At 43.1% G+C, this 64,435-nt stretch overlaps 3 protein-coding genes across 3 annotated transcripts; 1 reads left to right on the top strand and 2 right to left on the bottom strand.

Annotated features, from left to right (window-relative positions):
- Positions 1–3,692: 3,692 nt before the first annotated feature.
- syt9a (synaptotagmin IXa) lies at positions 3,693–39,152 on the top strand (the record flags this gene model as incomplete). The annotated part of the gene is made up of 7 exons (XM_080429179.1): positions 3,693–3,840; positions 10,647–11,136; positions 11,457–12,012; positions 34,300–34,420; positions 34,513–34,684; positions 37,940–38,069; positions 39,050–39,152. 7 exons carry the CDS (start codon positions 3,693–3,695, stop codon positions 39,116–39,118), a joined length of 1,686 nt encoding a protein of 561 aa, XP_080285305.1. The 3' UTR covers positions 39,119–39,152.
- Positions 39,153–48,793: 9,641 nt separating this feature from the next.
- LOC308086779 (heat shock 70 kDa protein-like) lies at positions 48,794–50,713 on the bottom strand (the record flags this gene model as incomplete). Its single annotated transcript, XM_080430427.1, has 1 exon — positions 48,794–50,713. Exon 1 carries the CDS (start codon positions 50,552–50,554, stop codon positions 48,794–48,796), a length of 1,761 nt encoding a protein of 586 aa, XP_080286553.1. The 5' UTR covers positions 50,555–50,713.
- A 9,961-nt stretch (positions 50,714–60,674) lies between these two features.
- LOC308086768 (heat shock 70 kDa protein-like) lies at positions 60,675–62,579 on the bottom strand (the record flags this gene model as incomplete). Its single annotated transcript, XM_080430418.1, has 1 exon — positions 60,675–62,579. Exon 1 carries the CDS (start codon positions 62,418–62,420, stop codon positions 60,675–60,677), a length of 1,746 nt encoding a protein of 581 aa, XP_080286544.1. The 5' UTR covers positions 62,421–62,579.
- Between the last annotated feature and the right edge of the window lie 1,856 nt (positions 62,580–64,435).

Below are 64,435 nucleotides of genomic sequence, written 5' to 3'. Positions count from 1 at the left end.
AGACAGACAGACAGACAGACAGACAGACAGACAGACAGACAGACAGACAGACAGACAGAGAGAGACTGTCCAGTGTCCACAGATTATCAAGGACCTCAATGCAAATAGTTTTCAAATCAGTCGACGACAACTACTGTATGTCATTTTTGTGAATTAATGATCACACAGTAATCATCCCTCCAAGCTAAGGGATAAGCCATCCAGCCGATGGAATCTATACTACTGACTAGCCAATTACAGTGCTCCTGTCCCTCCGGTTTATGGGATTTACAGGTACTAGCCAATGCAATTTGCCGGAAGGAGTCCATGTCCACTGTCCCTTCAGGTCAACCGATAAGATGTGTATGTGGGACAAAGGAAAACCCTCCCCAGGATGCAGTTGGGATGAAGAGGATTTTCTTTGAGTGATTGATGTACTCACATCTTGTCTGGAAAACCAGTTATTGCCAACTTCTAAAAGTTGCATTGTAGTTGATCATCATTAGAACATTATTTAATATGTGTTATGATTATTGTCATAAATCATTGTGCATATTTATGAATGCTCATAGGTTGGTGTGGGTGTCAGTGTAATAAGCACATTATATAATGCATTGTAAGATGCTTGATACCTTCTTGAACTGGCGTTCTAGAAGGTGCATACCTGTTTCGGTTCAGTTTCCCATAGCTCCATTTGATTGGCTTGGCAGCAGATTTGAATCAGAAACACATAATGTATGTTTCAGGCTGCCATGCCAATCAAACGAACCAGGGGGAAACTGAACTGGAACAGGAAACGGGTATGCCACCTTCTGGACACCAAGGAAAGTAGGCTATTGAAGACGGAGGGGGTGTTTTCCATGCTAAGCATGTGCCATTGATGCTCCTGGGAGGCAAACTGGAGCCAGATGTTCAATGGAATGCACCTTTATTACATAAGCTGTTCTGGAAAATAAAATAAAACATATCACACATTGCTTTTTGAGTTCCTGTTTTTCAAAGAGTGCACGATATAATTTTATTGAGGTAAGAAGAGCAAGTTTTTGACTGGGCTGTAGCAGTCATTGGAATTTGTTGACAAGCTGTCAGTAATTGACAGTCTCCTGATACCAGCCCTGAGACTTCCTGTGTGCACTTTACAGACCTCTATACTATTATGTGTAACCAAAAACATGAAATTATGTACTGTAGTGTGCACATTGAAAAACAAGACAGTATGTATTCTTTTATTACTCCTGAACCAATTATTTTACAACGAATCCAATCAGTCAGAAATAGTGTTTATTCATATAATTGTCCACCCTGCTCTCATTGACTTCAATGCATTCCATTGGAAGTTAAGCTCCATGGAGCTTGCCTCCCAGTGCGATGAATCTGCCAAATGGAATTGCCAGAGCATCCAAAGGGATTTAATTGTAATTTCCTTCTTTACATATCCTTGCTGGAAACCCTGGACTACAATTATGCACAAAGTCTAGTATGTTAATTTACATGTATATAGACACAGAAGCTTCAGAGAAAGTGTTAACTTCAATGACACAAAGCTTCTGCTTGTATAGGGACCGCAAGTAAGTGTATGGCAGCAAAACCCCAACTTTTATTGTACATTACAAATCGCATCCTTTGCTGCTTATGGCTCTAGGTAGACATTTCACCTCATACCCAAGCTATTATTATTAGGACATGCTTCCTTGCGGAGATTAAGCGCTCGAGTGCACCTTTTTAATTAGTTATGTATTATGGCCAGGAAAATAGTGTTAATCTAACCCTTAAGAGTCAATTTTACTGAATGATATCTGGACAGTGCTGCGGGTCAAAGGTTCACTCTGAGTCTGAGCCTCATGCTCAATCATGCTATTCATCAAAAATGTGGAATGCCCTACCAAAAGGAGTAAAGGAGTGTAAAACCCTACTCACTTTCAAAACTGCCCTAAAGTCACACCTTCAGGAGGCTGCAATTCGAAAATGGCCCCTGTCTGAGTCTTAACCTACCCCCCCCACTCCCCCTCCCCGTTTTTTGGGCGGTGAAACCGCCCCTATAAGTGAGGTTTGGAAAAATGTACAATTATCCTGCGCTGTGAAACCGCCCCTATAAGTGAGGTTTGGAAATTTGTACAATTATCCTGCGCTGTGATTGGCCAATCACAGTCTATTCAGGACTGTGATTGGCCAGTGTCACATGACACATGTGCATAGCCCTATATAAGAAACCATAACTTGAAAAAAACCATAAATTGGTTTTTTTCAAGTTATGGTTTCGTCCATCATAAAGAGTGTTTCAATAAATGTATTTATTTTTTGTACATGATTGGTTGACTCCATTCAGTATTGTGATTAGCTAGCAAGACACCGCCCACTTCACACAGGGTGTGATTTTTTCTTCTCTTGTACATATTTTTCACTCTTTATACCAGTAACCTGTAAGCTGATTGTATGACTGTATAGTAGTGTGTATATCTGTCTGTCTCTATTATGTCATCATGATTTGCGTGCATGGGGATCTCATCTTAAACAAGCTCAGTGCTTAATGAGTCTTCCAGTTTAGTAGACCTTGTATTGTGAATTTGTACTTCCATGTACTGTTGTTCTCATGTCTTACTAAATAAAGTACATCAATCAATCAATCAATCAGCCTGAAACCCTTTAAATTGTGTGAAATATCTCAGAGCTTTCGTTAATTTGATGAAAAATCACACAAACAGACACATTAAACAAGCAACTGATGTTTCCGAATTAATCAGAAGCAAAGCCTGAAAAAACATGTCATTGTCTGATTGGTATACGTCACTTGAAACTCCACATACTAAGCTCGTTGATTGCATAATTTGCAGCTGGAAAGCCCGATATTATTAATTTACCGTAAAGTGGCGATCAAACTTTTGTACTGTTGCACCCTGTGGTGCTGCTGCTGACCTATCGGTACGCAGATCATGACCGACATTGTTCAGGGCTACAATTCGAAGCGAGTCTACGTTACGGCGCACGCACGTTTCAGCACCGTGGACAGCGCACAGCAGAGCGCTGCAGTGGTCTGTCTGTCTGTGCCCTGATTCAACCTGTGGCTCTTGGACTTCTTGGTGTGTGAGATTGAATGGTCAGCGCGGACTGGAGAGCCTTCATAGTCAATACATGGAAACAACGAAAACCATAGATTTTTTTGAGGATTCCATGGACACTTGCACCTCGTTCTCCCCTGACATACCGTGCCTCCGTTGTCTCTGTTTGAGTAGGCGTGCCGGTGGATGAGGGGTTCAGACAGTCGAGGAGCTGTGTGTTGAGTAGGCTAGAAAGGAAGGTAACCGGAAGACTCGTCCCAAAACACGCTCGCCCCCATTTTTTTTCGCGGACCCGCGGTTCTTGTATTCTTGTATTTCTTTTACTGAGGATAAGGTTAGAAATAAGTTTAGGGTTAGGCATAGTTTTACTGGGGTTAAGTTTAGGAATACGTTTAGGTTTTGGCACCGTTTTACTGAGGTTACGTTTAGGAATAAGGTTAGGTTTAGGAATAGTTTACTGAGGTTACGTTTAGGAATACCAGGTGGCGGCTGTTCCGAGGTCGCCGGATTCGCCCCGGGGCGACTGTGTTTTGGGGCGAGCGTTTTGGTATTCGACGTGTTGAGTAGGCTAGAAAGGAATAGGTGACTATACTAGCTGGCAGACAGACGGACTGGAGTGGTGGTGCCTATAAGAGCCATTAAGGATGCTGGTGGGAAATGCCTGGCGACAGAGACGACGAGATTTGTCAAAAGGCACTGGAACTCCTGTCGGATCTTTGTTCTAAGGGGGAAGTGCAGAACGAAAATTGCCTGGATTTCATCTACTATTTCCGAGACCTCGCCAGACCACGCTACACGGATTCAGGTGAGGCGTACGTCAGTTTCAAACTAGGTTTAATTCAGTGGTTTTCAACCCTTTTCATACCAAGGTCCATTATTTATTCGGCATTTGAGCCACAGATCACCGTTTGATGAGATTTAGACTCTCAGACCCAAAACTTCGAATATTTTGTTATTGTTGGATGAAGATTTTGTCCACAATTCCATGCAGTATTGATGTGGTACCGCCAATAGGAGAGATTACAGGCACACGTTGATCAAAATAACAATTATTCTAATCTCTAATTGTGTAGACCTGTAAATGAAGTAATGCAGATGTTTAACAATAATCTAACACTTGAGAGCATAAGGGTCCATTTGGTTTCATTTTACGCTCTCAAGAGTTAAATATCTACCTAATAAAGGTCCAATTGGTTACCAACTCTATATCATTTAGCTGGGGACCACCTGGAACCCCCTCACGGACCACTGGTGGTCCCCGGACCACTGGTTGAGAACCACTGCTATATAGCTGTCTGCAATAAAATACTCAAAATATGATACCATGCAGTAGAAGAACTAAGTGAGTTCTTAGTCCTTTTCATCATCATTAATACACACTGGCAGCACCCATGGAATGGACTCCAGGTTGTATGATTTTTGCAACAGGCTTGGGAGTGAGAATGGATTGATTATTAAGGCTACTTGTAGCCTACTCTTCAGTCCCCCTGCACACTATGGCAAGGCTAAGATGGTCTTGGCTTTTTGGCAATGACCACAGTATGGGCAACCACGTTGTGTTACTAACATTTCCTCTAAAGGTTCAAGGCATGTTTCTGACAATGTTGCAAGGTTATTGTTCCCACTTATATACTGTAGACCATGCTGTATTGATGTGGTACCATTAGGAGAGATAACAGGCAAACATTGGTCAAAATAAAAACATTTTAATTAAGTAATGCAGATGTTTAACAATAACTTAACTCCTGAGAGCGTAAAAATGAAACCAAATGGACCCATAAGGGTCCATTTGGTTTCATTTTACGCTCTCAAGAGTTAAAGATCTAATAAGGGTCCATTTGGTTACCAACTCTCCATCATTTAGCTGGGGACCACCTGGAACCCCCTCAACCACCACTGGTGGTTGAGGGGTTAAGAACCACTGCTGTACTGTATCTATTCAACATGACACATCTTAACACGTGGATGCCGGTGCCAAATTATAAACGCCATACCCTCACAAACATGTGTGTGCATGTACAGTAGGCTTCGTGAACGGAAGGGTGGCTTGGTAGAGGGTGGGGTGGGGGGCTGTTGGGCTGAGTTACACAAGAGACAAGAGCTCTCACACCTCTCTGTTCCCTTAACTTCATCATGTTTAGTCACTGCTGTCAAAAATCCCTCCTTTCTTCTCCAGTATCTCCCCCCACATCCCCCGCACACAAACACACACTTGCTCACCCTTATGCCTATCTATCTACCGCTTTCTCTCTATAGCCATGTTTCCTGTATTCTCCAATCCTCCCCCTTGTTTTTACCTTGCATTGACAGATGCTGAAGTGGGATGTCAATCTACTGGGGATATTGAATCACAGCGGGTGGCTTAGATCCCACAGGCATGGCCTTAATAACACATCACCCAACATTGTGACACATTGATACAGTGTCAAGGGAAGTAGATGAAAGGCAGAGAGCAGGGACATAAGCCTAAAGACTGGTATGAAGATTGGCAACTCAACAGCAAGGGTATTGACAGATTTGTCAGATGCGACCCAGAGCCGGAGGTGTGTGTGTGTGTGTGTGTGCTTGGGCGTGTGCGTGGGCGTGTGCGTGTGTGTACTCAGTCAGTATTGATATCAGTATTGATGGAAACCACATAGTATAGCCTCACAATCCTTACGGTTCAATATCTCATACTGTATGAAAATAATGATTGTAAGAATCAGGTCAGAAATGATTATGGTGCACTTAAATTAGAACAACAAAAGGTAATAAAAGCTATATGGCTTTAAAATCAGTGTTTGAAATAGAGATCACAGCTGTAAGTAAACAACACTGCATTAAGGTTGTGCTGCTCTTTCAACCAGCAATTAACAGGTGTACACGACACGTCCATTTCTATGTGCTTTGACAGAATATGCAATGAAAGAAAGAAAAGAAAAGAATGGCTGCCCACATCATTGATTGCAATTTTTGTGCCACTTGTTGCAAAACTCTGAGACACAGGAGACGGTAGCATGTGGATTGATTTGACAACTCTATATGGATTAAAAAATTACTGGAATTAACCCCTTAAACCCTACAGTATATACTTTATTGGCTATAAAGTATAGTACACACCCAGGGGTTTATACTTGGTCCCCTCCTATTTTCATTCTGCACACAATTTCTTTGCTGGAAATAGCCAATCTACAAGCTCACAATGTGTCACATTGCAAAGCGTTGTGAACTTGTAGATCGGCTATTTTCACTGAATGTTCACCTATTCTTGCAGAATGTTCACATATTATGACATGCCCAGGATAGGGATGCTAGGGTTCATGTGGATAACGCCCCTCTGGTCAGAGTTACATTTTCTGCATGAACCCATTTGTGATTTTTTTACACCAAAATCGAAAAATACCGCACACAGATCAAGCTCTCAAAGTTATCATCAAGGTGGCGTTTTGAGTGTTCCACGGACAGAGGAAGGTTTTGTTCTGGCCAGTACCTAGGATTTTATTGTTTGGATGTGCGTGCTTTATGAACTTTTTAACTAAACTTCCTCTTTACACAACATAATACCAAGAAATGTTATTCAAATTTCATACAAATACCCAAAGAGCACACCCAGAATCCCAGCCTATACTGTATTGTAAACTCCAAACCATTTATGGCTCCTTTGCGGTTAAAACAAGAGAGGAAAAGGGGATTAGTGTGGGAATTGCAATGAGAATATCCCGGATTATGGACCACATAAATTAACATAATTGTACCATAATCTGCCATGGCTACTTTGGTAGAGTACATTTTGACACACTGTCAGTCACCATAAGTAAGGGGAAGACCCTTTCAGTAGGTTCATTCTCCATACAGGATTGCACAGAGAACACATCATAAACGCTTCAATAATGCATAAGACATTTCTATGGTAATGTTCCCACAGTGCCATCAAAAAACTTCCTCCTGAGGGACATGGCAAATGAGAACATCAAAAGAATACCCCCAATAGGAGGTTCCAAGTATTGCTTTATCCTGGTACCTTCTGCTCTAGAGCACTTGATTATTATGTGGTCTAAATTTGGTCTACACTCTCTTTGTTGTGTTGCAGTCTCTCTGTGAATCCTCCCAGGTTTCAATAGATTTGTCTGAGTCAGGCAGCAGCATGGCAGCCTGCCAAGCTGACTGGCCCCGGGATCAATGTCCTCAGATCTCTGGTGTTCCCCTCTGCCGCGCCACATCATGACCCGAAATCGCAGAGTTAGAAATGCTCAGGAGTATCACAGCTCGATAACGCATCGTTTGATTCAATGCCTCTGTGTGGACTGAACCCAAGCACACTCTTGATAAGTCCCGTATTAGTCCCGTATCCCGCTGTTGCCTACTGCATAGTTTCCCAGACCTCTCCATGCCGAGGACCCCCAAATAGCCATAGCTTCTGGCTATGACCCCCCCCCCTGCAAAACGGCAACAAAAAAGAAAAGAAAAAGGAAAATAGCCAATCTATAAGTTCATCATGACACGTGAGCTTGTAGAACTGTAGTTTTTGCTAAAATACACATATTCTCTTCACACACACACACACACACACACACACACACACACACACACACACACACACACACACACACACACACACACACACACACACACACACACAGTAGTATACTGCGTGTGTGTGTGTGTGTGTGTGTGTGTGTGTGTGTGTGTGTGTGTGTGTGTGTGTGTGTGTGTGTGTGTGTGTGTGTGTGTGTGTGTGTTCCGTGGCCTTTCCTGCAACCTGTGCCGAACTGTATGCAGTCACTGCATCCTTACTTACTTTGCCCTGGGTCATAAAGTCACCCTCAATGATCTTCCAGGTCTTTTAGGATTTAGATCAATTCTATCAATAATCATAATGTATCATAAATGTTCATCAATCAAAGTATTCCAAGCTATACACTGACTTAACTAATGTTTATTCCTTGCCTTGCTTTATGTATTGCCTTGCTTTACATCATATGCGAGGCCACGCTCTACAAAAGAGATTTAGTTCAGGATGTTCCACGCTTGCATAAGACGTTCTTTGATTTTAATCACAGCCTAAAAGTAGAGTCTCTCTTTTTGTTGAGATGTCTTGTGTCTGCCACTTCAGTCATGAGGGGTTGGCATTCTAAAAGTGGAATTCAAACGGCAAAAAACCTTGTCAGCTGTTGGCAGTTTTTAACTGTGCATGGATTCGATTTGCAAGGAGACCCTTTGATATTAGACCTCCGGCATATTGATAATGGATATAAAGTCTTCAGACAAGCTACATACATTCACAGATACATTGATCTTACTGTAATTCAGTCCTTCACTCTATATGATTTTCATGCAATACTCATACACTAGCCTACCATTTTGGCATAGCAGTGTACATACTGTAACTTTGCATGTCAGTTTACTGAATGGAAATTGACAGGAAATACAAGATTGAATTCATATGAAAACCCCAGTTGTTTTTTCACATGGCAATATTGAACTGAAAATGGAAATGTGTACTTTTTGTATAAATTAGTTAATAGATAAGTTCACCAAATGACGTGATTAGGAGGTATACTGTTTCGTGGTTATGGGTGTGTTTTAAACCAAACTTCACTGTATTAGCAGATATTGAAGAGAAATGTTGGTATTCAAGGAACAAACCAGTTAAATGGCAGACAAAAGCATCAGATGCTACAGCCATCAGCAAATCTGCACTGTACTATCAACAGTACCCTAATGGCTTATGTCATTCATCGGACCATGCCATGTAGGGCAATAAATGTCCTCTTTGCTCTTGATGGACATCTTCTAGGGGATGGTCTGGTCTGGTTAATTGTGATGTGAATTCCCCTGATCATCCTAAACAATGTCCTATCCAACTCTACACTCATTAGGACCCCTTTTACAGTAAATCATTGAAACAAAAGCAATATTTTTAATGTTAGTGATTATTTTACCCCCTTGCAGTGAATTCACCATTAAACGCCGACTGCAAAGCAGGTTTCCAGTGCATTCTACGCTCTTGTGAATGTATAAGTCTAAGGCAAGCTTAGATTTAATTAAGATGCAGTCACTTACTATCATGAGCATGGAGTAACATCCTAAGCAGGGAATTTAGTTCATAGTATTCATTCAAACATACTATGAATTGTCTCAGCAATTTCAACAATTAAATAAATCACATTAGATTACTTAACAATCATGGATTGCGAGGGCTTTCTATGGAAGGTTCAAGGCTCGAAATTTCTTCGTAAGGAATTTATTCCACGTTTGGCCATTTTTTAAATAATATTCCCTCATTGCTCTGATGACGATGCACTTGGCATCAAAATGTTAATCACTGTTATTTAGCACCTTGTCAATAAGGGAGCATTTCATTGTCTGCTGCTGTGTCCCTCTTCTGTGATGCACCGTACCTGCCCTTAGTCGTTTAATGCGTGGTGGAACTCCCTTTCTTCTAATATTCCCTGACTATTGTAGCAGAAAACAGATTCATCCTCTCTGAACAGGACAGGAGAAGGATATTGAAAAGGATAAAATAGCCGGTTCATCAAGACCTCCTGGTGCCTGTATTCATCACCATATTCATCCTATCCCTGGCCCAGTCTGTGGTCCCCATATGCTTCAAGAACGCCTCCCCAGCTGGCTTAAAGGACTATACCCTATACGCCCGCCCAGTAGCCCTAACATCAGTGTTCATGAAGGGACTGTTTGTGATGATGCGAAAAGGAAAGCACTGGCGGTACGGTGTCTCAAAGCCCTGGGCTCAAGGCTCACAAACTTTCTATCAACACAGTTGATATTGTGGTATGCACTCTGACTTTACTGATAATGTCTTTGGATTTCATGTGATAAGTGCACATTTTCTAAACAGTAACTAAACCGTTTTTATTTTACTGTTGGCCATTTCTTATTATAAGTAGCAATATAAATGATGTCAGCTTGCATACAGTATGTATTCATTCTCACAGCATGTTATTATGCTGTAACCCACATACAGTACTCCCAATGCAATTGCATTGTATAACATAACATTCAGCACTACTGTATTATTACATTGCATTATGGACTCTGGATGTGTCAATAACATTTTTTATTTTGGTCATCGATTTGGTTAGACAAATTCCTCTAAGGTAAATGACGATATCAAATTATGTATTAGGATGGAGGTCATTTATATTCATTTGGAGCAGGCAACATTTGTTTGTCTGTTCACGCAGATTGAAAACTACAATCTCTCACACACACACACACACACACACACACACACACACACACACACACACACACACACACACACACACACACACACACACACACACACACACACACACACACACACACACACACACACACACACACACCCCCTGGGGCAGTGATGAGACTCTGGAGGAGACAATTAAATTAGGTTAATCCTAAACAATAAGCTTGTCATGGGCTCATTTTAAGGATAAACAAGACAAAAATAAGCTCCACAAAGCATCTTTATTATGTAGACGTTCGTTTTACTTTTGTTTTTTTTACTGTAAATTACATTTGTTTTCTAATCCAATCGTAACTTATGCAGAAGATTTCCTAGATGACACAATGGCTAACAACATTGTCCTTATCTGTTTTTCTGTCTATTGTATCTCCTCATCCTGCCAGATGTATCTGTGAGCCTCCTGTCACTGGTGGTGACTGCATGTGGACTGGCCCTGTTCGGGGTCTCCTTGTTTGTGTCCTGGAAACTCTGCTGGATACCATGGAGGGAGCGTGGGCCCTCTCCCAGCATCAAGGAGGCCCATGGGCTCCTGAGCCCTCCCATAAACCCCTTACCTCAACACTCTCCACCACCGCGGCAGCCTGTCTACACTGCCGTGGACCCACCTCCCCACAACCGCCGTGAATCCTTCCAGAGCTCCATCGCTGGAGAGCCCACACCTGTGGCATCAGGGGTGTTGGTAGAGGCCCCCGCCGTCACACCAGTGTCACCACCACCTGTTGTCAAGCCCACGCCAGAGGCAGCTATGAAAATCAGTCACACGTCTCCAGATATTCCCCTTGACGCCCAGTGCAAAAGCCGGGAGAATGGGATACACACTAACCCTCGTATTCAGAGACAAACCACAGAACCCCCGCCCTCTGGTCGCTTAATGTCTGAGATTGGGTCAGTAGATTCATTTTCGTTGCTATGTTTAATTACATTTCATTGTGATATCTGCTGCTATGTTTAATTTTATTTCATTGTGATATCTGCAATAATGTCAAATTTTCCTTTGCTTCTTTAGTCCAAGCTATTATTGTGTAATTTGCGGGCACAAACAAACTGGTCATTGTTAGACACGGGGAAAAAAGGAGGGGGCCTAGTCAGCAAAGTATAGGGATGATGTGGTTAGATGCTGTAGGCTATATCTCAGCAGCAGCCTTCCTTGTCTTCTTAATGGTGTGTGGTGGCGTGGGTGTTCATTTTTACAGACAGAGCTCCATCCGCAGACAAATTAACCTGTCCAACCCAGATTTCAACATGGCCCAGTTCCAGAGGCAGGATTCACTGACAGGGATGGGACTGGGCCTTGGTCGTCTTAAACCTGAGCTCTACAAACAGCGCTCCCTTGAGGGTGACGAAGGGGGTCGAAGAGGTGGAGGATGTGGTCGCCTCCACTTCATCGTCAAATTTGATTGTGACCTGGAGCAGTTAATAGTTAAGATCCACAAAGCTGAGGACCTCCCAGCCAAGGACTTCTCTGGTACGTCCGATCCATACGTCAAGATCTATCTGCTGCCCGACCGTATGACCAAGCACCAAACAAAGGTGCACCGAAAGACACTGAACCCTGTGTTCGATGAGGTCTTCCTGTTTCCTGTGGCGTACTCTGAGCTGCCCACACGTAAGCTGCACTTCAGCGTCTACGACTTTGACCGCTTTTCGCGCCATGACATCATTGGCCAGGTGGTGGTGGACAACTTCCTGGATCTGGTGGACTTCCCGCGAGAGACAAAACTCTGCCGGGACATCCAGTATGTCTCCACGGTAAGTCAACACTTCATAAAGTATGTTTACTGAAAAATATGAAGAGGCTCTATGCATTCCCCACCACAAGGCAGGCAAAGTGCAGTTTTCTGGTAGAATGTCCTCATTTTCATTACAGGCTACAGGATGCCTTTATGTTGTCATGCTTCATTTTAGGTTGTCAAGGTATCTGGTATAAACTACCCAATTAAGTCTATCTTCATAGTAGAAGAGGCAGCTCACTGAGCTGGCTGCTCTGGATGAATGAGGGAGCAATTAGTTGTTGCATCCGCTGAATAGGACTCACTCTGAAAAGATTGTGCTTTCTCAATATCACTCTTTCATGTCCTTGAGCAAAGGTTCAGATAAATGCCATGATAAGTAATGATGTGGTCCATGATCAGTAGACAACTGGGCTGTTGGTGGGATAGGTTGATATTCTTTTAAGATGTTTTATACAGGTGATGCATGTCTGATGAAGGAAAACAAAAGAAAAAAACATCAAAGGAAATACTTAATTAAAGGTGGAAAAAGGAACTGTGACTACAGTGTAGTCTAACCACTCTTGCTGTGTTTTAGCAAGTCATCGAGATCACATTTGGACTCCTTATAAGATTTAAAATAACATTAATGCACGCTCTTTTCACTCTCTGCTGAAGCCATAGTCACTTCTATAACTGTATACATTGGTATATCCAGTGGACACAGGTGAAGTACAGAGAGACATCTTCATTAAAGAACACATTTACACCTGGTATAATCATTCCACTTGTGGAGTTTCACTTGCCCTCCCCAGGGCCACTTCTGTCAGGAAAGAGGGAATTGCAGGCCTTGGATGATAAAGCATAACGTGACCATGAATAATAGCCCATTGTAAAGTCACATAAAAGGGGTCTCTGATAGCCATGTACGTGCATGTGCATATATATGTGTTTGTGTGTACAGAGGTAAGCATTATACATATCTTGTGTGGGTCATAGTGTGTACAGAAGTACACCTTAGCAATGTTATCAGTTGCCAGCCCCCCGCCCCTACCTCTATCTCTTTCTTTCTCTCTCATACAGTATCAGATCCCTTTCTGATATTTGGATGGCATTTGATAGTACTGTACCTTTCATGGGTGCCTGACCATTTTAAAACATTGTCATGAACAGTAGGGCGCAAATATTTATGAGAATGTCTCCAGTGACTGCATTGCTTGACCAGCAGCTATCTCAGTGTGTGAGCTAAACTCGCTGTAATGTGCCATCGATCCTGCTTTATTTTCATAGCATGTGGGATTGACATTTATAAGACTTCTCTCCTCCCATCGATTACAGCAGGCAATTCATTTTGGCCTGGAGAGGTCATTGATGCTGAATCAATGAGGCGCTGCAGCTGTAGACAACACTATCACAAACACTGATGACAACATAATTTAGCATGATTTAACCACTTGAACCCCAGGATCCATATTCTGAGGGAAAACTTTCGCAGAAAATAGCAGATCTACAAGCTTACAATGCGGCACGTTGCGACGCGTTGTAAGCTTGCAGGTTGGCTATTTTCAGTGAAGTTACTGAATGTAGAGCGAAAACAGGAAAGTCACTAGTGACTAGTATAGATCCCTGAGGGACTCCAGTCAACCATATAGGGTTTAAGTGGTTAACAAAGTAACATTAAAGTCGTCTGCACATAATAATGCAGATGGCCTTGTTAACTGAACTGGTGTGATTGTTAATGCCACCATCTCACGCATGATTGTGTGTGTGTATGTGTTTGTGAATAGAAAACCTTTAATCAATAACAAGGAATTCATCCTTTATTATACAGATTGGCCCTCATTTATCAATCTAACATCATTTAGAAACCAGCGCAGACCACAGGAATCATCTAACAACAGGGCTCACGTGTGATTTATCAAAGGGTCGTTATCTTGCCAATCACAGCATTAGAACTGTCGGGGTAAACGATCGTCATTCAAATATCCAGCCGTTGTTTCAGAGGCCCCTTAGTTTTTTGACGTGAAGAAGCGGAATAGGGCCAAGAAGAGAAACTTAACCAGCGTGGGAATTTAAACCACCAATTCACACACACCTATTTGCATACACGGCATACACGCTAATCTCATCCATGTACTGGTGCAGACCTATTCGAATGCACAGCACACACAGACACACACCAATACATGACACAGACACATCCAATAAGAACATATAACCCAAATATAACAAAAATACGTCCAATCGAACAAATTATAAAATGTCATAGTCAGAAGAAGAAAATCACTGATTCGTCAAACGGGGGCAGAGATACAGTAGTAGGCTATATTACTTCTAGCCATCAACAACACTTAAAATATATATATATCCTAAACAGAAACCTGAAACTAATATTTGACTAAACATGCTTCTGTGTACGGTCCTTTTGTGACCATATGGAAAAGTCCTTGTGCAGTGGTAAACGTCTGTGAAGAATATGTGAAGAGTGCAAACTGACTGTGAAAAGTGGACTGATAACTAATCAAATGGCAGGTGTGGGGAATTTGTCAAATCAAGCTTAGGCTGGGCCCCGCTGGGGTTACCATGGCAATCAATTTGGGCCACGGCCAGAGCCTTTTGTACAAAGGCTGGGCATATCAGTCGGATTGGCGGTTCTGGACAACCGCCTCTCCGACTGACTTGACACCGTGCGCTCCCTCGGGTCGTCTGCGACGCCTATGTTGAATTTGAAGTCAGTCGGTCAAAAGGTTCTTGAGATACGAGAACTACAGGCGTACAGTACGTACAGAGATTCCGTGCATTTATTGTAAGAAAGATATCCTTATATCCTTAACGATAGGTCTAGTAGTCCAATCTAGTCCGCACATTTGTCCACCAGAGGGTGCTGCGGCACAACTGTGCACACCTCTACTGTAGGTTGCCTTGTTACAATAGTGGTAGCAAAGAAGTGGAACTATCAGGCCTTACATTACCACACCATTGAACATCTAAACCTTGAAATATACACTTTAATTATGCTAAAGTATAACTACAGTACGTACAGTGGAGAACAAGAGGAGACTGTTAACATAGCTGTCTCTGTACTTTTTGTTTTTCTAAATCTATTATATGCAGCAAAGCAGTGGTTCTCAAAGTGGGGTCTAGGGACCTTCAGGGGGCCTTGAGGGGGTTCCAGGGGGTCCCCAGAAAAAGTAGTCAATATAGCATCAAAATCAGTTTTACCCTTATTTCAAATGATACACATTTTACATTAAGTCTGGTTCAAACAATTAGACAGTATCATCACCCCTTTCATTTGGGCCAACTCAACTCCAAGGATCAAAAGAGCTATTTTGGAGATGCCTAAATGTGAGGGGGGGGTTTGCCAATTCTTTTTTTCTATTATTGGGCAGCTAACATTTCTAAACTCAATTACTGGCTCTCCATGCACGAGACTGGTCAGGGACTGGCTTGGGTCTCGATGGAATTCCAACTCGTCAATTTCACCTGTTTCTACCCTGAGCTGTCCCTTGCCCTTTGGCTCCAATCTACACTGTCTGAATCCGGTTGTTAAGTACAAAAAAATGTGTTCCAATTTAGGAAACACTTTGGCCTTAATGAGGCAAACACATTCCTCCCATTGGTTAAAGGCAGGTACACACTGCAGGACCTTAAAGTGGTCGGGGGGGTCATCTGATCGTTAAGCATTACACACTGCAGGAGTTTATTTCTTGAAATCGGCTGTGGCATATATCGTTGTGGTTTTCACACTATAGATTGATCCCCGACCAGGGATTACACACTGTAGGATAGTTCACTAGGATGCTATCTCCAGAGTCAGACCCAATACATACATTTGTGTTTATTCCAATTCATTTTAATCGACGTATCCCGTGATATGCCTGCCCCCTCTCTCTCTCTCTCTCTCTCTCTCTCTCTCTCTCTCTCTCTCTCTCTCTCTCTCTCTCTCTCTCTCTCTCTCTCTCTCTCTCTCTCTCTCTCTCTCTCTCTCTCTCTCTCTCTCTCTCTCTGCAATCTCTCTCTCTCTCTCTGCAATAGTCTCAAATAAATAGCCCCCCTTCGAGCACGCTCTCTCACATTCTGTTTTATAATAATGTTTAACTTAATACAGGACTGGACGGTAACTATGCAGGGGATCTGTTTGTTGTGGTCAGGTCCACCGACCTTCCATAGCCGCGATGGCTGTAATGTGCTCTCATTGGCTGTAGCGTTCATCTCCTCGCAAGGTGGTCGCAGCTCCTTTCATACTGTATATTGTCTGCTGTCCTGTCTGGGACAGAGCTGAATATCTAACAGGGTAGTTATCTGCAAACGGCCGGAAAGCCATCGCAGAGCGGATGATCGTGGCCAGATAGTCTCGCGGAGGCTTTCACACACAGCGAGCATTAGCTCGCCGATCAAAGGCCGATCTGCGTCAGATCGGGAGGTTTTGTCGGCGAGCGCCAAAAAAAGTCGGCGACAGCAAAATTGGACCTAATGTCCTGCAGTGTGTACCTGCCCTATTAGTCACCTGTCCCCCCCCCATCTCAGAACAAATGGCTTTTAAGGTGTGGCATAAGTCTGACTTGGTTTTCTTCGATGACCTCTTCATTGATTGCTCATTTGCCTCATTTGAAATATTACAGCAAGATAATAACATAAAAACAACTTTAAAAATCTGATACCTAGAGGTGCATAGTTTTGCTCAGAAACGCTTCCCTTCTCCACCACCCAAAAAAGCATTAAACACAATACTTGAACTTCCTGCTTTGAGAAAAAGGAATATATCAAAAATATATGTATAGTATAATACAAGACAATAAATTCTCCCTCTTTCAACGACACTAAATTGGCATGGGAAGGGGACCTAGGTGCATGTCTCGGATGAGACATGGTTTAGTTGTTTAAAACGTATACACACCACCGCCTTTAGTATAAGACATGGCCTCATCCGATTTAAAGTCACACATAGACTCCACTACTCCAATGAGAAGTTAGCCAAGATATATATTATGTAGTAAGGATATATATAATATGTTGAATACAGTACAAATGCATTTGTCTCTTTATTGTCTGTTGTACATGGAAAACAAAACTAAACGTTTTACAGTTTTACCACTTTAATCCTATATACACTATACAAATGAATATTTTTGAAACATTCCCGGGCACACAACCATTTCAGATGGGGGTCTGCTGCCAAATACATATCAATTTGGGTGTCATTGACAGGAAAATAAGGCTTGAGAAGCACTGCACTAGAGGGCAGATCAGGGCTGGATTCGCTATGGGTCTCTCATTGCTGCTCCAAGCCTGCAGCCAACCTCTTCTCCAACACGCTGATAAATGCTTTATTTCTGCACAATGGTGACAGTGGAGGAGATGTATCGATTGAGAAGACTCGTACCGGTACCTAAAAGCTGGATGTGATCACTGGTATACTGGTATGGAGCCAACAGTGGAGATGGTATAGACCACTGTTTCTCAATGTCTGGTCCGGGGCCCACCAGGGGTCCAAATGGACCTCTATGGGTCTGCAACTCTGAGTGTACAAGCTGAGCAGTTTGTTTTGTATCCCAATCTACACTTCAGAATGTTCTGTGTTAATTTAAAGGTAGGGTAAGTGATTTGCTTTGGTTAAAATAAGTGTTAAATAGCTCTATATTCTGATAGTACTCATTGCTATAGAGTGTTTGTTCAGTAACAGGAGTCTCCTTGTCTCTCCACCTCTTTATTAAAGGAGAAATCCGGACATTTTAAGTGTTATCTTTGATGTGTCGTTACTCACAGAAATGAGCAGACAAAATTGGAACTGGAACACTATACAAATTAAGCTTAAAAATGGGTACTTTTTCCTGATTGGCTGAGATTTTGACACCTACCGGAAAATGTATTTTCTGTTTATTAAAGAGCTGGAGAGACGGGAGACTCCTGTTACTGAACAAACACTCTATAGCAATGATTACTATCAGAATATAGTGTTTTAACCTATTGACAAAATACTTTTTGTTTTAACCAAAAAAGATCACTTACCCTACCTTTAACCCTGAGAGTGTACAAATTATGGGTCCATTTGGTTCCATTTGTACACTCTTGTACACCTGCAATGGTCCATTCGGACCCCCTGGTAGTCCCTAGACCTGATGCTGAGAACCAGTGGTATAGACTATTTAATGTATCCCGACCAGTGGTGGAAAGGTACTCAAATGATTTACTTAAGTAAAAGTATCAATACTGCAGTATAGAAATACTCTGTTACAAGTAGAAGTCCCGTATTCAAAATGTACTTGAGTAAAAGTACAAAAGTATTGGCATCAAAATGTACTTAAAGGACCAAAAGTAAAAGTACTCATTGTGCAGAATGGCCCATTTCAGGTTTTCAAATGTATAAAAATATTTTGAAAATAGCAGATCTACAAGCTCACAATGCGTCGCATCGCAACGCATTGTGAGCTTGCAGATCGGCTATTTTCAAATGGCCGAAATGTATATAGGGCTGAAGTGGTTAATGTATGTTTTGTAATAATAATCAAAATCTGCAAAGTAACTATTAACTAGTGTTTTCAAATAATTGTAGTTGAGTAAAAGTACAATATTTGGATCCGAGATGTAGTGGAGTAGGAGTAAAAGTACTGAAAATTGAGTAGATGTACAGTAAAAAAAAAAAGTACAGTACTTGAGTAAATGTACTCAGTTACTTTACACCACTGATCCCGACATGACAAGAGAAGTGTCTCTCATTCTAGCAATGACAGAAACTGACGATGGAAAGGCACTGTCAGTATTTTATGTGTGTCTTCTGGGACATTTGATGATGTTGTTAGTTGGCCTAAACACACAGCGGGCCAGAGGTTGCAGCAGAGCAGCTTGCCGTCATCCTCCACTGTCCTGTCTCAGCCAGAAAGCCTGGATAACAAGGGCACTATTTCGGGGAAACTGGCAAACCGAAAGGATTGTGACAGGATAATGACACGGACCTAAAGCGGACCCGGAGCAGATGTCCACCTAGGAGGTCCGTGGAGCAGCCATTATTGTGTCCGTGTGACTTGTCCATGAGAGACACTGGAAAAGCAAAAATCTGCCTCTGTGCACTGTACATGCATTCTTCTGGTTTTGAACACTACAATTCAAAATCATCCAGGCATTATGTTGGATACAAGCATTTAACCACTGTCAAATGTGGGTTAGAATGCATAAAAACAAGCTAAAATGTTCTTCCTAGCTAGAGGGATTCATACCAAAGTGAAACAGCATACATATATTGTATGAAGATGGTTTGTATGATTTTGGAGTCCATCTAAATCTAACACAACCATTATTCATTATTATTATTTGGTTAGCTGCATTGCTACTAGCCTGCCATGTTTTTAACCTGCTGGCAATCGGGGAAACTGGCAAACCGAAAAATAGTGACAGGATAATGACACAGACCTAAAGCGGAACCTGAGCAATGTCCACATGTAATTTTTACACTGAAATGGAAAAAGAAAACAACTATGTCAGGCCAGGGTTCAGGGGCGCTGGAATGGAAAATTACATGGGGGGACATATCGGGGGGACGCATGCACGTGGTTTTTTTCAGGTGGGTTTGTAAAGTTTTTTTTTTTTTTTGTTACTTTATTTCGGTTAATTCGGTACAATTCAGCACATAGGTGCGGGGGACTGGACTGTTTTGTTTTTTGTTTTTTTACTGGACTGAATTGTGGGGGGGACACAGTGTCTTTTAATTAATAGGGCGCCGGCGCCACTGCCAGGGTTTCATTTCCCTTTAAGTAAACAAGATATGACAGTCATATTATACCAGGTTGCTTATTTCTCTCACTAAACATGGCAAGTTTTTAGATCCCATATTCTGAGAGGACATTGAGCAACAGCGCCACTTACCATAGAGTTACATACAGTGGCCGAACCAAGGGGCCAGCCTGAGATTTTTACATTGATATACGGAAGAGACAGTTCATATGAATGGCCTGTAGTTTCGCTGTTTTACCCCTGCTGGTGTCAGAAATAAGCGGATGGGTTTTTGACAAACTTTAGACCAGATTTTCTTACCTTAATAAAAATGGTCATAAATACTATATGCTTCCAGTCGCTAGTTTAAAGTCTCCTTTCAATCATCATGGTATGCGTTTTGGTAAACTATGGTCACATTTATTTTAAAATTGACGATAAAGTAGGTTATGCTCTAGGGGGGGCGGGATGATTTGATTGACAAGCTACACAACCAATAGCATTCATTCCCCGCCCCCGCTTTTGATTGATAAGCTACCCAACCAATAATGGTCTGGTGTCATTCTGCAGGATATGACGCAATATGACGCGATATTGAAAGATGGCGGATTGCACACAGCTGACCAATCGGCTTCATTTACGGTCTGTAGAGTCTAGGGGCTTAACGCTGTCCATTCATTTTATACAGTCTATGGGCCGAACACAGTATTGTGGGTCGTCTTTAGATCCCATATTCTGAGAGTACATTGAGCCTTCATTGGCAAAAAAAATAGCCAATGAGGAAAAAGTCACTACTAGCTAGACTAGAGTGTATCTATAGACCAGGTCTGCAACCTGGTAAAAATATGAGTACTTGTTCCACCACTGTTGCCCAACACGCACGTGCGCACACACCTGGCCTGGCGGAGACAATTAATGAGACATAAAGGGGGGGTTCTGAGCAGCATGTCACTATAGATCGTGATTATATGTAAGTGATGCGCTCACGAGAACAAACATTTTAAATGTGAAATTCTTCATCCTACTGATAATTTCACCCCGAAAAGTACAGAGCAGATATAGCATAAAAATGTGTACAGTAGTTAGTAGTTATATACCAATTCTGTATGTAGTTACATGTCAGCGTTTCGTTAAATATTTACATTATTTAGTCCAACACCCCTACAGTATAACCCAAATAAAATGTAATTTCCCTCCTAAGTAACACAAAACCGCAGAGACAAAAGTGTTATAATTACATTTTATCACTGTTTCCCTTCCCTCGTTCTCCTTATCTTTAATCTTTTTTTCCCCGTATGTTGTCCCTCTGTAATAAAGGGGTTATAATTGGATGTCCCTTTCTGTTTCATCTATGTAGATTTCATGTCCATGTTCCTGTGCTGACTTGTGTGAGCGCACACACATGCATGTGTGAAGATGTAGATTGTAAGATTTAATTGGGTGCTCGGTGACATAACTAAGCTCGCAGGATCTTCTGCTCTCCTTGCCAATAGTATCTTCCCATCTTCCATTCTCTCAGTGCCTACACACATGCTGTAACTCCCCAATCTGTTTTCAGCAGCCACTTACAGTAATTCCTCTTTCAGCCCATTTTCTCTCTGTCTGCTGCTTCCTCGCTCTCTGAACCACATGAAACCTATCATCCCTATTCTGGGCACGTCTTAATAGGAGAACATTAAGCTCACAACGCATGGCAACATGATGCGCTGTGAGCTTTTAGAGTGGCTATTTTCAACAAAGAGATATACAGTAGGTGGAGAGGGGAAAAAAGGAGGGTGCCAATAGAGCCCTGGGGTCTCCGGTCAACTAAGTAGATAGGGGTTAAGTGGTGATCCAGAATGCTACTTCTGATGTCCTTAATTATGTCCTTAATACACATTAGAACTTACTTTGACATAGCCAATACACGTTACTGACTGTACAGTATACTAGGAAAGCCATAGAAATTTTTTTTTCCGGCAGCAGAAGCTGCCACGGAGCTGCCGGCGGCGGAGCGGCGGGATGCCGGCGGCGGAGCAGCAGGTGCCGGGAGGCGGGGCGGCAGCAGCAGAGGCGGAGCGGCAGTTTCCTATGCCTAAACTTAACCCTAACCCCTAACCTCAGTAAAACATACCTAAACCTAACCCTAACCCCTAAACCTAACCCTACCCCTAACCCTAACCCCTAACCCTAACCTCAGGAACATTTTATTACAAGGATTAGTAGGCTACATTCCTACTGATTCCGCGATGCCGCTCCTCCGCCGGCAGCCCACCGCTCCGCCGCCGGCAGTCACTGCCGGCAGCTGCCGCTCCTCCACCGGCAGTTCCGCAGCAGCTTCCACTGCCGGAAAATTAACTCGCTCCCTCTGCATTTTCATCTACTATTAAAAAAGGGCATGAAAAATTAAAAGCCAACATGCTGAAACAAGAAAGCACACGAACATTTTTTAAATAATAGTATACACATCACGGTTCAATACAACTAGCAAAGTACATTCTACAGAATACACATAATATAAGGGGCAAACAAACATGCATTCAATTACATAACACCATATTATGTTCAACACGTTTTGTGGTAATGAAACAAGCATGACATACATCTGGAATGAATGCAAATTCATAACAATCCTATTGTGGTGTGTCTAAGATGGTTAATAAAGACAGATTAGCAACAGAGAAAGCATACTAATATGCCCATCTTCCTGTTGGGCTTTTGCAGGCATACTAAATGCAATATGCTAAGCAATTTTTCCTTTCACACTTAAGGTGTCTATGGTGAAGTTTAATATGAATAATGAAAGTATTATTATAGTAATAATGCACATTAGAAAAAGTCTGAACAATACCATATTGAATATGTAGACAAACATAAAGCTGTGCCAAAACTGCTAACCCAAAGACAGGATTGAAAAGACACCAGTCACACACAACATACCCTATGTTCAAGAAAAGTTGCATCAGAAAATGGCATAAAGAGCTACAATGTTTGGTATTAACATTTAAAAATATGTGATTATCCACATGCTTTTAGCCTCGATGCAACCGAGTTACAAGCTTGTTTTTGTTGTTTGGCACCTCACATCACTACAGCTGTGCGTTTCACCTATTTTGTCTCGGTATTAGCATACTGACATACATTCTACAACAGTGTTGGCCTGCCCTTGTTTGTTGCGATGAATATTTCTATCTCAGGCTGAAAAAGTGAGCAACAGAGAACTGTGAAAGAGAGGATTGTGTGGAAGCATGTTCTGTCCTCTAAAGCCACACTATAGTTGGGTCATCTGTGGCACTTCCGTGACCGTGGAGAGCGAAGGTCCGTTTCTCAATGGATTTGTCATCTAGGAGGGTTATTAAACAAATTTAGCCGGGGTGTATTTTTAAAAGGGGCGGGGAAAATTTGTGAGAGACCAAAATCCAAAATGGCTGCTGTGAAAATGAACTTTTTAATGGTTTGACCTACAAAGATGCACAATACATGGTTTCAGAACTTATTTTGGTCAAGGAATACATATTTGAGGTTTATATAATGATTTGACCTATTGTTGACCTTCAAATGCAAGATGGCTGCCAATTATGAGCTCCAAAAGGTTCTTTTTTCAAAATCGTCACAGAGCCTTCTTATTAGGCTCTAATGAAAGCTCTGCTCACGATGAGTTGAATAATATACAGTATAAGTACACAGAAGTAATCTCTGAGGTCAATAAAGTCAATGTTTGTGTGTAAACAACAGTTACTGATTTGCAGTTTCCCATTAAATAGTGTAGGCTACTGAGAATATGGTGTCCAGTTCATCCCATATGTATTCTGTATGCAAAGCTAGAAAGGTTAGTTGCTTGAGGTGAATTTCAAGGTCAACTCATTTGTCACCCTTATTTTGTAGTATTGCTCCCAGTGTTTCCTGTCTGTCTAGTTACTTTTACCAGCCTTGTCTAACCAGTCTTGTGATTTTGTCAACAGTGTTTCCACCTGTGTCCTCCTAGTCCCCCAGCCTATCCCAGTGTTGATTGTCTGTTGAGTTCACCTGTGTCCTATTAATCCCTGTCTATTTAAGCACTGTGTTCTTGTTGGTCTGTAGACCTTTGTCATGTGAGGTTGTTAGTCATTGTTCTTTGTGCTCAAGAATCTTGGACATTAGAGTGTCTGCCATTCCAGAGCCCTTGAATCGCTTGTAGATGGCATAGATGTAGGTAGGACATCAGCTGGTGGAAAGGTACGAGGATTGGGATGTCCTTGAACATTTCTGGATTCTCCGCCTTGAGCTGAGTGAGCGTCTTGTAGATGCAGGTCACCAACAAGAAAGGAGAATGTTTCACCATTATGTCATTCACCACTGACTTGCTTGTAGGTTCATTGTATGTTGTGTGGTAATAAGGCTTGCTCTTGTTGGGTGGTGGATGACAGCAGGACTGGGCACCACTGTATCCTGGAACTCGCTGCTCTTCAGGTGGTGGTCTTGTGCCATGATTATCTACACGAGACAGTGCATGTATCACAGAGCGAGCACACTGCAGAGCTGACCCGTCCACTGGTGGATCTACCCTGGGATCGAGCAGGTGGCTCACTCTTGCTACCAGGGGGGCATCTGTACTGGCAAACCTTTGTCAGTTCTGCACTTTAGCCGTGCAGAGATTTCCTTCTTCTTGGTGAGTGTTTCAGCAGTCTCTTCGCCTGGTTTCTTTTCATAGCTCTCTGGCTGCATGTACATGACATTTGTTCGATGGACTACTGTAGAGTCACCTGTCATAGTGTCAATCTTGAAGTCGTCATTGTCGATGATCACGATAGCTGGTTTGCTGTCTGCGATCTCCTGTGGGCAGGTTGCTGATGCCTCCACATCCATCAGAGCCCAATGGTCATAGAGGAGCAGTGTATCTGCATAGCTGATGCAGACACCGCTCTTGTGCAGAGTGTCTACCAGATCGTTACTCCTTGTCACGCCATGGACATTTACGCCCAGGTTGATAGCAGAGCTCTGCAGTGTGCTCGCTCTGTAATACATGCACTGTCTCGTGTAGACAGTCATGGTACAAGACCACCACCTGAAGAGCAGCGAGTTCCAGGATACAGTGGTGCCCAGTCCTGCTGTCATCCACCACCCAACAAGAGCAAGCCTTATTACCACACAACATACAATGAACCTTCAAGCAGTGGTGAATGACATCATGGTGAAACATGTGGAGGCCATGCGGCAGAATAATATTCCATTCTCCTTTCTTGTTGGTGACCTGCATCTACAAGATGCTCACTCAGCTCAAGGCGGAGAATCCAGAAATGTTCAAGGACATCCTCCCAATTCCTCGTACCTTTCCACCAGCTGATGTCCTACATCTATGCCATCTACAAGCGATTCAAGGGCTCTGGAATGGCAGACACTCTGGTTACAGCAGGGGTAGTAGTGGAGGGGTTGGTAGACCAAGCACTACGAGGAAAGCACTACAGACGGGGTGTGAGGGTGTGCGGTGCATCCTGCTCTGGAGAGAGGTTCTTATCCACAATCAAATGTCCAAGATTATTGTGACTTTATTATTGTGATTGTAACTAGACAGACAGGAAACACTGGGAGCAATACTACAAAATAAGGGTGACAAATGAGTTGACCTTTAAATTCACCTCACGCAACTAACCTTTCTAGCTTTGCATACATAATACTATTTTATGTTAGGCTATAGTGCTAATTTATTTTTGGTTCATTATGAAAATGTGATGGGATGAACTGGACACCATATTCTCAGTAGCCTACACTATTTAATGGGAAACTGCTAATCAGTAACTATTGTTTACACACAAACATTGACTTTATTGACCTCAGAGATTACTTCTGTGTACTTATACTGTATATTATTCCACTCATCATGAGCAGAGCTTTCATTAGAGCCTAATAAGAAGGCTCTGTGACGATTTTAAAAGAAAAACCTTTTGGAGCTCATAATTGGCAGCCATCTTGCATTTGAAGGTCAACAATAGGTCAAATCATTGTATAAACACCAAATATGTATCCTTGACCAAAATAAGCTCTGAAACCATGTATTGTGCATCTTTGTAGGTCAAACCATTAAAAAGTTCATTTTCACGGCAGCCATTTTGGATTTTGGTCTCTCACAAATTTTCCCCGCCCCTTTTAAAAATACACCCCGGCTAAATTTGTTTAATAACCCTCCTAGATGACAAATCCATTGAGAAACGGACCTTCGCTCTCCACGGTCACGGAAGTGCCACAGATGACCCAACTACTAGCTCATTAAAATAGTTTTTCATAGTTTGGTCATATTCACTGTTATAACAATACCAGCTGGCTGTATGGCTGTGGACATGACACATGTGTTAGTTCAGTAGAAATGTTTTGTTTACATCATTCAGTTGGAGTTTCTTTACCTTTAACAGTGAAATACATTCTATACATTTTAGATTTTTTCTGAGATGCAGTTACAGTATGTTTGAGTTGTACAATGCAGATTCACAAATAAAACATTTTAGCAACCTCTGCTGTCACTACCGTCACTGCATACAATTTCCGTAGTCCTCGATTACCCAGAATTCCATTTGTTTTCACCGGAAGCCGGAAGCGTTTCAAAAAGCGTTCTTTTAATTGTTTTATACTATCTGCGGATCGTTTCTCTTAGCCAGTGGAGCATTAGTTACCATGAGCTGTGCTTTCTTTTTCTGTTCTTTTTCGATCTTCCAATCCTACATTCTCTTAAAATCAGCGTGAGGTTCCTTTTTGTTATTAGCGCGGTAGTTCCTGGCCAAACAGGAAACCGTTGCGGTAGTTCCTGGCCAAACAGGAAACCAGTGCATTTCCGCCTCCGTTTCCGGCCAGATGACGTCATTTTCCCGGGAGAGTCCCCCCCGTCCACGTTCAATAGAAAATATATAAATAAAAGGCTTCCGGGGGTGAAATTCATGGAGTGGGTGTTGTGAAACTTTTGCCACTCACAAAAGATATACAATTTAACTTTAGTTTTGTTGAAAACGTTACCTAGTATGCCTTTAAGCTTGCACCGTGCCACAGGATTTTGCAGGACAAAAGAATAGTGGAAATTTCACCAGTGCTCACTGTTATGTGACAGATTTTCTTGTTGTTGGTGGGGGCATCTTTTTTGTAAGGCAATTTGTTTATTTACTCAGATTGGAGAGTGGATAGACAGTAAAGCAAGGAGGGGATGAAATGCAATGCAAATGCTTCAGTGGGAAAAACTGCACTTTAACCTCACTGCAGTGCTCCTGGCTCCCACCTGTGTAACAGATACTAGCCTGCAGCTGGAAGAAAACAATCAAATGTGAAAACAGAATGAAACAACACTGCCAAAGGGCTGTAGTGTAAAATGTGTGATTGACAATGCAATTGTCTGCCCCCCTGCCCCTCTCTCTCTCTCTCTCTCTCTCTCTCTCTCTCATTGTCTCCTGTTGCACGCACGCACACATGCACACACACACACACACACACACCACATTTAAGCTACCTGCTTCTGTTTTTACACAGTACCATCAGTGAAGTGTTCTATTTTCTAAACTGTGACAGTTTCTTTGAAAGCACACTGAAGCTAGAGCTGGTGCCTTTACGGTATCCAAAGACAAGAGATGCACATTGCTCGTGGCGAGGCTATACGGTAGAATTGTAGCGCCTATAGTGATATGAACAGACACCATCTTATACAAAGAGAGAGAAAGCATTCTGTATAATTTTGTACTGGCTTTTAGTATTCTGGTTTGACAGATAAATAGGCCTTGGGATGGGAATGAAGCAATTTGAATATTGGACATTTATTGTGTGTGAATGTTATAAACCCTATACAACTCTATGACCTATACTTGGTTGACCGGAGTACCCCAGGGCTAGGCCCCCTCCTGTTTTCGCTCTACACTCAAATCTCTTCGCCTGATCAGACCTTGCGCATAACACAAATGTTATCCTCAGAATAGGAATGTTAGGGTTGAAGTGCGTGGTTGGAAAGAAATGCCATTACAATATGTCTGAAAAGCAGCAGAGATGTTTGGCTGAGTGTAAATGTTATGTGTATGGTTATAAATAACCAAATGCTTTTGGTGTGCAGCAACGTTGACTCCTCTGCCCTTTATTGATCTAAACTCACAGTCTTTTCTTGCACAGTAGTTAGGTTATAGTTAGATTTAGTTAGCTTGTTTAATGTTTGAACTATGAGTAATTGGATATACATTATTTTGTTTGTAATTTCTTGATTTGTAAACTGAAAAGTAATATTCTATGTAATCATTTATATAATTTGTGAAGACCGAATTCTTCAATCATTTTAGTTTTGTCTTATATGGTTTTGTTTTAACTATGTAATGGTAGAATTCCATTGTATTATGCTGTAATTGGATTGCGAAGCGTGAATATTTGGACCCAAGGAAGAGACCCCACTGTGGTGAAGACTAATGGGGATCCGTAATAAACAATGAACAGCTATACATGCTATGTGACAGGTGATGATATGATTGACTAGCATTTCATTATAACATAAAAAGTATTCAAACCAAATTTGCCTGCAGCTGTACCCAACACGCACGTCTGCACACTCCTGCGTACACTCACTCACTCACTTACTCACTTACTTACTTACTTACTTACTTACTTACTTACTTACTTACTTATGGCTGTCCATCGATTTCGATGACGTTGCTCCAAGAATGGGTTATTGAGGGGGATTGCCGTTGTGCCATTGCATGTGACTATGCAGGCCAATGCGTGACCCGCATGGTTTGCCACATGTGGGGCGGATGAAGTCCACACATGAGAGAGGGGCCCCTGCAGCACGCTGGTGTCACTGCACACGTTGCTGTTTTCTCCTCTCTATGGTCTGCTCCTGGAGGTGTGCGATGCCCTCATGACTGATGGTGCGCCAGGTATGGCGATCAGCAGCCAGGTCTTCCAGTGCAGAGGGTTGGATAGCACAGCGCTTCAGGATGTTTTTTATGTGGTCCTAGTAGCGTTTCCGCTGTCCCCCGGGAGACCTACAGCCTTCCTGGAGTTGGCCGTAGAGGATCTGTCGGGGGAGCCTCTGGGTGGGCATGCGGATTACATGCCCCACTCAGCACTGATGTCTTTGCGCAAGGAACACTTGGATGCTGGGTGTTTGAGTCCACATATTGGACCCTGTCCTCCCAGGTCAGAGCCAGGATCCATTGTAGGCAGCGGATGTGGAATCTCTCCAGGTTTCTGACATGTCTTTGGTAAGGAGTCCAGGCTTCCGAGCCATATAGCAGTGTGGACAGACAAACTGCTTTGTATACAGCTGCCTTGGTGGAAACTGTCAGGTTTCTACTTAGGAAGACCCTGGTTTTGAGCCTACCGAAGGCAGCAGAGGCTAAACCTGCTCACCTGGATGTCATTGTCGATGTTACAGGTGGGGGACAGGACGCTTCCGAGGTAGGTGAAGTGTGGAACGATGGTGAGCTGCTGGCCATCAATACTGAAGACAGGCACTTCTGACTGGTGGGTAGAGTGTTGCGCAATGACCTGGGTTTTTGATATATTGACCTTGAGTCCTAAGGCACTATATATGGATGAGACCACGTTAAGTGCACGTTGCAGAGAATCTGGCATGTGGGCAAGGAACTACTATCTGTGGTTCCCAGAGCTTTGAGTGAGAGGCGAGTGACTGCTGAGAGGAAAAGGTTGAAAATGACAGGGGCTAGGACACACCCTTGCCTGACCCCCACTTTCACATTAAAAGAGGGGGATTGCTGGCCTCCGATACGAACACAAGCTTGCATTCCGTCGTGCAGTTGTCTCAAGGTGTTGAGGAACTTCGGCGGGACCCCCAGCCTTCCCAGTAAGTCCCAAAGGAGATTCCGGTTGACGGTGTCAAACGCCTTGGACAGGTGATGTACATATCCTGGTGGTGTTCCCTGCATTTTTCTTGTACCTGCCTGGCTACAAAGATCATGTCACTAGTGCTGCGATCTCTTCTGAACCCACACTGTGACTCAGGCAGGATGTTCTCAGAGATGTGAGCAACTAAGCGAGAGAGCATGACCCGGGCAAGAACTTTTCCAGCAACCGAGAGCAGGGAGATTCCTCTGCTGTTTCCACAGTCGGCTTTGTCACCTTTCCTCTTGTGGATGGTAATGATGGTAGCATCCTTCCATTCCTGGGGGATGATTTCAGAGGACCAGATGGTGTTGATCAGTTGGTGGAGCCGACGGGTGAGGAGGTAGCCACCATGCTTCAGTAGCTCAGCTGGGATTCCGTCGGGCCTGGGCTTTTGTTATTTTTGGGCGGTGAAACCGCCCCTATATGTGAGGTTTGGACAGGGGGTCCCATTGCACCCCCCCAACCCTGCGCTGTGATTGGCCACCATTGTACCCCCCTAACCCTGCACCGTGATTGGCCAATCACAGTCTATTCAGGACTGTGATTGGCTAGTGTAACATGACACATGTGCATAGCCCTATAAATAGGACTAGGCACTTAAAAAAAAACACATTTATGTTTTTTTTTTAGTTAGGGGTGTACAATGGTTGGTCCACAATATTACTTTTCTTCCATCACTTCTTCCATCACTGTGATGACCACTGTGACCACACACCGCCCACTTCACACTGGGTGTGATTTTTATTTAGGCCCTTGATGGCTTTATGTACCTCAGTGAAGCTAGGCGGGGAGTCCAGATGTTCAACAGGGGGAATGGTTGGGAAATTGGCAAACACACACACACACACACACACACACACACACAGTACACAGTACACATGGCTACCATGGACAGCGCAATATAAAAATATACCAAACTAGAAAAAGTGCTCCTCGGTCAGGTAGGTTATTGTGGGCCAACAATGTTCGGAATTCGCCAATCAGGATGGAATATGAAAAATCGGACAGAACCATCTTGATCACTTGACTATAGAGATAATGGGTACCGATTTGCATGATGATTGGACAACATTTGTAGGAGTAATACAAAAAAGACAAGTGTTGAAATAATCGGCCTCCTGGTGGCGCTATACTAGGGCAATGTTAAAGGGTGGCATTTGTTCTTCAACATAGTGCGAATGTGCGTGCAAAGTGTTACCTCAATCGGACGCTGCGTTCATGATTTGTGGCATTTTGTTCAAAACCTAGGCCACTTCTGCAAACTTTAGATGTCAATGTTAGCCAATCAGGATGAAATATGAAAAATCAAACAGTTCCATCTTGATCACATGACTATAGAGATCATGTGTACCGATTTGTGTGAAATTTGGATACAATCTGAAGGCTTAATATCCAAAAATGTGTTTTACATAAGTGGGCCTCCTGGTGGCGCTATAAAAGGCAAATGTGAAAAATGCAAGGCAGATGTTTTTCCTTGGCCTCTAGGGAGTGTGCGTGCAAAGTTTCATGCAGATCGGTGTAGTTATAGTTAAAAACACAAATCTGCCTTTTATAGCGCCACCATGAGGCTGATTTGAAAAATGTCATGTGCCATTTGTTCCTCGGCGTAGTGGGAATGTGTTTGTGAAAGTTCACGGAAATCGCAAGCTGCGTTCATGATTTGAGGCATTTTGTTCAAAACGGACCAATCCTGCACATTTTGGAAGCCAACCTTAGCCAATGAGGATGGAATATGGGAAATCGGACAGATCCGTGTTGATCACATGACTATAGAGATACTGTGTACCGATTTGCATGACGTTTGGATAAAATCTGTAGGAGTAATGTAAAAAAATGGGTTTTGCACAAATCGGCCTCCAGGTGGCGCTATAACAGGCCCATGTGAAAATTTGAGGCAGAGGTTCTGAATTGGCATCCAGGGAGTGTGTGTGCACAGTTTGGCAGCGACCGGGCCAACGGTGCCGGAGATTAGCTGGTAACACACGGACAGGACACACACACACACACACACACACACACACACACACACACACACACACACACACACACACACACACACACACACACACGGACGGACGGACGGACGGACGGACAGGGGGTAAAACATACTCTCTCGCCATGCCTTTCGGCCTGGCGGAGACAACAATTAGTATGAAGGGAATAAACTAAAACAACGATACCTTTGCTTTCTCTCTTTACTTCTCTACTAGTCTACTAGGCTCTTGGCTGGCTATAGGAGAATATCGTAGCATCCGGAGGGTGCACCTCCTCTATACCTCCCAGACTGTTCATAGATTCTATCCTTTTTCTGTTATTTGTCTTGTCATTCGTGCACATTGGCCTGGAAGGATAATTTAACTTTAACTTTTAATTTTTTATTTTTTTAACTTGCTTATAGACATTATTTTAATGATATGTATTTGCTTTAGTTTGAGAATGTACTAGTTTGTATTAGTTGAGACCATTATAGTGTTTGTAGTGAAAGAAATTACCCACCGACTATTTTTCTCTCAGTATTAAATGCAGAGCACCCATTAAATCTTCGATTTTGGCTGTGATGGCTCTTTAGCGTGGACAGGGATTTTGGCCAATGATTCAGCTGCTACCGTCTGGCAAGCGTGTTGTGCAGCTTCAGGCTCCGAGACAGCTACCTCCCTCAGGCAACCATGTTTACGAACAATTAACTCAAAAAGCCTGTTGCCTGTTTGCCTAACACACACACACACACACACACACACTTGCGCACGCAAAGGCAAAGGCACCTACGCACACACAATCACACACAGCACCCCACATACACCACTTACTATACACACACACGCACCTGACACTTTAAAATAAGAATGTACACACACACACACACACACACACACACACACACACACACACACACACACACACACACACACACACACACACACACACACACACACACACACACACACACACACACACACACACACACACACAGGTGAAAATATAATATCAGCTTCCTGGCCTGGCGGAGCTAACACATATAATGTTGAATCTTGCATCTTGCAGTGGGACACAGTGACATTATACCCACCGGTCCTTCTCTGCTCCCCTGGAAGGACCAATGATTGGATTTAAATGCCATTTCCTGCTGTGTTAGGGCCTTTGAGGGATTCCGGGGCACAGGGGATACTGGCCTAACTGCTTCCTGGTTGCACCCATGATACTCATACTGCTGGGAGGAAGATGAAAAACTACTTTTTTAAACCATGAAAGACCCTGACATGACACTTTTCAGCTACTAGATGTTGAGTCCAGCAAATGCAGTCAAATGCTGTTAAATAAAGTATGGAATCCCCTACAATTCATGGGTGTAACCGCATATCATTTGGGAGGGTCGTGTCATTCACCAATACTGAGAAAATACCAATTCTAAATATCTATTCAAAGTAATTAACTGTATGTACTCCTGCTCTCAGGTATCACATATGAGATATTTAGGAGCAGAACATAACGTAATGTGATCACATGTCCTGCGATATTTCTCTATTTCTTCTTGCATTGGCATTCTAAACAGTCTAAAATTATAATAGAGGGTACCAACGTCCTGGCGAGTAAAGATCATCTTAAAACCTCTTGCATAGGGGAGTCAATAAAGTATTCGGTCAGACAAGTACAGCATTCGTTTTGGGTGATGTAATATTTCCCCATTGGAAGCCATCCTATTCACCGCTAAAAGGCATATGTGCAAAATGTGTAAACAGCAAACAGTGAGTAACTGACCAAAACAAAACAAAGTGGAGGGGCATCCCCTATCTCTGGGAAAGCACAGACTATTCCTTTAAATGTAAATTTAAATAGTCAATGTAGTCTTCAAAACTGTGTCTAAATGTGCACATTTTCATATATAAATATATATACAGCATGATATCTTGAACAATGGCTACACATCACCATGTGTTAACATGAGCTGTGTGTGCCAATGATGTGTGTGCTACAGAGCTTGGCCTTGTGTGTCACTGTATGCACTTGCACACAGCAGCATTTGGATTAGCAGCGTGAGCTGAGCTGTGTAGTTTGTGGTATGAACATAGCAGCGTGAGTTGAGCTGTGATTGGTCTACTTTTGTGGGGACAGAGATACAGAGACACATACTGAGACAGAGACAGACAGAGATACAGACAAACCCTGTTTTAGACGGCTAAGCCCCTTTGGGGCCACGCCGCAAATATACTCGATATTAGTTTGTCAAACAGCCTTACAGCAGGCCTGTTTGAATTCCTCGCTGGATATTTCTGTGCAAAAGCCAGGGTCTCACCTCCTTTGAGGAGTTATTTTCAGAGTAGGTGATAATTATGCTTCTGCTTTTTCTGCTGCAGAACAGCAGACTTCATCTCTGTTGAAGTGTAAGCATCTATTATTAGAGCTGCATGCTGGAAGGGAGGTTCCCTGAAAGGAGATAATGTACTGTATGCTACAGAGTCAGTATGACTTTATCGTTCGTTATGTGATTAAATGTCAGACGATGGACAAAACACCTACACCAATTTCCCTTACATCTTAAAACAGCACCCTTGACTGAATTTCATTCAACAAATCCTGCATCAATAATTTAACAGAAGAATGGGACAAAGATTTAATTCTCGGATACTTTCTATTACACAAAGTAATCAGATTAAATCCTCTAAGTGGTTCTAAATGTGTGTGTGTGTGTGTGTGTGTGTGTGTGTGTGTGTGTGTGTGTGTGTGTGTGTGTGTGTGTGTGTGTGTGTGTGTGTGTGTGTGTGTGTGTGTGTGTGTGTGTGTGTGTGCACGCTCTCTCTTGCAGGATAACGTGGACCTTGGAGATCTGATGTTCTCTCTTTGCTACCTGCCCACTGCAGGCAGACTGACAATTACTATGATAAAGGCCCGCAATCTAAAGGCCATGGATATCACTGGGGCCTCTGGTAAGCTAAAACTAACATTATGTGTACATTACGATATAATTACATCTATCCTTCATGCAAGTCTAAAAAGATGAAGCCTTTCTCCTCCTCAGATCCGTATGTGAAGGTTTCACTGATGTGTGACGGCCGGAGACTAAAGAAAAGAAAGACATCAACGAAGAGAAACACTCTGAATCCAGTCTACAATGAAGCCATCATCTTTGATGTCCCTCCAGAAAACAGTGACCAGATTAGTCTGCAGATTGCAGTAATGGACTATGACCGGTAAGCATCTCTCACGTGACTTCTTACTGTATAACTAAGTCATGCTCTAGCAACAATTGCAATTTATTTTAATTAAATTACCTTGCAGAGACAATAACTGATTCCTGAGGTCGGATAGGAATGGCCATGTTCTAGCCTATTTAAAACAGGGAAAAAAGAGAATAAAACCATAAATAAAGAAAGATCACTGATTTAACATAGCTATTCTACACTCACAACTAATCTCTATAGTTGCCAAAACACATCAGATGCCATCTGCTTGCCTGTGTCCAGGAGCAGAGCAGCCGAGTCCTTTGTCTCTAACAGTGTGAGACCATGAGGTGATGGCTAGCTGCAGGTCGCAGGTTGTGCAGCCTCAGTGCGTCACGAGAGAGAGAGAGGCTGTTGCTAGCACAGATACTAGGTAGCGGGTAAGCTAGCAGGCTTCTCGCATGGCCAAGTCATTCAACGCATAGATATAGAAACCTAGATACCTCATTGGCCTCTGCAGTTCGTTGGAGCGACCTGTATCTCGGGCGCCATTTTGGAGAAGGCACGATTCCTGACTACTGGCCAATCACAGCGCGTCTTTTCCGGGACTTGTCAGAATCTAGTTGTAAAAAAATATCCTGTTATATTTTTATACAACTAGATTCTGCGAAGTCCCGGAAAAGACGCATGTCTATGATTCAACGCCCCTGGGGACAGTCATTTTGGCTGAAGAGCTGAGAAGAAGATGACACTTCTGCGAGATCCAGATGAGAGAGCGAGCGTTGCTAGCCTGGATGCTGGGTAGCAGTTAGGCTAGCAGGCTTGGCGTGTGGAGAACTTATTCCCCACCCTTGCAGTTGTAGAAAAGACAGAAGAGAGAGAGAGCTGGGTGTCACCAGCCTTTTTGTTGTGAGTGGTCATGCATCTTCTGCATCATGTGTGGGTGGCCTTTTCAGCTTGTGTGTTAAGAAAACTAAACTTTCTGCTAAATTTCCTAGGGACCTTCTATTAATAGACTGACCTCAAAATTCAAATCAGCATGAATTCAGAATTGTCCAAATATCAAACATCATAGCTTCAGGGAAGTAAAAAGCAGTTAAAACATTGCACTGTAATTAACACAAAAAGCATCACATTTCACATCACCAACGTTCATATATTGTGGTAACTATCATATTAGAGAAAAAAATCACACCCAGTGTGAAGTGGGCGGTGTGGTCACAGTGGTCATCACAGTGATGGAAGTTCACTTAAAGAAAAGTAATATTTCTGAAGTGTGTGGTGCTATTTATTAACAATAAACAATAAATAAACAATGGTTGGTCCACAATGGGTGATTCACTTTAAAAAAAAACATAAATGTTTTTTTTTTAAGTGCATAGTCCTATTTATAGGGCTATGCACATGTGTCATGTGTTTCACTAGCCAATCACAGTCCTGAATAGAGTCAGCCAATAGATTTGCATTGAATGTGTAGGGGTTAGGGGTGTACACTGGTGGCCAATCACGGTGCAGGGTTAGGGGGGTACAATGGTGGCCAGTGATTTGCATTGAATGTGTAGGTACAATGGTGGCCAATCACAGTGCAGCGAGTGTTGATGTCCAAACCTCACATATAGGGGCGGTTGCACCGCCCAAAAGATGGAAGCTCACTTTAAAAAAAATGATTTTTTGAAGTGCATAATCCTATTTATAGGTTATTAATGTCATCATGTGTCTCGCTAGCCAATCACAGTGCTGAATAGAGTCAGCCAATAGAGTCAGCCAATCACAGTACAGCTAGGGGTGTACTAATGAGCCAATCACAGTACAGCTAATGAGGTGTCCCAACCCCACTTATAGGGGCGGCTACACAGCCCAAAAACATATATTTTAAAAAACAAATATTTTTTTACTATGCCTTATGGGGCATAGTCACAAAGCATTTGTATCCACATTCCATTGGCTCCATGCAGGGATCAGCTAGTTGCAACTTGGCTTCAAATTTATTGAGGAGAGTTACCTCCAGCTCCAGGGTCGTTAATTCCTTTGGTCCTGTTATCTTAGTCTTTGGGTCTTTAGCCAGGGGAGGACATTCCAACAGCTAGTGAGATAGACTCAGGGCATTTCATGACTTAGAGTCAGAACTCCTGTAAAGGTTTGTTTGGTTACAAGAACAGAAGACATTATAATGCATCTTCCTGTGTTCATAATTGTCATATTGGGCGATAAGGCGACAATAACCACTTGAATATTCTTAATCACAGCATCACTAATCTGGGGCAAACATTTGGTGAAAATAGCTGATCGACACAATGCGTTGTGAGCTCGTTGATCAGCTATTTTTGCCAAAGACAATTGGTGTAGAGGGGAAAAAGGAGCTCTGCAGGACCCTGGTCAACTAAGTATATAGGGTTAACTGGTTAATTCATGTTTTCCTCTGGACTTTGAGGATTAAAGACGCAGGGCCATGATTTTGGTACTTTCCCTGTTTTCATTCATATAAGGGCGCAACATTCTCTAGACCACCCAATGTGGTTAAAATGTTATCTTATCCTGTGTATTTTTGCTTTCCCGTTGCAAGCTACAGCAAACGGTTGAATAGGAACAGACTGGACCCATCACATTGATTTAATTTTGATTGCATTGATAAAAAAAGAAAGTCATGTCACACCAGTGTTCCTTTTGACATAGCCTTTGTCATAGCCTTTGTCATAGCCTTTGTCATAGCCTTTGTCATAACCTTTTGAATAACAGTAATAATAGTCCTATTTTAGTAATCTGAAATTGTTTAGTCTTAGTCTTGTCTTAGTCAACCAAATGTCAAAATCTTAGTCTTTTAGTCTTAGTCAACAAAATTAACACTGAAATGTAAATAGTAAGAGAACGGTTTAAAAACATTGCTATTTCCATTTGGCAGTGGAGACAGACAGGTAGGGCAACCATATCGGCAACGAAAACTGTTGCAATTGTACTTTTCTGCAAACCATAGATAACGTTGACTTGGATCTCTACATTTCAAGGCATGTGCGCCGTCAGCAGTGGGCTTGAGCCCCGTGAGGTGCATTCGAGCGAGGCTCTAGCCGAGCAAGTGCCCGGCCTGCGTCGAGCAGTGCGAGATGCCAGGCAAATGACTCAGCACCATTCGAGTTGCATACCAGGAATCAGTCTGATTTTATTTAGAAATTGATAGTACTTGATATACAAATCTATAGGCCAGTATTTTGCACTGTAGCAACTGTTCTCTATGTATTAAGACTCAAGGTCAGATTGCTATAGATTTCTGTCTCTCTTCTGTCCCCACAGTGTAGGCCATAATGAGGTTATCGGTGTGTGTCGGGTGGGCAACGATGCAGAGAGCCTTGGCCGAGAACACTGGAATGAAATGCTTACAAATCCTCGAAAACCTGTTGCCCACTGGCATCCTCTCGTTGAGGTGAAGAGTGAAATGTATTTTGTGATGTGTGTGTTTCTGTGGCATGCAATATTGTGTATTTGCATGTGCATGTAAACCGCAAATAATTTGCAACATTCGGTTTGTTCAAAATCAATGTATATTCCACTCACACTGTCGAAACAGCAATTACACTGAAATAATGGTAGTACTAAAAATAATAACATCAAATTTCACTTTATTTAGATTTTAGATATTTGTTGGGCTCTGTGATGTGCCTTCTACCAAAAAAAGTATTACCATTGTAGGCTACATTCCGCATTGCACTTGATTGAACTGAATCTGTGTAATCAGTTGAGGCCCATTTTCAGGAAAAGATAAAGACAAGACAATGTATCTCTTGAATTATCTCTACAAACTCACTGGTGGATGGCTAGGGTAGGAGAACGAATGGTAAGTGTTGGGCTGTAGAGACATAAGGTAGGGAGTGGGACAATGGCAGGGAGGATAGACAGTCGAGAGAGAGTGATGGGGGCATGCTAAGGAGGTGAAGGATGGTCTTGACCTGTGCACTCAGCCTGGAATAATTGCTTTATTGTGTTTATTTTAAAGGTCTGTGCCTGCAAGAGCGGGAGACAAATAGAGAGAGAGAGGGAGAGAGGGGGGGGGGGGTTAGTGTGTGGTGGGTGGTGAGAAAGTAAAGGAAAAAGAAAAGGCAATTATGTACTCGTCAGAGTGAGCGGTGAAGACAAAGGGAGAATTAGTAGACCATTTTTGTTGTATAGCGCACTTGCTGCATAATGGGACTATTTATTATTTACTTTGTCTCAAGGCATTTGTGACAAAATTGTTCACAAGCCATTCTCCTACCAAAGTCCCTTAAAATAGTAAAACAGCTCTTCTGTGTTGGAGGGATTTGAAAGCATGCTTGGTATGTTATATTGTCTTTAGCCTTGAGTGTGAGCTGGTCTGTGTGTGGAACGATTCTGCTTGACATGCTCTGTATTGGACTCCCTCTGCAGTACCAGGGGACCGGAGGCATAAGCCAGGGAGGCTCCTGCAATTCCCTGAAGACCCCCCCTTCTCCATAGCCTTGAGCCAACGGCCAACATTGGAACACTTTGCCAGTTGCCACAGCCACAGGGAGACGAAACCTGAGGGCCCAACAGAAGCTTTGGGCAATGGTACTGCATAATGCAGGCTTGTGGTCCTCAGTATGTGCCACAAACTATGGATAGACACAGACTGCCACTGCTTCTCTATGAATGGACCTTTGCATGGATGGCAGGATGAGTTCAGTTGCATGTTGAGTGACCACAAATGGATGTTTTCTTTTCTCTTCGGCTCATTGAGAAAGTTGTGAGTAGGCATTTTAGCAATTTGCCCTGAGCCTGAGTTTGTAGTTACTGTTTGTTTGTTTGTTTGTTTTTGTTTTCTTTCTTTTATTTACATAGTCTTGCGACTTGTTTTAATGGGGTGTGTCCTGTATTGCACAGTGTAAAAACCAGTTGAACTGCCATACTTTTTTTTAAACATTTGGTGGTGAAATGGTGCATGAGGTTATGGTTTGGTGACAATATGTTGCCTTTTGTTTGTTTGTTTCTGTTCCTGAACTTGGACTAGAATGTTAAATTATGTCAGTTGATCATGACATGTGCAGTGGCAATTAATTTAGACTTAGTATCCGTAAGTAAAATGTGTCTGTTATTAAGAAATATGTATTAATAAAAAAGACAGTGGTATACTATTGTCATCACCATTGACTGACAATTCAGTTTGAGTGCATTATCACTAGATGCACAATACATTTTTTCTTTAGTTTTCAGATGAATGTAATTGGATAATTTCTGATGAAAAACAACAAAGAACAAGGGAACAAACAATAAAAAATACACTTCCTTTAAGGGAGGGAGATATGGAAATGTAGTATGCTTTTTTTTGTGAAACTATATGGAAATTAAATTGAATAAAGGCTTGAGAACATTGATATCTGGGGTAAAGGGGAGTTGAAAAGGGAAACTATTCTCATCGAAATCATCAAGTGCTGCGCAGAAAAAAGAAAGAAGAAGAAGTACAGATAATGAATAGAGCAATGTCTGCAACCTGATAGGCTCCCATTCAGTAATTTATTGAAAAAAAGGGGGGGGGGGACGACACAGAATCTAATAATGGCATGGCTACCCTGTGCAACTGAAAAGCTAAATTACCACAATAAGCAGTTATCTGACTAACTGTATTGAATGCAGCTACAGTACATAGCCTTGATCTGAATATGTTCATTGAAACATTTCAGTCTTACAGTAGTGGGAGAATTGCTTTTCATCATCTTTGTACATTGGCTTACACTGAGTGATTGAACCTACACATATCGCCAATGATGTGCTAATGTACTAACTTGAGCATAACATTGCCTACAGAGCTTGGCCTTGTGGTTCACTGTATGCATGTACTGTTACTGTAGCAGTGTGAGCTGAGTTATGTTCAGGGGGGTAACGTGATTTGGGGCCCACCCATGCCATCGGTAAAATAAAATAATAAATACATACAGAGATGCAATCTCAAAGTTTGGCGGAGCCCAGTGGCTGCTGCTAGCACCTGCGGGCCCCCCACCAGTTACCGTAGGCCTAATAACGTGGAGGAAGTCAGAAGTCAGAAGACACTGTTGGCTTGTTACTCCACAGGTTATGTTGTTCACTGTATGCACATACTGTAGCAGGGTGAGTTGAGCTTTGATTGGTATACTTTTGTTGGGACAGACAGACATACAAACAGACAAACCAGTGCTGTGTTCTACCGTGTTACGCTATATACTGTACGTGTGTGTGACCTGCAGAAACATTTCGTAGCCAAGCGAAGCCCTCTACTAACCATTTCATCCATTGAAAACGCATTTTCTCAACTGTTTTAAAACTTCAAAAAGCTCTCAAACTTCACGGAATTTACTTATAAGATATCGTTTGGATAGAATTTAGTTGTTTAACTTCATATATGTGGTCAATTAATCATGACAGAGCCCATTTAAAAATAAAAATTCAGAGAACCGGCAGGGGCGGGCAGTGACACGTATGTATCCGAATAAAGCAACCTATTTTCGCTATAGCCCCTTCAAAAGTCCCCTTGCATCATACTTGGCTGGGGATGGGGAAAATGAGCTGCTGATTGGCTGAAGGGGAACGGACTGCTGATTGGCTGGAGGGGTTGTCAGTCAACTGTACTATCCAGCCCAGCTCCCAAATTTCCCATACAGGCCTGTAGACCAGACTCCCTCCTGAAATCAAATGCAAATGAGATTTCCGGAGGGAGGGGGGTTTACCAGGCTACCATTCTGCGCCACGCCGTAAAAACGTGATTTTGTCCATTCAATAAATTATTCTGAGCATACTGTACCAGAGTTGCAGACTCTATACAGGGAGGCAGTTGTCATTTGTTCTGGAGCATGTGAATTTTCCTGGTGTTGGAAATAACTGAATATGTATACAGTATGTGAGTAGATTACAAATGCCTGTAGGCACAACCCCAACATACTGTATAGTGGTTTCCAAATTAGCATCTGCTCTGAAACAGTTAAGAAGCAAACCGTACAGGAGTCCTTTTCACATGATGTAACAGCATACAGCTTAGTAAATAATCAATGCAATTCAAACAAGAATACACAAAGGTAGGGGTGAAAGGAACCCAAATAATAACGAGAAATAATGAGAAACTAAGTCAATATTTTGAGATACCAAGGCATTCTTTTGAGATACTCAAGTCAAGTACATTTTATTTATAAAGCACATTTAAAAACAACCAAAGGCAGACCAAAGTGCTGCACACCATGAACATTAAAACACACCAAAAATTACATTAAAACACACAAAAACATCGAAATACAGAGCATGCAAATCCAAACAGGAAACAAAAAGCTGAGTAAAAAAAAACTGTTGCAAATACCAAGTCATTATTTTGAGATACAATGTCAAGGTTTGTCTTTATGACTATAATGATTTTATTTTCTTTCATCATATTTCCATCACTATTATAGCATTTCAGTGTATCATACATACATGTCAGTGTGGTCACTCACTGCTCTAAAGTAAATTAAGCACCAATTATTCCCAGCGTTCTGTTGACACTGAAGCTCCCAGCTACCTCGTCTTTCTCCTTCCACTATACAGTACTTGTTAGAAGTATATCCCTCTGAACACAGACTCCCTGCATCTACTGCAAAGATGTCTTGTCAGTTTGAATTCATTATACATTCTGACTTGATCTCTTGTGCACTCATACCGTGGCACATCGTTATTTATTCCCTTGCCACGGCAAAATCTGACTTTTTGTTTTAGACTGCTTTTTATGTTTTATACTCTGGAGAAAACCTTTGAAACTTTGAAAGGAATGGTTGGCTGAACCGCAGGACGGCAAGACATTTAAATAAGTCGACTTTTCTCAGTAAACATTCTCATTTTGTCACAAACTATTGCTTTGTGTTTGACAACTGAATTACATGAGTAGCTGCCATACATGATCATACTGTATAATAGCGTTTCCCATGCAGCTTTCTCAGCATTAGGATACCTCTGCTACAGCAAATTAGCTTTTTCAAAGGATGGTTTGGAATAACTTTCCTGGCAGACATTCCCTCTGAACAGTAAAAGTTGAGGTGCTGAGTGGAGCAGTGTATATTGGTGTAGGGTTCTAAAGCCCGATTTATACTTTGTTGTACAAAGGTGTCGCTAACTGAAACTATCCAATCTACAAGTTCACAACAGGTCATGGATGCGACACTTTTTGAGCTTGAACTATTTTCTATTTTGTATTAGAGCTTTTGCTGTTGTTTTCAATTTGTTTTAAATCTTCAGTAAATATACTATATATGCTGGCACTAGTAGTAATCTTAAAGTATCCTTTATTTTTAGCCCCACTAGTGAGGAGGCAATGTTGGGTCAAAACACTCGCACATTATCTCTGGAGTCATGTGAACAGTATCCTTTAAGTTGTTTTTTTTATACCTATATTCCATTCCAATTGGCTATGATTGCATTCCAAAGTTTGCGGGAGGGGACGATTTTACAAGAAAGAATCATGTTGTAATTTGTCATTTGTCCAATCAACCCCACATTTAAATCACATATTGAGGGGACTCTAAACAACCGCAGAGCAAAACATGATTTCACTTAGACCCGTAAGGGGGGGCCACAAGGCCTCATGTCCTGATGGCTGCAACCCACGACTTTCACAATCCTGCAACCCAGCCTGGCAGAGATATGCACTCTGTGGAATGCCCTTTTGTAGTCTTTATAGTTTCATGGAAGAAATGCTTCAGAAATGTAATTTCTCCCTTGAGAAAACAGATGTCTTTGTGCAAGAGGTGCAGAGTTGTCAAACAACAAAATGTTATCTACTGCACCTCAGACAGATTGCCAAAAGAAGATGATAAAAAAGTATCTTGGCAGGAAATAACAAATACACTTAATATGCCTGGCACTGGTCCTATGAGAAGCATTTCTCAAAGCCGGCCCAGTTCCTGAGCCCATTTCATAATCGTCAAATATGATATAAATAATATATAATACAACTACATGGAGAGACATCCACAACTGACTGCTGCCTGGCACTCTTAGGCAGATGTCTGCTCAGGGTTCGCTTTGGGTCCGTCTATGTCTAGACATCTGCCTAGGAGGTCTGTGTAGCAGTCTTTTTTTTATCTGTCCGTGCATACATGTCTGTGTGACCTGTCACCTGTCTTTAACTACTTCTCTCTAGGTCATCCTCAGACGAGCCCTCCATCGTCGCTTCCAGTCATCCCGGTTTTCCATACATCTGGCCAGTTCGTTAGTACTTTGTGCTCCTGCATCATTCTTGAGTACATCCACGTATGTTAGTGTGGGACGTCCTCGTGACCGATGCCCGTGTGTTGGTTCCCACAGCACCAATTTGCTGGCTGGCAGCTCTTGATGCCTTTGGCAGTGTCCTGCTAGTCTCATTCTCCTGGCTGCTATTTTCTCGCTCAACCTTAAACCCTATATACTTAGTTGACCAAATATAAAACAGGATTATATGATTTCTTTAGACATCCAACTGGACAACTCATCTAAAGTGACACAAATATACTGTATATGGGAATAAAAATGTTTTTTTACCTACTTAGTATGATGTACATAATTCATGAATTATGCCCTCTTGTAAGCTACTGCAAAATGCCTCTTGTATTTCTCACTTGTCATCCTCCTCTTCCTATTTGTCACCTATCTCCTTTTCCTCCATCCTTTTCAAATTGTCCAGCCCATACAATTGTTGTGTGCTGGACTCTCATTTTCTCCACTTTGGCTGCTTTTCTCCTACGCACCTGTCATAGTAGGTATGGGACATTAGTAGGACATTTTCTTACTAAACTTCCGACAGTGGCAATCAAAATCAAGCTTGTAGAAGGCAGGTAATTAGGCGTGAAACAAAGTTCTCCGAAGTGTTCTTAGAACTTTGTGAGTGTTCTCACAAAGTTCACCTCCTTTAGAGGTGCCGGCCAACGGTAAAGAGACTAAAAACATGAAAGCGTCACCGCACACTCGTGGCTGTAGATGACAATTTTATTCAGGACAAGAGAACAAATAAAAAAACAACATTTTGCACAGTGATGCTGCCTTCTTCTTCTCAACCCTGAATTGTTCTAGACCCGAGTGTGCGGCAAGTGTGGCCACATGGTTTAGGTGATTAGGTGTGGCCACCAAATGACATTTGACTTTGCTAATTAACCCATGCATGAATCTCACCAAACTACCAGTATGCATGTTTTTTGCATTGTGTTAATAAATGAATGGACACATTAATGAATCAGATGCAATACATCCAACCAGACAACCAATTAACAAAATCAGTATTTCAAGTGAGTGAGTCATTCAACATCAGGGGTTAGTTAGTCTCTTTTATTTTTTCTGGGCTGGCCAATCGAGGCCCCTGATCAGTGACGGTCCCTGGGCTTCAGCCCATGAAAGCCTGTGCATTAAAATGCCCATGAGCACCAGAAACCTATATCTTTTTTTGTCCTCGAATGTCCACGGGCGTCCGCTCTTTCTCACGTCTGCTCGGAGGCAGACTTGTACGGGACCAAAGCTTGGGTATGTCATTAGAATGCCTTATTCTTCATGATAAATCAATTACAATAGCGCCAACCTCAAAGAAAATATTTATGTGTGCAACATTTGTCAAACACATAAAAAAAAGAAAAAAGATATATGTCAAACGATCTACTGCTTATAAGCATTTAGACATGATGCAAATTCAACCGATTTGTATTTATTTTCAGTTGATGCATTTGGAGCTGAATTATAACTCCAACGCTATTAATTTATAATATTGACCACATCACATGAACACAGTCTTACCATCTGATGAGGATACAGTATGGATGAAATCTCCATTTCCAATTCCGATGTAGGACAGTGGATATATTCCATCTTTGTAAACTAACTTGTTATTCTCATTACACGTGATAGTATAGCTATTTACTTTATAAACATTCAGCGGGTCCATCACGTGAGGGACTCGCAGCTCGCTTTCACGGATGTACAAGTTGTCAAGTGGGTGCGTACCACCGTGTGGTAAGCTTGTAGATCTGTCCATTTTGAAGCGTGATGACGTTTTTCATCTGAAGTTAGATTTTTTCGGTTGCCTTTCATGGTGTTAAATGGGCCCATGGGATGAGGAACATCTGTGATCCGCATATATCAGAGATTTACACCCCGTTTCGTGAATTGTGAGATTGAGATTGTGAGATTGTGCTTAGAGAAAATACACACCCCTTTAGTCACCTTATCTACACACTATTTACGAACAGCTTAGTGAACGAATGCACTCCTGTTCCCTGTAGCGACGCGTCTCAGTGTGATCATGGCCTTAGGTAGTACCGTATTTTCCGCACTATAAGGCGCACCGTCAGTGCGCCTTATAGTGCGGATGCGCTTTATAATCCGATGCGCCTTATATATGTATCAATATTGGTTCCCTTGGTTTCCGCACTATAAGCCGCACCGTCAGTGCGCCTTATAGTGCGGACGCGCCTTATAATGCGGTGCGCCCTATATATGAAAATAATACATTTATTGAAGGTGCGCCTTATACTCAGATGCGCCTTATAGTGCGGAAAATACGGTAATCAGTAGTAGTTGTCACCACACAGAAATAAGATCCAGACAAGCAGATACAAAAAAATATATGTAAGCTCCAGACAAGCAGATAAAAAATCCAGTCATGACAGAGGCTCTAACTGATTGTGTCTGTGGGGATGGCTGATTTATCCTGCTGTGCATTGCTCAATGCACAACAGGTGTCATCACACCCAGCTCAGAGTCTAATTAGTTTAACTATCAACCACCCTACAGTCTACTTTTGTGGGGACTGTAATTGGTGTAGCAGTGTCAGCTGAGATGTGTAGTTCGCTGTTATCAGTCTACAACCTCTGCGTACCTTTTGTGGTCTACGTACCGTGTGTTGGGACACACATACGGTGCATACATACTCTACAAACAGACATACAGGCAGTGTTATGTCAGTTATTCAGCAGTGGGCTAAATGAAAAATAATTGGGGCCCTTGAGGTCTTTTTGAATTGCTGGGGGGCCTTTACAGTTATTTTAGCCTTGCAACTTCATACCAGAAATGTATACATTAGCCTGCACGTCTTACAGTATACTAATTGGAGTAAGATGTTTCACTTGGCCCATGATATTACTGTTATTACTAGAATGCTGCAATACAGTACTGTTCAGATTATTGCCTCGTCAATCAATATTATGTGGAAATAGACATTTTCATTGAATTTCTTAATTGTGAATGTGAGTGCCAATCCATTTCTCAATTTATAAACAGGACATTGGCAGAACGCAGATAGAACTAGAAAAGTGGGCGCTCGGGTGGCGCAGTGGTAAAGTGCCTGCCCACCACCGCTGAGGTTGTGGATACTTCAAATCCACCGTGCTGCATCCGGCTTTGTCGAGCGTCTATCTATCTATACGAACACAATTGGCCCATGTTTAGGGGAGGAAAGCCATACGGGGAGGGTCATTTATCACAATATTGAAAATAGATAAATCATGCAGGTATGGTATATTCAAAGAGACAATTGAGAAGGAAAAACATGAATTATTCTGGTGGATTATGTACATTATGTATTGATAAAACTTTGGGAAACAAGATGCAAAATATCATTAGGTCAAGTTCAAACAATCCCCTATAATGTTGTTTTTAACCAGATACTGAACAGTCTTAACTCACTGAGTGCCAGAATTATTTCTGGCTATTTCTGGGCAATTCGTTTTTGTTTTTGTTTTTTTTTCAGGGTAAAAAAAAATGCTTAGGAAGCGAGATACAGCCTTTTTTCAGTTAAAAGTTAAGCAAGGAGTGGATGGAGCTGCAAATCTTCAGATAATTATATCTTGGGTTCTGACCATTCTGATTTTTTTTAACTATTTTTTCAAAAACACGTGAAACACGTGATTGGCACGTTGCACCATAGCGGTAAAACAAGTGAATGGCACTCAATGAGTTAAAAGGGCTCGTACTCTGGATAAGGTAAAAAGAAAAGAAACACCTTGGCACGGCCTGTTGTTTGATGTTTTTTTTTTTTTTTTATCATTGTCATCTTTTTGCGAATTAATTGAACTAGATGTCAGGGCCGCTTCGCGGCCCTCCCATCTAGGCCCGATCCGAGGTTGGTCCAGACAGCACTGGCCTAGTCACTCTGCACACACGTCATGCGAGGCCGGCGCCTCTGGCCTCTCCTTTCGGCTCCTCTCCTCTCCTCTCCTCCCTCCCCGCTGTGCTTTGCAGCCCTAACCTCTAGTCCCAACCTCCCAACCTCGGTCATGTGATAAAGAGGTCAGACTTCCTGTATCTGGTTGCTATGGCAACCTGGCAGATCAGGCTAATGGTCTGATAGGCAAATCAGAGAGCTCTGATCAACAGTCTGTGGCGGGTCTTGGAGGCATGTGGAGTGATCCTGTGCTTGCTAGTAAGATAATATATATGAATTATGTTCTGTAAGAATTAAAAAAAAACATATATGCCTTTATATGGACATCTGGCCGACTCGCAGTACTACCCAAATTCATATGGATCTTTATATGATTTGTTTGAGTCTGATGTCATGACAAATTGGTCTTTGTTCCTAATTTGGTGGGAAAAAAAATATGTTTCTGCAAGATTGTGTTTTGCAGCATTTGTGGTGCCCCCTAAAGGTGGATGTGAAATTGCTTTTGGCTCTGTGTTGTTTAAAGGCCCCTCATTGTGTTCTTAAATGTTAAGGCGTATTGGATGAGTTCGTAATGAAGTGCTCCTTTAAGCAATTTGACCACAGCCCTGTTAGTCAGTATGACCTGCTTCCACCTCTCATGGCAAGGACGTAGGGTTGGATTTGAGAGGTACAGTATACATTGCATAGATTTGTATTTGTATTTCAGATTTGTATTTTTTATTTGTATTAGTTTTTCTTTTTTTCCCCACAGTACCGTTACCTTTGCCAGGCACAGAACATTATGTACTGTTCCTGAAAAAAGTAACAGTACATTTTTTTCCTTTTATAATCTTCTTTTAACTCCCCCACTACTGTTTGACCTGGATAAGGGGTCTCTTTTCCCAATAGAAAGCTGGTTTATTTTGTTTTATTTGTACTCTTTTATTGTTTTAATTAATCCAATTTAGTAGGAGACTACAGGTGAGACATCTAGTGAGATGTAGCGAATCTCCTCGTTGAACAAACAAAAATATAACCAGGGCATTCAGTTTAGGCTCATTTTAGTCAACCTCCTCAATGGTTGGTCCTTGGGAGCTCTCTTGTGCCTCGTCTCTGCAGCCACCTGCTGGCATTCCATCAGCTGGCATTCCTGAAGGCATTCCTCCTGCATATGTCTTGCTGATAACAGGCTCACACACTTTCTCCAGCTCTCTGAGCTGATGCTCGTACTCCTCTTTATCAGCTAACTGGTTGTTGTCCATCCAGGCGATGGCCTGATCACACTGCTCAACCACCTGTTTCTGCTCCTCTTCACTGATCTTGCCCTTCATGTCGTCACCCTGCACGCTGCTCTTCATTCTGTAGGCGTACGATTCCAGCGAGTTCTTGGCGGTGACCTTGTCCCTCTGAAGGTCGTCTTCATCTTTGTATTTGTCGGCGTCCTGCACCATCCTCTCGATCTCTTCTTTGCTGAGCCGGCCCTTATCGTTGGTGATGGTGATCTTGTTCTCTTTGCCGGAGCTTTTATCCGCTGCAGACACGTTCAAGATGCCATTAGCATCGATGTCAAAGGTGACCTCGATCTGAGGAACCCCTCTGGGAGCGGGTGGGATTCCTGCCAGATCAAACTTGCCCAACATATTGTTGTCCTTGGTCATGACTCTCTCTCCTTCATACACCTGGATGAGGACCCCAGGCTGGTTGTCAGAGTAAGTGCTGAAGGTCTGGGTTTGTTTAGTGGGGATGGTGGTGTTCCGTTTAATGAGAGCTGTCATAACTCCTCCAGCTGTCTCAATGCCCAGGGACAGAGGTGCCACATCCAGCAGCAACAGGTCCTTAACGTTTTCTGATTTATCACCTGACAGAATAGCAGCTTGTACCGCAGCTCCATAAGCTACCGCCTCATCCGGGTTGATGCTCTTGTTCAGCTCCCTGCCGTTGAAGAAATCCTGCAGAAGTTTCTGTATTCTGGGGATTCTGGTGGAGCCTCCAACCAGGACAATGTCATGAATGTTTCCCTTGTCCATTTTGGCATCTCTAAGGGATTTTTCCACAGGCTCTAATGTGCCCCTGAAGAGGTCAGCGCACAGCTCTTCAAAGCGAGCTCTGGTGATGGAAGTGTAGAAGTCAATGCCCTCAGAAAGAGAGTCAATCTCAATGCTAGCCTGGGAGCTTGAGGACAGAGTTCTCTTAGCCCTCTCACATGCTGTGCGCAGCCTCCTCAAAGCCCTCTTGTTTTGGCTGATGTCCTTCTTGTGTTTCCTCTTGAACTCCTCCGTAAAGTGGTTGACCACACGGTTGTCAAAGTCCTCTCCGCCCAGGTGAGTGTCCCCAGCTGTAGACTTGACTTCAAAGATGCCGTCCTCGATCGTCAGAATAGATACATCGAAGGTGCCCCCGCCCAGGTCAAAGATTAGGACGTTGCGTTCCCCTGACTTGACTTTGTCAAGTCCATATGCGATGGCAGCTGCAGTCGGCTCGTTGATTATTCTCAGTATATTCAGCCCTGCAATGATGCCAGCATCCTTTGTAGCCTGTCTCTGTGAGTCGTTGAAGTATGCTGGGACTGTGACGACAGCATTGTTTACCTTGTGGCCCAGGTATGCCTCTGCGATCTCTTTCATCTTCACCAGGACCATGGAGGAGATCTCCTCTGGATTGAAGGATTTGCTCTCTCCCTTGTATTCCACCTGGATTTTGGGCTTTCCTCCGTCACTCAGTACATTAAAGGGCCAGTGCTTCATGTCTGATTGCACCACTGCGTCGTCAAACTTTCTGCCAATCAGTCGTTTGGCATCAAACACGGTGTTGGTCGGGTTCATAGCCACCTGGTTCTTGGCTGCGTCTCCAACAAGTCTCTCGGTGTCGGTGAAAGCCACATAGCTGGGGGTGGTCCTGTTTCCCTGGTCGTTGGCAATGATTTCTACTTTGCCATGCTGGAAAACACCCACACAGGAGTAGGTGGTTCCCAGGTCAATCCCGATAGCCTTTGTTGCAGTCATCTTGGATGATTTACTTACAGAAATACTTGCTTACTCTGTGAACCTTGAAATAAACTCAAAGAATAGAATACGCTTTCACTTCTACTTCTCTTGTTTACTCCAAAAAGGTTCTGTGCAGAGTGCAACAGCCTTGAAGGTGAACAGGCTTTTATATTGGCACTGTGACATCAGTTCTGACATGTCATAAAGATTGTCAATGTTTCCAAATATGGATTATTAGAGCAGTACCCATTATCAGTGACGTTGGAGGCCATCCAACGTCACTGATCTCTGTCATCTATGACATCAGTATTATGACCTCGGTGCCCCATATTTGGGCGTGTTACGTCCCAGTTGGTGGTCTAGGATGAAAGGACAGTAACATATACCCAAATGACATAACTTGAGACGAACAGAGGTTGAGGTGAACTGAAAGGTTGTTTATTAACAAACTAAGAGTTAACAAAAATAAATGAAATAAGCCAAGTCACAATACAGGGAGGGAGGGTCTGGTGGTGCCAAAGGAAAGAATGTAATAAAACCAAAACTCACTATCTAAATAAAATAAAGATCTTACTTATTCAAAGATAAACAAAATCCTTCCTACTCTAACAATAAACAGAAATTACAATGGGTGGCACTCACCTCTAGACTAGTGGGATTAAACAGGAAATTACCTACGTGCAAAATGTACAGGGTGCCCCAGAACTAAACTACCCTTCCCTGTAATGTCGGCAGATTCAAGATGTTACAAAACTGAATTGGTTACGAGTCGAACAAACAATTGACTGGTGGCAGCATGGCAGGAGGAAAAGTCAAGATGGGCTGCCACACAGGAGATTTATATAGGGTGATTGGTTGGAGGTGATTGGTGGACCGAATGAGTGGATGACCAACTGGTGGTGAGAGGCGGAGTTGAATGCTGAAGGATGGGACCTGGGAATGAATGATAGACAAGAGGGCAAAGGCAGGGGGGAAGAAAACAGCAAACACAGACACCAGTGTATGCCTAATGGCAGTACACGTAACAGGGCGAAACAAATCCATATTTTGGTGTGAGGGCGACTAGTAGCGGGGGATAAGGATAAGGATAATTCCTTTTAACAGGTTGTTCATGAAAGTCCTTGCGGTCTTGTTTCCAATGAGAACCTGTGAGCAATTAGGGGTTAAGAGTCTTGCTCAGGGACAAATTTCATGTCATCGACACATATGCTGGTCTGGCCTGGAATCGAACATGGGGCAACCAGGGCCTCTGGCTCCCTAGGCGGGCTCACTAACCACTCAGCTATGGCCGCCCCTGCTGACTTCAAGAGTTTGCAGGCGGGGGCCTGCAAACTTCCAGACAATTCTATTGGCTGGACTCTGATCGCCTCCGGACAGGAGGTCCTGCCCTCCCTGGTACTGTATATCAGTCAGGGACGTGTCAGTTCCTTCAATTCGTTTCTCTTCTTGTAGATCGAAGAAACATCTCTCAGTCACCTACAGAGCTGAACTAGCTGAGAAAGTTTCACAAGGACAGGATCGCATCTTGGGCTGCGAAACGCTGTCGACCTAGGCGTTAGACAAATGACCATATGCCGTAAGCAATCACATTACACAGTTTTCTACTAGTATGAGATAGCAACTTAGAAAGTTCTCTATGAAACCTTTTACGCGCTAACCTCTAGCATCGTCTGCTACCAGCTACTGTCAGCCTGTCACCAGAAAAGATCCAGTCCTTTCTGTCCTGCCTAGCACAATTTCGCACGGGCCGGAGGGTCGCCTTCAAACTGTCGATGAGAATGACAGGTCTTATGGCCTCAGCCATATCGCTAATACAATTAGGCAGGCTACACACGAGACCTTTCAAGCAGTGGATGATGTCTCAGGGGATTCCCAACCGTCATTACTGTCGTGTGTTGGTCACAGAGGAATGTATGACAGCGATGAGTCACTGGAGGAATCTGCGATTCTCTCAGACGGAGTGACTATGGGGATGGTTACCTCAAGGGAGGTAATCACCACGGACGCCAGCCTGACAGGGTGGGGTGCCTCCTACAACGGCAGAACTGCCAGGGGTTTATGGGACAACAAGTTGAGAACTTGCCACATAAATCAAATCTGGAGCTAATGGTGGTATTTTTAGCACTCAAACATTTCCTCCCGTTTCTACGGGCTCGTCGAGTGTTGGTCAGAACAGACAACATGACAACGCTGTCTTACAGTACATCAACAGACAAGGAGGTACACGGTCTTGTGTGCTGCACGGGTTGGCACACAGACTGATTATTTGGACCGATATGCGCCTACTGTCGATCAGAGGGGCGGACCTGCTATCCAGGGGAGTATTGCCATTACGGGGAATGGTCTCTACACCCGGAGATAGCTGGACAGATCTGGGATTGTTTTGGTCGCCCCCAGGTGGATCTGTTTGCCTCACTAGAAGACACAAAGTGTCCGTTGTTCGTCTCAGTGAAGGGTATGGCGCCTCTGGGTCTAGATGCACTAGCCCAAGATTGGCCCAGAGCTCTATTGTATGCTTTCCCCTCACTGTCCCTGATAGCTCCCACACTCATGAGAGTGAGGGACCAGGGGCTGACGGTGATACTGGTGGCCCCAGGATGGGGTCACTGGGTGTCAGAGATCACACTTCTCCTGTACGACCGCCCGTGGTTGCTTCCGTTACGTAGAGAGATGCTAACGGAAGCAGGGGCAAGATATTTTGTCCTCAGCCAGAGCATCTGGCTCTCTGGGCTTGGCCCGTGAGAGGATGAATCTGAGTACTGAGGGGTTACCCCAGAACGTAATCTCAACCATACAGTGCGCAAGAGCCCCATCTACGAGGAAACTATGGCGGAAAGTGGCGCAGGTTTGAGATATGGTGCGAGAAGTCTCGCACCATACCGTTCCAAGCCCCTATAAAAGACGTTCTGTCTTTTCTACAGGACTTAATGGATAAGGGCAGAGTCTTTTCCACATTAAAAGTCTATTTGGCGGCTATCTCAGCCTGCCATATTGGCTTTGGTGGCGAGACGGTGGGTCAGCACCGCCTGGTTTGTCGGTTCATGGAAGGGGCCAGACGTCTCTTGCCAGTATCAAAGTCCCCGGTGCCGTCCTGGGACTTGAGCCTGGTATTGGACTCCTTGTCTCGGTCACCTTTCGAGAGTGTCACTCAAGACAGTTCAGTGAAGGAGCTACAAGGGTGGTTGTCAGACCCAGACCTGGGTTTGTGCCTAAGAACCCCTTGGTATCGAGTGTCCTGTGGCCTTGGAGACGTTTCACCCGCCTCCTTTTGCCTCACAGGAGGATGGACGGTTGCATTGTCTTTGTCCGGTTTGGGCTTTGAAAATGTACATTGACAGATCTAGGACTTCAAGAAAGTCAGTTCAGTTGTTTGTGTCATGAGCCCCGCGGATGGTGGGCAAGCCCATTGCAAAACAGACGCTTTCCCACTGGATTGTGGAGGCTATTCAGTTAGCCTATTCCAGTAGTGGGGTTCTGCCCCAGTGGGACCGAGGGTGCATTCTACGAGGGGAATGGCAGCATCATGGGCCCTCTTTAGAGGAGTCTCCATTCAGGATGTCTGCAATGCGACAAGTTGGCCTTCGCCCTTGACCTTTGCCACGCGTCACTTGTTTGTAGGGTCCACCTGATAAGGCAGGTTGGAAGTGCTAAGAGTTCAGCTATGGTTAGTCTTGAAGTAACAAGCAAGTGACACCCAGGAGATAACTGCCAGGGCCTTTGTAGAAGGTTTAGCCTGTTACAGTTTCTTGTAGTTGTCTCCGCCAGGCCGAAAGGCAAGGCGAGAGAGTATGTTTTGCCCCCTGTCCGTCCGTCCGTGTGTGTGTGTGTGTGTCCGTCATTCTGTCATTTTGTGTACAGCTAATCTCCGGCACCGTTGGCTTGATCGCAACGAAACTGTGCACACACACTCCCTGGATGACAGAGCAGAACCTCTGATTTTTCAAATTAGCCTTTTATAGCATCACCAGGAGGCCGCTTTTTGCAAAACACACTTCTTGACAGTACTCCTACAGATTTTATCCAAACATCACGCAAATCAGTACACAGTATCTCTATAGTCATGTGATCAACACGGATCTGTCCAATTTTCCATATTTCATCCTGATTGGCTAAGGTTGGCTTCCAAAGTTTGCAGGATTGCTCCGTTTTCAACAAAATGCCTCAAATCATGAACGCAGCTTGCGATTTCCGTGAGATTTCACACGCACATTCCCACTAGGCCGAGGAAGAAATGCCACTTGAAAATGTTCAAATCAGCCTCATGGTGGCGCTATAAATGGACGATTTATGTTTTTACCTATAACTGCACCGATCTGCATGAAACTTTGCACGCACACTCCCTAGAGGCCAAGGAAAAACAACTGACCTGCATTTTTCACATTTGCCTTTCATAGCGCCACCAGGAGGCCGACTTATGTAAAACACATTCTTTGATATTAAGCCTTCAGAATTTATCCAAATTTCACGCACATCGGTACACTTGATCTCTATAGTCATGTGATCACGATGATGTGATCACGATGGATCTTTTAAAATTTTCATATTCCATCCTGATTGGCTAACATTGACATCTAAAGTTTGCAGGAGTGGCCCGTTTTGAACAAAATGCCACAAATCATGAATGCAGCATCCGATTGCGACACTTTGCACGCACATTCGCACTACATTGAAGAACAAATGCCACCCTTTTAACATTGCCCTATTATAGCGCCACCATTAGGCCAATTTTGCAACACTTTTCTTTTTTATATTACTCCTACAAATTCAAACATCATGCAAATCGGTACACATATAGTCAAGTGATCAAGATGGTTCCATCCAATTTTTCATATTCCATCCTGATTGGCTAATTCCGAACATTGCTGCCCCACAATAACCTACCTGACCTGGCGGAGACCTGTGCTCCGAGGAGCACTTTTTCTAGTTTTGGATTGTTTTCTTATTTTTGTCTTCCAAGTGTTATTTTTCATTTCTTATTTTTTGCAAGTAAAAGTAAAACATTATACAAATTGAAACCGTTCAGTACTGATTACTGTCATGTTTGTCTTTCAGATATTAACTTTTAGTTACTTCTGGATGCTTCTGAAACGGTCCAGGAATGCTACAGCAGATGCTCCACAGAACAGTGGAGGTGCATCGGTACACGACGGATCCACCACTGGAAAGATCAGAAGATCCACTGATTTACTGGACAAATCATGAAAACGTGTACCCTGATCTGTGCACACTTGCAATAAAATGTCTATGCACGCCAGCCTCATCTGTATGCCTCAATAAAACTATACAGTATGCACATTGAAAAACAATTGATTGGAAATCAACCTGTGATATATAGTCCAGTTCTATATGTCCGTATAAGGTTCGTTCAAATTTTCGGGAGATTAGGAAAACTATACATTTTTGAAACTTAAGTGTTATACTTCAGAGTATAACAAATCAGAAAATCCATGATTCCATTTGCGCTGAGGCCAATATGGTGGCCATCTTGGATTTTGAATATTCGTTTTTCAATATCTCAACTTCTAGATTACGTAGGATCTTGATTCTAGTGGTTAAATCTACATACCGATTAACTGACAAAGGACGCAATCGTTCAAAAATAGTGTTTGTTCACAAGCTGGTCCAGCCGGCTGCCCAGTGGTGTGTTCTACCGTGTATATATACGTAGTGTGACCTGCAGAACATTTTTGTAGCCAAGCGTAGCCCTCTACTAACCATTTCATCCATTGAAAACGCACTGGCGTATATCTCCACAATCACACGCATGTCGTGCAGGAAATGATTATCGTATCCCTCCGGAAAAAAACTAGAACACACCACTGCGGCTGGCATAAACTTCAATGTATTTAACCGAACTTCCGGCTCCAGTTTTGGCTCCCATGTGCGTCAATGGCGTCTGTTTTTTTATCAACTTCCACAATATGTCTTATCTGATCTGCCACTAGAAAATGATTAATGATTAATTTGTTTATGTGGAACAATTTATAGTCGGTGAATATACACTAACTGGCCTACTCGGGAATGATGAAGTTGGGAACGATGCATGTCGCACCCTGTTATGCAATAGCTGTTATACCCATAGTCCGTCTGTATATACTGTATATGGAGATCTCTGTATCTGTCTGTCCATGTCCCTTTATGCCCATATATGGAGATCCCATGTTCTCCGTATATGGCCATATATGGGCATATCAGGGGGATCTGCAGTTCTGGAAAATCCTTATGCAGTGGTAAACATCTGTGGAGATTGTCTGAAGAGTACAAACTGACTGTGGAAAGTAGACTGACTGCCTAGGCTACACGTGTATGGATCTTTTTCTAAACACATTTTTTTTTGGGGCCTTTCAGCCACACGCAAACAGTGTTTTCGGGCCTCTAAAACAAAGATTTTATATCCGATTCAGTGGATCGCTCATTCGGCACATGGTCATTATAATAATAAATAATAATAATGCATAAACACAGGACCTCAATGGAAATAAGCCCTGGGCTTATTTTGGGTTATCCGTTTAGCATCCTTCTGTATAAATCTGTACCACTGTACCTTTTTTGCAAACTGTTAATAAAGTAGCCTATTCAAACAATCACAACACATCCAATGTATACAAGTTATTTTCTAGCCTACTCAAAGTCGCTTTACGAAAACAGAACAAACTTTATTTAATTAAAAGGTAAAAAGGGGGATTAGAATTGAGGGTGCGAGCCATTGTTGGCTTGTGCTTGGAAACTACAAAAATGATGGCAGATATAGGCCTATCTATCGGATTATTCCTGTTTGTTTATCTCTGTCAATAACTTATCATTGTTGCATCAACTGCACCACTTCACCGGCGAGCAGAGGCATCTGCTGCACCCAATAATAATACTCTGTGGCCACGGCAGCTTATTGTCTCCGCCAGGCCGAAAGGCATGGCGAGAGACTATGTTTTACCCTCCGTCCGTCTGTCCGAGTGTGTCCGTGTGTCCGTGTGTGTGTCCGTCTGTGAACAGCTAATCTCTGGCACCGTTGGCCCGGTCGCTGCGAAACTGTGCACACACGCTCCCTGGATGCCAATTCAGAACCTCTGCCTCAAATTTTTCACATGGGCCTGTTATAGCGCCACCTGGAGGACGATTTGTGCAAAAACCTTTTTTTTTACATTGCTCCTACAGATTTTATCCAAACGTCATGCAAATCGGTACACAGTATCTCTATAGTCATGTGATCAACACGGATCTGTCCGATTTCCCATATTCTATCCTCATTGGCTAAGGTTCGCTTCCACAATTTGCAGGATTGGTCCGTTTTGAACAAAATGCCTCAAATCATGAACGCAGCTTGCGATTTGCGTGAAATTTCACAAACACATTCCCACTAGGCCAAGGAAGAAATGCCACCCTTTTTCACATTGGCCTGTTATAGCGCCACCAGCAGGTCTAATTTAGCAAAACAAATTTTTGGAACAAAATGCCTCAAATCATGAATGCAGTGTCCGATTGCCGTGAACGACCTAAGAATAAATGGCACCCTTTTCACATTGGCCTATTATAGCGCCACCAGGAGGCCACAATAACGTACCTGACCTGGCGGAGACCTCTAGTTTTTATTGGGTTGCTGAGGGGAAGCTTGAATATTAGCAATTGCAGGTGCTGGGTAACTGTGGAAATAAACCTACTAATATAGGCTACGCCATGACCAAATGCATTTGTGCGTGACACAAACTATTCTTGTGCGGAAATGTGATCTGGTACACCAGCAATTGCGCATGGACGTGAGAATCATCGAATGTAATATGAGCTGGTTGCTGGGCAGCTATTATAGTTACATCATAGAAGCATACATGATGTGTTAATATTATGTAAATAATACATTCTAAGTTTATGACACCTACATGCTGCAATAGGCTACGTACTGCAGTATATACTGTCTTGTCACTTTTTCCCAGAAAAGTGAAATTTTATCCATAGCTCTGTGTGTCTTTTCATAATCACAAGAAATCCCTAAGGCCTAAACAATGATTGCAATCGGGTGAATGGGCTAATTGTAGGCTATTGTCAAGGCAATTTGAAAATGTGTAATATTATCCATTTAAGAAAACTCTAAAAGATATATTTATAGTCATTATTAGTATAATTTCTGTCATAGTAGATCGCAGTATGACCAAGTTTAAAAAATCCACAAGAGGGCGCTCTAACGCAACTTAGGAATGATCCTAGGAACCCTGAAAGAAGGAATGGACAGATGTGACGTCATCCCAAAGTGACACTCCCGTCCACTCCACTGTTATACAACAGCCGACTGGGACAAAATGGCCGACGTTACAATTTCTCTTCTCTGGTGAATAGATCAGACCCTCCCCCATCCCCCAGACATGCTTTGTTTACATCCACGTGCACATCACGGCTCCCGTGGCTCTGCAAAGATCGTCTACATAAGGTATAAAACCCTGGAAGAAGTGAAATAAATAATTAATTAATACCTGGCAGGGAATGTGTTAAAGTTAACGTTCTTGACCTGCTAGAAAAATTTATATATCCATGCAAGTGTAGGGAATTGGACAGGTGTGGGAATTTGCCAAATCAAGCTTAGGCTGGGGTTGCACAATCAATCAATTGGCTCAATTGGGCCACGGCGGTCCGGACATCCGCCTATCCGACCAACTGGACTCTGGTCGTCTGCAACGCGCGTGCCGAATTTGAAGTCGGTTGGTCAAACAGTTCTCCAGATACGTGGATTACAGTATGTACGTACGTGCAGAGATTCCGTGCATTTATTGTAAGATGAAAGATTGGTTTAGGTTCAAGTGGTTCATAAAAGCGTGATGAGGTGGTCCACGCGCCCGCCCTCCCTTAAGCCAATTTTAATATAGGACACACATATATATAAATATATATATATGTCACAGGGAAATTGGCATTCCAGGGAAATTGAAAAGGGAGCGCTCGTTTTTAGGCGCGGGCTTCAGCGCGAGGCAGGGCTTTTCGAGACAGGGTTTTTTACGCGAGGAGGAGCGCCTCGCGTAAAAAACCCTGTCTCGAAAAGTCCCGCGGGCACTCGCGCCTGGAGGCGCTCTGGCGCGCCTCCTAGCGCGAGTGCCCGCCGAATCAGCGCCGTCCGAGTTGTAAACCGATAGGGTGAGAATAGATCTTTTCATGGGTTATTATCCATGTGTGTGTGTGTCGTGGATAAACTAAAACAAATGTTAAAAGCCAGAACACAATAAAATTATCATGCTTTCAATAAACCAAATTGAAAGCATGAGCGTGCGTGCGCATGCACATGCGTGTGTGCGCGTGTGCATGCGTGCGTGCGTGCGTGCGAGCACACGCCTGCACATTCATGTCTATGCACGTAGTGTGGCTTGCATTTACAGAATTGCCTGGGGGGGCGGTGAAAACGAGCGCTCCTTTTTCAATTTCCCTGGAATGCCAATTTCCCTGTAACACACACATTATATATATATATACATACATATACATATACATATACATATACATATACATATACATATACATATACATATACATATACATATACGTATATATATATATTAATTTATTGGATCGGATCAGTACGTAGTTTGACATTTTGAGAATGAAAACGCATGAAGTGCTCCCTTAAACAGTTTGACCAGAGCCCTGTTAGTCAGCATGACCTGCTTCCACTTTTCACAGCGAGGACGTAGGGCTGGATTTTTCCACAGTACCTTTACCAGGCACAGTACATATATTACTTTTTTGTTTACTTTTTTTTTGGCACAATTAATATTTTTTTGCCATCCTCCACTACTGTAAGGCCTAGAAAATGGGTCACTTTGCCCAGTAGACGGCTGGTTTATTTAGTTTTATTTTTTCTAATTAATCAAACTTACTTCCAACTCTTAATAATCAATTATTGAGTAAGTGTACAAGTATTCTGTTTTTGTTTTTTAAACCTTGAAAACCGTGAAGTCCATGATGACTTCATTTTAGGCTCATTTTAGTCAACCTCCTCAATGGTTGGTCCTTGGGAGCTCTCTTGTGCCTCGTCTCTGCAGCCACCTGCTGGCATTCCTGAGGGCATTCCTCCTGCGTATGTCTTGCTGATAACAGGCTCACACACTTTCTCCAGCTCTCTGAGATGATGCTCGTACTCCTCTTTATCAGCTAACTGGTTGTTGTCCATCCAGGCGATGGCCTGATCACACTGCTCAACCACCTGTTTCTGCTCCTCTTCACTGATCTTGCCCTTCATGTCGTCACCCTGCACGCTGCTCTTCATTTTGTAGGCGTACGATTCCAGCGAGTTCTTGGCGGTGACCTTGTCCCTCTGAAGGTCGTCTTCATCTTTGTATTTGTCGGCGTCCTGCACCATCCTCTCGATCTCTTCTTTGCTGAGCCGGCCCTTATCGTTGGTGATGGTGATCTTGTTCTCTTTGCCGGAGCTTTTATCCGCCGCAGACACGTTCAAGATGCCGTTAGCATCGATGTCAAAGGTGACCTCGATCTGAGGAACCCCTCTGGGAGCGGGTGGGATTCCTGCCAGATCAAACTTGCCCAACATATTGTTGTCCTTGGTCATGGCTCTCTCTCCTTCATACACCTGGATGAGGACCCCAGGCTGGTTGTCAGAGTAAGTGCTGAAGGTCTGGGTTTGTTTAGTGGGGATGGTGGTGTTCCGTTTAATGAGAGCTGTCATAACTCCTCCAGCTGTCTCAATGCCCAGGGACAGAGGTGCCACATCCAGCAGCAACAGGTCCTTAACGTTTTCTGATTTATCACCTGACAGAATAGCAGCTTGTACCGCAGCTCCATAAGCTACCGCCTCATCCGGGTTGATGCTCTTGTTCAGCTCCCTGCCGTTGAAGAAATCCTGCAGGAGTTTCTGTATTCTGGGGATTCTGGTGGAGCCTCCAACCAGGACAATGTCATGAATGTTTCCCTTGTCCATTTTGGCATCTCTAAGGGATTTTTCCACAGGCTCTAATGTGCCCCTGAAGAGGTCAGCGCACAGCTCTTCAAAGCGAGCTCTGGTGATGGAAGTGTAGAAGTCAATGCCCTCAGAAAGAGAGTCAATCTCAATGCTAGCCTGAGAGCTGGAGGACAGAGTTCTCTTAGCCCTCTCACAAGCTGTGCGCAGCCTCCTCAAAGCCCTCTTGTTTTGGCTGATGTCCTTTTTGTGTTTCCTCTTGAACTCCTCCATAAAGTGGTTGACCACACGGTTGTCAAAGTCCTCTCCGCCCAGGTGAGTGTCCCCAGCTGTAGACTTGACTTCAAAGATGCCGTCCTCGATCGTCAGAATGGATACATCGAAGGTGCCCCCGCCCAGGTCAAAGATTAGGACGTTGCGTTCCCCTGACTTGACTTTGTCAAGTCCGTATGCGATGGCAGCTGCAGTCGGCTCGTTGATTATTCTCAGTATATTCAGCCCTGCAATGATGCCAGCATCCTTTGTAGCCTGCCTCTGTGAGTCGTTGAAGTATGCTGGGACTGTGACGACAGCATTGTTTACCTTGTGGCCCAGGTAAGCCTCTGCGATCTCTTTCATCTTTACCAGGACCATGGAGGAGATCTCCTCTGGATTGAAGGATTTGCTCTCTCCCTTGTATTCCACCTGGATTTTGGGCTTTCCTCCGTCACTCAGTACATTAAAGGGCCAGTGCTTCATGTCTGATTGCACCACTGCGTCGTCAAACTTTCTGCCAATCAGTCGTTTGGCATCAAACACGGTGTTGGTCGGGTTCATAGCCACCTGGTTCTTGGCTGCGTCTCCAACAAGTCTCTCGGTGTCGGTGAAAGCCACATAGCTGGGGGTGGTCCTGTTTCCCTGGTCGTTGGCAATGATTTCTACTTTGCCATGCTGGAAAACACCCACACAGGAGTAGGTGGTTCCCAGGTCAATCCCGATAGCCTTTGTTGCAGTCATCTTGGATGATTTACTTACAGAAATACTTGCTTACTCTGTGAACCTTGAAATAAACTCAAAGAATAGAATACGCTTTCACTTCTACTTCTCTTGTTTACTCCAAAAGGGTTCTGTGCAGAGTGCAACAGCCTCGAAGGTGAACAAGGCTTTTATATTGGCACTGTGACATCAGTTCTGACATGTCATAAAGATTGTCAATGTTTCCAAATATGGATTATTAGAGCAGTACCCATTATCAGTGACATTGGAGGCCATCCAACGTCACTGATCTCTGTCATCTATGACATCAGTATTATGACCTTGGAGCCCCATATTTGGGCGTGTTACTTCCCAGTTGGTGGTCTAGGATGAAAGGACAGTAACATATACCCAAATGACATAACTTGAGACGAACAGAGGTTGAGGTGAACTGAAAGGTTGTTTATTAACAAACTAAGAGTTAACAAAAATAAGCTATGAAATAAGCTAAGTCACAATACAGGGAGGGTCTGGTGGTGCCAAAGGAAAGAATGTAATAAAACCAAAACTCACTATCTAAATAAAATAAAGATCTTACTTATTCAAAGATAAACAAAATCCTTCCTACTCTAACAATAAACAGAAATTACAATGGGTGGCACTCACCTCTAGACTAGTGGGATTAAACAGGAAATTACCTACGTGCAAAATGTACAGGGTGCCCCAGAACTAAACTACCCTTCCCTGTAATGTCGGCAGATTCAAGATGTTACAAAATTGAATTGGTTACGAGTCGAACAAACAATTGACTGGTGGCAGCATGGCAGGAGGAAAAGTCAAGATGGCTGCCACACAGGTGATTTATATAGGGTGATTGGTTGGAGGTGATTGGTGGACCGAATGAGTGGATGACCAACTGGTGGTGAGAGGCGGAGTTGAATGCTGAAGGATGGGACCTGGGAATGAATGATAGACAAGAGGGCAAAGGCAGGGGGGAAGAAAACAGCAAACACAGACACCAGTGTATGCCTTAACACTCTCACCGCCAGGCCCGTAGCCTACGGGCCGATAAATCCAACTGTACAGCGCCGATCCCGTAGCCTACGGGCTGTGGTGCTTTTTCCTTTTTTTTTGAAAAAAATAAACTTTTTTCAATTTTCTATACGGAACATTTCATTGTAACACCACCGGAAACGGAATTATTCTGGATCACGTTTTGCCGATCCCGTTGGCCTCCATTCTAAAGCGCACACTGAAACGCCATTTTCTTCGATTGTAGTTTTTCTCCTCGCTGATCACTGTTTAACAAACCGTTCTAACTACAACATGGCGGCTCCGTTTGACACGTGGTTTGGACTGGTAGCCGCAGGGAGATGTCCGCGATGTTTACAAACAGTGCACAGCTCAATCTTAAAGGAGAAAAGGAGGATGCTTGTTTCTTTCCAGAACCTGGCAACTCGTGTTGCCAGATTCTGGAAACAAGCAACCAGTGTTAAATCGTTCGCCATTAACGGCAGGCTCGCAGGAATTTTCAGCGCATGTTTGACTATCATGAGACTCTACAATGAATCGTAGTAGAGAAAAAAATAACATTGCGTCGGTTATAATAGACGAACTTCACTAACCCTCGCGCTCCCATTATAACAACGGAGGGTGTTTAAAAAATGACGACAGGGGAATATATGGAAAAAAAGAACGCCACTTTTTACGTCGCTAGGTGAGTAACGAGACATGAAAGATAACACTTAATTTGTCCGGAATTCTCCTTTAAGGATTTTGGTCTATGGTGAAAAAAACAAAAAACAACAATAAAACGTTGGCACTGGTGAGTACATTATGAGATTAACCTCTGGCGGTCAATGTGTTAATGGCAGTAC

Source organism: Gymnoscopelus braueri (genome assembly GCF_963280865.1).
Source record: "Gymnoscopelus braueri genome assembly, chromosome: 1".
Classification (NCBI taxonomy): domain Eukaryota; kingdom Metazoa; phylum Chordata; class Actinopteri; order Myctophiformes; family Myctophidae; genus Gymnoscopelus; species Gymnoscopelus braueri.
This window is presented reverse-complemented; position numbering and strand designations above follow the sequence as displayed.